Raw genomic sequence first — 72,089 nt, 5'->3', positions numbered from 1 at the left:
TATACCTTGAAACGGGCCTTCACCTTTAACCTGTGAAAGAAAAATGGTATTTTCGCCATCTTTGAGCCAATCACTCTTTACATCAACATTGAACAACAGATACAGGCCATGAATTCCATGTCTCGCAATGGCATTATCCTTGCGCATTCCTCCAGTTGTGAAATGAGGGATCTCTGTATTCAAATTGTTGAGTCGAATCTACTCAACGAAAAAAATGAAAAGACAATTATTAGTGCAACTTGTCAACAAGGTCAAACTAGAAGGAGAAACGAACACACTTGAAATGATAAATAGTTGGCATATACCTGCAACTTTGCTCCATGTGTGGATGCGAGTGCCACTCGCAACTTATAAATCGTACCCTGATCAACACTATCTAGGTCGAACTTAATCTGCCATGTTGTTGAGTTGTACACTTTTTCTCCCAACTTCCTGTTAAACAAGTATATATTGTTTTGCTTTTAGTATATTTTCAAAAATATGAGGTCCAGTGTAAATCCTGGACCGGCTAAGACTCATTTGGACTTGAATAGTGCAGTAAAAGATACAACAAGAACCCCTACCGGGTAACCTGCGCGTAGAACCAATCTTTCTGGTAAGTGCTGCTGTTTACTGTGTAAACAAGGTCTGTGCTTGGATATAAAACACTATACTGCTCCCACAATCCATATTGTCTAAATCTGTACAAATCAAGTCAGGGAACAGAAGCTAAGTTAAGAATTCATGTTTCAATTTCTAATTTGGACCATATGGTCATATCTTTGGATTATCTATGAGAAACAACCATCCTAACCTGTCTTGCGATAAGTATAGTGGATTAGCGTATTTAGGGTCAACATCTGGGACGAAAAACTCTGCTGCGGTTCTGTCAGGAATACCTATCTCCCACAATGTAGTACCATTTCTTGGAGGCTCATAAACAAGATCATCATCCAATTCAATGGAATCTCCTGTTTTAATAACGAATGGATAAACCAGCGCAAAACTGAAGTAATTAAAAGAATAGAAATTGTTATATATATACATACCTGCTTTAACCGTAATGAGATTTCCATACTTGTAATCTCCTATGAACCCAGGAACCCATGCATATAGATTGTAATCTCCAGAATGTACATTCTTAATTGTGAATGAACCATCAAGACCAGCTCTAGTCCAAAATTGGTACCCCTAAACAACAGAATGAAAAGCAGTGTCTTTGGGTTGAAAATTCAAATCAGACATTGATATTTTAAAGGAGAAGTACATATACATGCATCGGTATAAACTAATTGATGGGTATAAGACCTTGCACTCCGTCTGCCAGGACCCAACTTCTCCGGGTAAAGCTAACCCAACGTAAGCATCTACTGCAGGTATATCTTTCTTGCTTACAAACCTGAAAAATATATAGAAGAAACAATGAATCTTGTACACCAATTTTCATACTCATTTGTAGTGTATATTGTGATTGTCAGCATATTCTTTATCTGCATAATTTCAGACACATTCTCTACTGTATTTTAAGATAAAAAACTAATACCTATCACGGACGAGTATTCTTCCATTGACTGTGCCTCTTTGATCAGATTTTGGATAGTCGGTGGAAGCTAGGAAATTATACGGCCATTTCTGGGCTTCTTGTTGCAGCTAAAAACAAAAGAAAAAAAAAATATTTACAGATTGAGGTGGAGAGGAGAAATCTTAACCAAGATCATTTTTTTTTTAATTCCCAAAAGAAAGCTAAACCTGTTCATTGGCATCGTCCCACAATGCGCTTTCATTTGTACCGGGTGGAGCTGAATTAAGATATATGAACACCGGACCATGCACTTTTTTCCAAGGTTCTCCATTTCCAAACATGGGTATCTTATCCTGGCCCATATAGTGGGAACTAAGGAACACCTGAGTGATGAGGAGTAGGTATTGCAATCAATTTTTGATTTTTCTATAGGATTGGCGTTGTAACAGGGTCTAGATAGATTACAGAAGATATCTTAGCACTTACAGTGAGAGATGTAGGACCAACATGTGAGGTGAGTTCCTGCTTTAGAGGACCACCACCTCGATATTCATCGCTTGGTGTGATATGCCAAAAACCTACTGAAGGGTCAGAGGCCACAGAGCTAACCCACCCGTGAACCTCTATGTCTTCACTATTTAGTGCATACATGTACTTGTCATCCACCTGCACAAAATAGAATATAATGCAAGCTTGAAACTTTGAGTAACAACTTCATTACCACAAACCCAAACAGCAAGCAAGTCGATGATTTTGTAAGTACTTGGCCTTTTAGTTCTGGTTCAACAGGGTCAACAAGAAGAGTTGCTTCTTTGTATTGAAGTACTTTTCCTCTTGGTGGTACACGATCCTCTGGCAGTGGCATTCGTCTTTGCCGTGTCTTACTTATAGCTAGATATTGAAACCTTGATAATTGGTATATCCCCACCGTGCCACAAGAAATGCAAAGTTAGGAATTTATATTTGTCCATACTGCAATTCAATATTCTTTACATTGTTGTCAAATATCATACGAGAAAGCTAGCTAGTTTTCTTACTTGTCTTTACGAAGCTTGAAGACGACCCTAGTTCCATTGAGGTTGAAATCTGGGAATCCATTTAGGTGCTCATAGATGCCATACGTATAGAATCCTGACGAACCTTTTAACATTACATATCTGCAAGTTGTACAAAATTATTTAACCACTGATTCCACTGGTATTGAGCATCAAAAAGAAGAAAAACAGAAGGATCAATCAGTTAGTACCTTATGTCAAAGTTGAGGGGATCCCAATCTGTGCTGTTGTTTGAGTCTGACTGATGTGACGGAGATGATGAAGCCGAGGAATTCCATGTTCTTGAGAACGAAATTTCAACTTGAGTTTCATTTTGAACTATAACCTTAAAACTAGTTCCATGCATCCTGCAAAACTCATTTCATTTCATTAATTCAAATGTTTTACTACTTTTGCTACTTTGATAATGTCACTAGAATAATTTTCTTATAACTTACAAAAGTTGTGATCCTCTGGTTCCCCTTTGGCTCCAGTGCAGATCCCAGTACCTACACATCCATCAATCAATTCAAGAAAAACAAAGTCAAGGTCAAAGTCAACGCCAGAAGTAGGTAATGTAGTTGATCAATAAGGGTAGCAGAGCACAAATATGTACCCTCTATTATGGTCTTCATTGTCGATTTCTAACAAGTTGTCGGTACCGTTATACTGAACTCCAGTGACGAATCCTAAAGGATTGGATATATTTACTTGAACTAACCCATTATCCATCACCACCTTGAACAAACAGCAGCAAAAAACTCTTGAATGACCTAGAAAATACACCGGAACTTCTCCAAACTGTATCCTAATAGAAAATAAAACAGGAAAAGTAAAATTTACTCACCTGGCTGTCTTGTACATACAATTTTACACCGTCTTCAAGATTGCTCAAAGCTGATGTGTTCCATGCGTAATTGTTGATTAGAATTAACAATAACAAGTAGCCTAACGTGGATGTACAAGAAGTTTTCACAGATGACATCATTTCTGCAGATGATCATCAATTTTGCTATTTTGTGCACTCTAGGTAACAAGAAAATGTATATATTAGGTCTTGTTGATCAAAGAAAGCCAAAGAATAACAATCAACCTGGAAGATTGTAAATGTCTGACATTGATACTGTTTATATATGTTAAATTGGTAATTCTTTATGACCTTTCTGTTAAAATATGGATGAATAATCTTTGAAGACTCTCATTTAAAGCAAAAATAAACACAAGATCATGGAGTGACCGGAATGAGTTTTATCTTTTATTAGCTGTTTAATTCTGAAGATAATATCTCATAATTGCTGGGGGGGAGAGAGAGAGAGAGGGAGAAGTTATACGAAGAGTTAAGTTGAAGAGAAGTAGAAGTTGGGTGCAAGTTAGTTGTCTTTTGTTTTTGTTCTGTTTTTCCGAAAGAGAGAAGCGTAAGAATCAACATCATTGTTGTGATTTTCACTTTTTTTCCAAAACGTGAGAGAGGAACTTTTTTGAGGTATTTATGTTAGGCTTCAGCTACACCATCATGACATATATAAAACGACAACAGAATTGCAATTTTTCATCACTATGTAGGTTTAAGCGTAATTTTAGGCTATAGCATGTTAGCCCAATTAGTTTAGGTAGATACATCACATTTTGGGCGTTGGGGAGGGACTTGAGCCAGGGGAAGCTGAGCCCTAGCTCTGCCTCTGTATAGAAGCTAATGTGAAACTAGTTATTCAATCCCCCACTGATGCAATTCCTTTAGTTGGACTAGTATAAAAACATTATAGATAAAGCGTCTTTCTAAAAGGAAAAGGCTCCGAGATTTGGTTGGGACCAAATTTCAAATTGAAAGAAAAAAAAGGCCTGTCAGGGAGAGTAAAATCAACATCCGAGGCATCACATATGTGAGTTGAGCCATGATTAATTCTATTGTATACTAATCCAAACTACACAAACTTAATTATCAATGTTGAACAACGTACCTTTCTGATCAACAGAATCAATTGGCCACAGAGCACTATCTGGTGAATTGAAAAATGTTGAAATGGGTACACACGGTGTATACTACGTTCTTCGTAGTACCATTGAGCCTAATTAATCATGTGCCTCCGGCTTCTATTGTCTCTGCATCATTCTTTGATTTGATCCCAAACAGAGAGAGAGAATGATATATGAATCATATCATCCGATGTATTTAACATGGTTTATATGTACAACTTAAATGCCAACTTAAATGCGTGTATGCTATAATGAAATGCCATATTTTGCAATCATAAATGGCAATTACTATAATTAACCTGGCTCATTCAGAGTAAAAGTGTGTATCAGACTCCTTCCCAAAAATGGTTTTGCTTGTAGGACCAGTTTTGTAAGATAGTCTCACTTTAGGCCAGGTCTGAAGGTGAGAATGCAGTACACCAAGATTATGGTTTAGCCACGAATACTACCGTTAGTAAACGGCATGCAACGGCGAAAGGTAGATTGCGAAACACGGTGTTGCAGTTTATCTACAACCGCCAAGCCGCCGTTGCGAAATGTTACTTGTAACATCTTCACGCCGTTACGACTTTTTTTATCAGCATAAGAAAATGTGGCTTCATTCCAGGCCATGATAACAAAATCAAATAAATCTGAGAATCAACGCTCAAGGAAATTAATTACATTTTGATTCTTTAAAAGTAAGCCTTAATAAGGCATGCTGCTCAAGGGTTGAAGTTTCAGTTTCAGAAGTGTACACACATGTTTTGCAAGCTTCATAAAGTTCGAAAGAAGCTCTTGATTTCAATGGCCTGATATCTGCAAGCATGGTATTGATCATGCAAATCTTTCGTTACTTCGTCAAAAGATACCTTTTTAAAATCTAAGCAACCAACAAGACTAAAATTAATGTGTGGTAGGTGAAATTTTACGTCCCGTCACATCTGATCTTCCGATAGAAGAAGTGAAACAATGATGAACGTTGAAATACTTGTTGACCTACCTCTGTAATAGTGTTGAGCGTGAAGAGAACTAACGGTTGACCGATTTATGCAAGAAAATAGTGAATCTTATTAGACACCATTAGACTTGATCTTCCACACTTTTTCCACATATGGAGTGGCTTAGATTCTGTTCGGATTAATGTCATTGGTTTCATATTGACAAAACCACTAACCTCTGTACACTACATAGCATGAAAAAACCACTCCATTTATTTCCTATTGGCTTTGAGTCGGAAGCTCAAACATTTTACATGGTGTCAGAATTAGGCTCATACCTGAATGGTCAAATGTTCATTCATTAAAGACAGTGAAATGCGAAAACATAGTTGAGGATTGCTGTTAAACATCGTGTAAACTAAAATTGGAATATCACACTGTGTGTGTTCAAGGAGACCGTACACATAAAGAGGAAATCAGGTGACAGTGCTCATTGCACGTGAAGTGAAGATGAAGTCCAAGATTAAAGCTAGAATATTATGTAATTAAATCTAGAATATTATGTAATTAGTTTTTTCGTGGACGCAGACTTAGTGCCAAACCACTTTAATTCTCATGTTTTTTTATTATTATTTATGTTTGATTCATCTTATTTATCGATGATCCGTCTCGATGATACCCATAAATCACACCGTGTGTGTACAAGGAGACCTATACATAAAGAGGAAATCAGGTGACAGTGCTCATTGCACGTGAAGTGAATACCAATTCCAAGATTAAATCTAAAATATTATGTAATTAGTTTTCTAGATTTACAATACCTAGTCAAACAAGAGATATTGTGTTATCTCCTAGGTTTAGGTTTACTTAACTCTATAAATAGAGTTCTAGTGTAAATGTACAGTAATCTCCCTATGTGTTGAACATCAATAACATTTCACCTTTCGGGATTTCTTATTGGACGTAGGCGTTAGCGCCGAACCACTTTAATTCTCATGTGTTTTTTTATTATTTATGTTTGATTCATCTTGTTCAATCAATGACCCGTCTCGATGATACGCATAATTTATTATGGTATTAGAGCGGAGAGATCCGCTCGATATGCTTCCGCTACAAGATTTAAACTTTATTTTTCGATCAGTCAGTCTTTTTCTTTTTGTCACACTGATCTAATTCAAATCAGTTACTTCCTTGCTTCTTAAGTTTGGGAATGCTGTGCTTGGTGGATTTTTTCTATCTCACCAATCTCAGTTGTAATAGGATATCATATCCTTAATCAAATTGGTTTTTCACTTCGCTTCATGATCAGTTAGTCATCAGATGAGTTATTCAAACTCATCTTTGTTTACAAAATCTCGTTGTTATTTGTTCATTTGTTAACACTTATGTGAATGTGAATATATGTCGATAACAAAGTTGTTTGTCCATCATGCTTTGATACATTATCTTATCAACCTTCATACATATTGGCATGTGATTCCATTGATTTTTTTTACTGGATTGCCAGATATATTATTGTTGAGTTGTCCAAGCTTATCAAAGATCTTTTCTTTGTCTAACAATTGCCGGCTAATATCACGCCAAATATATTTATTTTTGGTAACATCATTTGTATCCAGGAATATATGATATTTTCCGATCTTATTTCCAAAATAAAATAAAATAAAATAAAATAAAAAATCAGTTTTCACTCGTGAACACTTTCTTTGATCAATATATCTTTTTTATAGATCTTTATCCAAGATCTTACTATTCACATCTTGCTCCGGTTTTATGAGCTAATATTCCTAGAATATTTAGTTATCATTTTACTGTCAACTAAACATAGATTCTTCCCATTCTCTGGCAATCAATTCTTTTGGAAATGTTTTCTATAATTTCCATCTTATTCTAGATATCCATCTTTTATTTCTAAAAATTTTCGGAAACTATATTCTTTGAAGAACATAAGTTTTGTGTTGTCGAACTTGTTCTTTTTTGTTTTGTTGCTCTTCACAGGCTAATCACAGATTCATATCGTTTTTGTTTAATTTCTGCATTGAAATTCGCAGTAACGATTAATTTACTTTCCATTCATGGTGTTCCACCACGGATCAGCAATGGTCCTCATCTACAGCCATTCCAGTGGTTAATCGATATATGATTCTATATCACAATCCTTGTCCTTAACAAGGTTAATTCATTTATATATTTATGTATCGTTTTGAGGCGGGTTTCTAATTTTTCCTATCCTCAAAAGTTCAAATCATTGTTTCTGTTTGCATAAATATAGATAAAGCCAATGGTTATGCTTTTGGCAATTCCGGAAATAGTGATATTCCATTTTCTGGATATCAACTCTAGTGTTTCAACATTTCTTTACCCGGCGCGCCAACATTTTCTGTGCCAACTTTACATCTCATCCAGATGCGACACCTTTTATTCGTTGCATTTTTGTGTTCATAAAAGGTGCAGGTTTTCAACTCAAGACAAGCAACAACTCACTGTGTTGTTTTCTAATGAACTCTTATCTTAGTTTTACATTTTATTGAAACCGATAATGGTTTTATTCAAAAGATTATCTATAATCATTTTCTGTATATCATTTATGATGTCTTCTTCATAACCACAAGCCTTTCGTGGTTGATTTTCATGATTGAAACAAACCTTAATCAAAATGGGTTAAGGTCTCCTATGTCTTGTTGTTAGTCTAAGACGAAAGCCAAAAAAAAAAAAAAAACGGTATGATGACGTGGAAAGGAATCAGGGGTGATTTTTTTAGGTTAAAATTTTCTCTAGTCTTCACCATGGATGGCGGCGCTATCCATCCTTTAATCTCATCTCCAATCAATAATCAGGGCGCATAATCGTTTAGTTCTCTTTCTGCAATCGATTTCAATCTTGGGATTGGAAACTTTCCTTTGTTGAAGGCTCCTCTTTCAGCTGGTTCTTTGGGTGGAAAAAATGTTGAATCTCAAAATCCTAAGTGTTGGTCAGTATCTCCCCAAGAATCAGCTCTCCAACAACATCAATGAAACTGATTCATGAAGAACCTAAATAAATTGAAGGTGAAACCAGGGCAGTATTCTCATCAGGTGAACTCAAACCCTTTGATATATATCTTTGAATATTTGTAGTAGGGTACTTTGTGGAGAATAAACCGTCTTTTCCTTTTTGTTAAAGAGAGATTAACATCTCTACGGAAAACCAAAGGCGACTTCTGAATGCCCATTCATGGAGAGAATGCGTTGTTTTTTAAGTTTATGCTGGAAGAAGATAGAGCTCGAATCTTAGAGACAGGTTCTGTTTTTATTGAGCAACAAATTGGATCAATTAAAACTATCCCTGTATGGATGAATATTAGAGATGTCCCATTTCATCTATGGAATAAATAGGGTTATCAAGGATATCTAGCCTAGTAGGGAAACCCATAATGACAGACGAACAAAATTCCTGGAAAACTAGGATGTCCTTTGTTAGAATTTGTGTGGAAATATATGCTAATTGTTATTTTCCTAGTGTTCTTCCTTTTCAAATCGATAATGAGAGTTTTGAGGTGAAGGCAGAGTATCCTTGGAAACTTATTGCTTCCTCTCAATTGTAGAAGCTTTGGGCATCCAAGCGCTAAGTGCATTATTGCTCCGGAATATAAGACTATTAGGATTCCTACAAAAACGCCATGTAGCACTATAGGAGTTAACTCTGTTGCAGGGGTTAGTGATTTGAATGGAATTACCAGTAGGATTATGAAATTTCCCGGAGCCAGTGACAAAGGGAATGGTTTTGATTCTTCTACTGAAATGTCAGATGGATTTTGGAAGGTTAGCTCTAGTAGAAAGAAGAAACCAAGGAAAGTTAGAGAAGAGAATGTCAAGGACAATGAAAAAAAAAAGATTGACTAAGGGGGAGTGATACATATCACCATAGCATTGTTGTCAAAGTTGTGATACAATTGGACTTTGATGTTGTGTAATAATAATATGACACTGTATAACAATGATTGAGAGCTACTGTTTTCTCATTGTTATAGCTACGGATCTTAAACAACTATGATGATGAGTTGAACACGTTCAGAATCACTGAAGTAATTGTAAGTGACGAAGACTTCGAGTAATGTTGAAGAACCAAAGAAATCAAGCATTTGGATGAGAAGCTAAAAAGTTTATTTATTTTGTAATCCATATATATTGATAGTTTTGTCACTAAGATTTGACAAAGGGGGAGATTCTTAGAGCACTGCTCGGTCGAACTCGCAAGCGTTGCTATCTCAAGCTTGTTTGTCAAGTTTAGTTGTCAAAACTATAATTCTTGATTTCTAGTCTACTTATAGCTAAGTCTCGAATTATGATAGAATGTGCAGTTGTGCTCTAGACTTCACGGCGTTCATCGATTGAAGACGAAGAACTACAAAGGGGAGCTTGCGTAACTTCATCAACAAAAGGTATGTGGAAACTTGAACTCATCTATCACTAAAAGTATATCTACTCTATCTCCTATTTGAGACAAAAATCGTAGAGTATATAGACTTCAATTATACACATTTAATATTTCGAGCTGAGTTTAACTTGCTTACATATTTCTCTAAATATATGTTGATAAGCTTTTGTTAGAGCATAGCTCGGTCAACCTCACATGCGTTGCTATATTAAGCATGTTTGTCAATGTTAGTGATTAAAACTATAAAGTCTTGATTTCTAGCCTATTAGCTAAGTCTCCGACTAGGATAGGAAAAGTGTAGTTGAGATCAAGGACTTCATGGTGATTCAACGACAACGACGAAGATCTACACCAAGGAACCGTGGAACTTCATCAACAAAAAGGTATGTGAAAACTTGAACTTATCTATCACTCGAAAGTCTATCTATTCTTCTCCTACTTCTTATGAGACAAAAGTCGTATGTTGTATAGACTAGATCGTATACACTTGATATTTCGAGATGAGCATTTATTGCTTATCTTTTAATCGAAATCATGTGTTGGTAAATCGTTTCGCTTTGATCAGGTTAATCTTCACCTAGTGACGAAAGTCATGAAAGTTTCAATCACTTTGGAAATTGCTCTGACAAGAAAGGTTTGTTGTTCTTCACGACTGAATATCGCCCTCTGAGAATGTTTCAATGATTGAAATGGGAGTTTAGATTATATAACCATGTATTCCTTGAACCGAAGTTTTCGAACTTTGTTGATCAATAGAAATCGGTAGGATTGTGGAATTGGCTTGCCAAGTCCGCGAACTGACAGAAGTTCTCGACCGAGAATTTCTGCTGGGATTTCCAAAACTCGTTTGTGTGCTCAGTCCACGAACTCAGTCCGCGAACTGGCGGAAGTTCTCGACCCGAGAATTTCTGCTGAGTTTGGAAAACTCAACCGATTAGCTTAAGTCCGCGAACTTGTTTGTGAATTTAAGAGGTTATGATCTAAAGATGTGCTCTGAACATGAAACATTAATTATTAAAGAATGCTTTATGCAAACCGTGGCTATAATGTTCATGAGCCGATTCTAATCGAATTCGAATCATCTTTGTTTCAATTGTGTCTTGTGTAGTTACATAAGATCTCAAAGTAATTGAAAAACTCTTAACTAGTTCATTTGAGTCAATTGAACTAGTTATGGTGAAGAAGAACATGATTAATATGAGATGCTCATATGGTTGACCTTTTGGGTTATCATGTTGAACCAACATACGTGTACTCGTTGGGGCATGGTTTTCACGAACCCAGTAAACGTGTATCCAAGTGTGTGTGACAAGATTTGTCTTTCGATCTAACGGTTGAGAGGTATTGGCTTTTCATCTAAATCAGGTTTTCATCTAACGGTGAATAAGGATTGCTTTATACCTAAGGAAAAACACTGATTTGAAGGATATATAAAGGAGACGTCTAGCAATGAGCAAACCTAATCCCTACACGTATGTGTGCTACTAGTGCTCTCGCTAGAGTCGATCTCCATTAACTCTTGAGTTTCTTCTCTAAGCTCGAGTTAACGACTTAAAGACTTCATTGGGATTGTGAAGCCAGACCGGTACTACTTTTATCGTAGTTGCGTGATCTGATCTTGCATCTTCTATCGTACGAGTACAATCGATTGATTGGCTTGATATCGTGAGAGTTCTCCGATAAGCAAGATAAAGAAGTCACAAACATCTTCGTCTCAATGTTTTTGATTCCTCGACAATCCGCTTATGTAGTCAGGAAGATTGTAGTGAGGTGATTGATTAATCTAGGCTGTTCTTCGGGAATATAAGTCTGGATTGTCAATTGGTTCTTGTTACCTTGATTTTATATCTAAAGACGAAACAAAACCTAGGGTTTATCTGTGGGAGACAGATTTATCCTTTCGATAGACTTTTTTTTGTGAGATAGATTCGTTTATTATCAAGTCTGTGATTTTGGGTTGCAACAACTCTTTGTTGTGGGTGAGATCAGCAAAAGGAATCAAGTACGCAGTGTGCTATTGGGATCAGAGGCGTAGGAGTACAACTGTACATTGTATCAATGGGAGATTGGTAGGGGTTCAACTATACATGAGTCTGAAGTTAGATTTGAGTAGGCTAGTCTCTGTAGCGTCTTAATAAAGTGTGTATTCAATCTGGACTAGGTTCCGGGGTTTTTCTGCATTTGCGGTTTCCTCGTTAACAAAACTTCTGGTGTCTGTGTTATTTCTTTTCCGCATTATATTTTATATAATAGAAATAATACAGGTTGTGCCTGCGTGATCATCAACTTCTCTAATCCAACTTTTGGTTGTTGATTGTAGTTGATTGATCCTTGGAAATTGGTCTTTGGTACCGTCCAAGTTATCTCTCTTTGATAAAGACTCGCTATTGATATTAGCTTGAGTAGAAATAAAATCGAGAGATAGAGATAATAACTCCTTGTGATACTTTTTATCTAGATTGAGTCTGACTGTCTAGTTGATTCTCTAGCAAAGTATTTTGGAGTTAGTCCATACATATTGATAAGCGAAATATAGGGTGGTGTTGTTAGACCCCCGTTTTTTCAGCTTTCTCTTTAACCAAGTTCATCTTATATTCTTGACGAAAGTCAAAGATGATCATGTAAAAATCTCCTGGTAACATCTTATATGATCTGTGTGGGATTGCCATTTGGTGTAGACTCGTAATGTTTCGTATTGATCATTCAATCACTTGAAAATTTCTTTGGAGATAATACTTTGTGTGAGACATCTATTTCCGTCTTCTAAGAAAGTTTGAATGATTGAAATGGGAGTTTAGAACAATTAAACATTAGTTGGATTTAGCACAATATGCGTACTTGTATGCTCACTGTTGCAAATTATTCCAAGTCCGGGAACCATAGTATGCATATCCGTATGCGTACTGGTTTGTTAGTTGAAGTCCGGGAACTTAGTATGCGTACCCCTATGCGTACTGGCGTAAGTTCAAGTCCGGAAATTCAACTGAGTTTGGTGGTGTACGACAGTATGTGTACCCGTTGGCATACTGGCGAACCCATACCAAGTCCGGCTACTTAGGTATTCGTACCCATTGGCATACTTCAGTTGGTTATGTTCTAAAATCGTTTTGTTCATAAACTAATACATTTATAAATTAAGGAATGTAATCTTCTGCAAACCTTGGCTATAATTTTCATGAATTGATTCGAGTGAATCAAAATCAATTTTTCTTCAATTGTGTCTTGCATACTTCTATGAGAATATAAACAATTGAATAACTCTATAACTAGTTTCATTTGAATCATTTGAACTAGTTGTGATTTGATGAACAAGGTTGAAATGAAAGTGTTCATATGGATAACTTCGGTTAACTATTGTTGATCCAACAAGGTGTACACATTTAGGTACGGTTACCCATATCTAAATGAAGTCACTTTTCATTTGTGTGTAACAAGCTAAGTTTGATCTAACGTATAGTAGCTTGAGTTTAATAAGGTTTTCATCTAACGGTGAATAGTGAATGCTTTGTTACCAAGGTAACATTGATTGCAAACCCTGATTTGAAGACTATACAAGGGATAACTCTAGCAACTGGGAAACCTAATCCCCAAACTTCCTGTGTGATTCTAGTTGCGACTTGAGTCGATTCTCATTTAACTTAGGTTTTTCCTAAAACCATTATAAGTTAAGGACTTAAAGACTTCATTTGGATTGTGAATCCATCCCCAATTATTTTCTTTGTAGTTGTGTGTTATTATATTGCTTTGTTATATCCTATTGAGTACTATATTCTCTAAGATTTGCTCGAGATTTAATATCTGATAGGCAAGATAAAACATAGTCACAAACATCTTCATCTCATCGCTTATGATTCCACAATATACTATTTTGCTACCTTACAATTAAGATTATTGTGAGGTGATTGATATTACTAGGCCGTTCTTCGGGAATATAAGTATCATGTATCAACTGTGTCATGTTCACCTTGATTTATCAAAAGACGGAACAAAACCCTTAGGTATTTCTGTGGGAGACATATTTATCTATTCAGTATACTTTTTTGTTTGATACAGATTTGTTTATCAATTCTTCGACTTTGGGTCGTAACAACTCTTAGTTGTGAGTGTGGTTTTCAAATCTGGACTAGGTCCCGGGTTTTTTCTGTATTTGCGGTTTTCTCGTTAACAAAATTTTCTATATAATTGAAATAGAAATTGATTATATAAATTGATAATCTAACCTTTAGTTGTTGATATAAATTGATTGACAGTTGAACATTGGTCTTTGGTACCGTTCAAGTTGTTTCTCATAATAATCAGGCTCACGAATTCTATCTTGATTTGCTGATTACATTGAGAAACAGAGATACAACTCTTTGATATATTTCCATTGATTGAGTCTGACTGTTTAGTTAATTCTCTTGGAATTATATTGGAGTTTTTTCATACAGATTTCCTAAACGAAATAGTGGGTGTGGTTGTTAGACCCCATCTTTTTTCAGGTAGTAAATTGTGTTATAACTTCCGAATATATAGTGGCCCAAAAATGAGATGTTGCCAAAATCCTTTAATTTTTGAATTTTGGTACTGCCATAATCGGTAGTTAATGCTGTTAATTATCTACCGATTGTGTTTAATTTTTAGTACACAAAAACTGAATTTTTTGAATCAAGAATAATCAGTAGATAACAATCAATTTACCTACCGATTATGGTTGATGTTCTCAAGAAATGAAGAACGTCAACCAGAATCGGTAGGTAAAATAGGTTGTTTTCTACTGATTATGTTTCTTCTACTGCAAATCCTACAAAAATTTCTGATCAATTTTGTTTCTAATTTTTTTTTTTGATTTCAAACAGTTAAATACTAATTTTGGATCACAACTACTATCATCTATAAGTTTTTTTTATTTAACTCAAATTTTTTTTTTTTAATGTTCTAAGTTTCAACTTTAAGGTTAATGAGTTTTGGGTTTTAATATTAAACAATTAATCCTTAAATTTGTTTGATCGACGATATTTGGTTTCAATCAAAATTAAAACGATGGATTTTTTTTCAATCGGTAGAACAAAGAAGGAGAAGAGGAATGTTACGATTATAAAAATAAAGGATACATGTTTAGATTTAGTATAAAGGCGATGGACAATATAGACGAATTCTATTTTTAAGACATCCCTTAGCCATCTTCAGTGGATGGGTATAAAAAATGACCCCTAATTCCTTTCAAGTGTGCGGATAAATTTTTAATGGGGTCGCTTTTTGATGGGAGCATGGGGGACAAATCATAAATTGGCATGTGTCTTTCATATTAATTGATTCCAACAAATACAAGATAAGTGTATGTTTGGATAAAATATTGGTCATATTTAATTAGTTAGTATATTTTATCTTTGATGTTTTTTGGAAACATAATTAGTTGAATCAATTAGTATGAAAAACGCTTGTCAACTTCTGATTTGTCCCCATGCCTCCATCATAAAGCACCCCCATTCTAAAAATGATAGGATCAGTAACTCAAAGGATGAAACCTTTTTTTTCTCTCATATGCTCTTTGTTGGCTTGTTATTTTCCATTTTCGGGTTATAAATATGGAATTCATTTCGAAAATGCTACAAATTCAATTCTCTTCCATCATTTATTATTTCTAAACATTTTTATTTATTTTATTAACTTTTGAAACGGGTCTTTGACTGAGGTAAAATCTATGCAACATCAGATGGTGTTCATTCGGGGACCATGTTCGGGCGGAAATCGGGTTCAGTAGCTTTGCCTCATCAGTGAATAGTCATCCTTCTAATCGTTGAATATTTTGTGCTTTTCTTTATTATTTAACTAGTACAAATACATTGCAATGTACATGTTTGCATTTGATTCTTCGAACAACACCAAATTCGATAAAAATATTTTTCTTCGTAGAATGTAAATTTAATATTTTTATTTGTACTTATTACGTAGATAATTCAAAGATATTTCTAAATATATAAATCTTACGAAAATCGGATGTGTATTTTAAAAATTGTCAAATTTTTAAATATTTTGATATTTTTTCCAAAACAATGGCATTTATGTGAATATGTAAACACTGTTTAGTGTACGTTTTTATTCTTGAATACGTATGTATATTGATAGTTCATACTGAAGGTCATAGTAATATCAGGGCGACACCAAGATATTTTGTCTTTTTGTCACTAGCCAAAAAGAAGACTTCACCAAAAATGAGTTTTTTCTTTATTATAGTATAAGATAAGATGAGAGAGGATCCCCTTAAATGTTTATTCTCACACTATCTTACACATTATAAGTTATTTTTGTGAATGAAATCAAACAATTTCGGATATGAAACTAATGTTTTGCAGAAACATTCTATTGTGAAGCTCTACCTTCCTACCAAAAATGAGCTTATTCTGAAATACTATACCTCACCATCTACTCAGCTTATAATTTAAATAGTTAAAAATCTGTTGATTTTTAGGTATTCATTTAAAAAAAAAATCAATACAGTAGATGGTGGTGTTATACGTCTTGAAATGCACTCATTTTTGGTCAGGATGTAAAGTGTTTCAAGAGAAACATACCCCAAAATTATACCTAAAATATGAGATAGTGTGAGAATAAAAATACGAAAGGATCCTCCCTCTTACTTAATATATTAAATACTTAAGACATGTAAACCTCCAAATTACTTGATTTTATATATTTAGGTCTCGACCCTAAAGAAGGGACCGATTCTAATTTTTGGTACCCATAGAAAACCATTGCAATTCTATCAATAAAATCTCTTTCCCAAGAGAGTGATCCGTGAATGTAGGCACAACTCGCCGAACCACGTTAAATCCGTGTAATTCGTTTCTAAACCTAGTTTATATTAGGAAAATGTACAAAACAGTCCTAGTATTAGGACCCGATTCACAAAAGCATCCTACTGTTACAAACTATTAACAAAATGATCATACTTCCGTTAAAAAAAGAGTTAAGTGGTGACTCACGGTTAAATATGTTAATGAAATTACCTACATGTCCTTCGTATTTATCCCTTCATACACAATTTTAACTTTTGCATTCATTATAATTTTTGTGACGGTGGCGCTATTTGTAGTTGGTGGTGGTGCCGCTTACATATCATTACACCGCATTCAGGATCGTTAATCCGCATTCAGGTTCGTTACACCTCATTCAGGATCGGTACACCGCATTCACCAAAGGGTTCACCGCTTCCCCTTCGGGGTTTAGCAGAGATTCTTAAGCTTCCACCACCACCACCACCGCTTCATCACCACCACCGCTTCATCACCAATTAGTTAACTAGGAAGGGTACTTTGAGGAAGGGTATTTTCGGAAAAGACAACACCGTTTTATTCAAATGTGTTAAATCGGATGGAAAAAGACCATTTTATAAATGAATTACAAAAGTATGATCATTTTGTGACAGGATTACAAAAAATATGACCATTCTGTAATTGGCCATTTATATTATCATCATCAAATCAATTGAATTTTGTGCCAAAAAGTAATTTTTGGTACAAACGCAAACATTCCGACCTTTCAAGCACTAACATGGTATTCTTCTTGAAAAAAAATACAATTCCAACCAAACTCACAATCGTTATTAGACAAAGCCTAATATACTAGGTTAATATATTCAAAGTCTTCAAAATTGATCAACTTCTTTATACTTCCTCCATCTCTTCTCCTTTCTGTCTCATTTAGTTGTACAGTAACTAAGAGCAGATTGTTCGCAGGGTCGTAGGGTTGATAATTTAGGTCATGGGAAATCAAATATAGATTAAAGTTATTTTTTTTAATATAGATTTAAGTGCATGAATAATTTGGATTCATCTCGTTGTTTCATGTTCAATGTTGTTGATCTTGAAGTCGGTAACAAAGCTAAGAATTGAAGATCTTATTTTGTCAAACCATTTAACTGTTGACCAGTCAATTCACGGACAAACTGAGGACACAAATACTAAAAGGTACCAAAACTTAGGACCAAAACACTAATTTTCCCGAGCTCTCCGTCCGAAATTTCCGTTTGGTTCTTTCCAAAGGTACACAAGTAACACAATTAGCACTTTCATTACCTGGCTATAGGACATTAGATTATGTTGTAGTGGGGTTGCATGTTAATCTAGTATCGCAATGTGATAAGGTCCATCGTTTACCGTTTGATAATGTACTATCAAGAAATAAACAATGATAAATTATGTCTCTCATCAATTTGCAGATCAGGTAAACAATTAGTTATTATGACTAGTAAAAGTTTGGCTTGATCTTTTACTCCAGGAGCCATTCTATGTGCAAGCAATATCTATAAAACTTTATCACAGTCACCAAATCGATAACAGTATATCTGCAATCAATGAAGGGCTTTTTTTCTTTTGAGGAGAAAGGTTAAAACTTGTATTGAAAAAGAAAAAACCAGAAGAAAAAAAAATGCACATGGAAGTGCTACAAAGAGCTAAAAAAACAAAAGATCCAACAACAAAACAAAATAAGCTACAAATCAAAGCTGCCGACAAGCTAAAATAAAAGTCTAACAAGCAATCACAAAAGCACAACACTCTACAAGAACTACAAAGATACCCTTCGCATCATTTCTTCTTTGGCTACTCTGTGACCCCTTCCAAGCTTATCATTGATAGGCACATCCTTTCATCCTAGTTTACCAAGATCATTTCTCTTTCCTAGATTTATGAAATTTTTCATTCAAATTATCAATGTTCTTCCTATTTGGTTGTTTTCCGTTAGGATCTCTTATCAAAGCAGAAATGCTTTTAAATATTTGAGCTTCAAGGGATTTTTTATACCCTTCTCTTGAAGAGTCCAAAACTTTGTCATTATCAGATTCTTGAATTTCAGTATCTTCACCAATCCCAAAGAGATTTTCAAGACCTAATTCCAAAGGCTCACCTGAAGAGTTAGAGACTTTGGCAATGGGAATAACATCATATTCGCTATTCTTCAACTTTTCCCCGCCAGACTCAACTCTAGTTGGATCAGAACTAGATTCTAAAATGCTGAAAGAGTTAGTATGTTCAACATTCTCAACAGAGGGAGCATCTTCTATTCTCCTTATATGCTTCTTTTACCTAGAATAAGATACAAATTCCTCTTCAACCTGAAAATCACAATCTTTTCTCACAATCTCACCTGAAGCGATATCATTCTCCAAAACAAGAGGATCCTCTTTCTCAACCGCAGGTGTATTCTCCACAGGCCCTGGGATCTTCTTCTTTGGAACCCAAAGAGTCTTAATCTTCAATCCTTTCTTAGGAATTTGTTCAAAGAGTTCCCAAATACAAAACATCTTTCACTTTGGGAGGCTTCCATTGGTACTCAAATGGAAGCTCCATAGGTTTGAACCATCAATCAAAAGAGGAATAAAGTTAGGATATGAGAAATCTCGTTCAATATCAATGAAAATTCTTGCATAAGACTGTCTAGATCTCTCATCTGCAATTATATGATTTCCAAGGTAGCTAGAGATTTTACTAAGCCCTGAATTATCCCAAAACTGGAGGGAAAGGCCGTAAATCAACACCCATATAGGAATTGTCTTCATCTCAGAGATATGCTTCTCAATTAAAGGAGTATCAAGGAAGTGATCGGAACAAGAATATTTGTGTACTCCTCACACTGGTAATCTTTTGCAACTTAAGTTCATCTATACGTATGTATTTTCTTCAGGTTGTCTAATAAGTTCAGTATGAAACTAGCGTATTCAAAAAGGCTTCTCTTAAACATAGCTACACATTTATTAACCATAACCCAAAAGGTATAAGTTTAAATGAAAATGCAAACACGTCTTACTCTTTACTAAAATTTAAACCTAAATTCTTCTTACTCAAAAAAAAAAGAAAAAGAAACCCTAACTTCTCTTTTTCGTCATACTTCATCATATGTCAAATTAGTTATAATTCATCTTTTATAATTCTCGTATACAATTAAAAACCCTAATTCTTACTTTTCCCAAAAACAAAATAAATCCTAATTCCTAATTCTCTCTAAAATGATATTCTTTTTTCTTAATCATGATAATATTAAAATTAATAGGATTGTTTATTTTAATTGCTCCATTCAAAAATTTCCACAACAACATCGATCGAGGATTTTTCATTGTTTTCCTAAAACTTCATAAACACAATGTATAAAATAAATTCTCTAAAATGATATCTTTCTCAACCATGAATTGCATCAAATTTGATTTCTCCAAAACATTGATCATATCGAATATCTTACATAAATAAACTTAATTATGAAAACTTAGATAATTAACTTTTTTTTTGTTGATCTAGGGTTTAATGATCATTTTGGTATTTTGGTCTATGTATAATTTCGTGGTTTAATGATCTCTCAACCGCAGGTGTATTCGCCACAGACCCTGATATCTTCTTCTTTGGAACCCAAAGAGTCTTAATCTTCAATTCTTTCTTAGGAATTTGTTTAAAGAGTTCCCAAATACACAACATCTTTTACTTTGGGAGGCTTCCATTGGTACTCAAATGGAAGCTCATAGGTTTGAACCACCAGTCAAAAGAGGAATAAAGTTAGGATATGAGAAATCTGGTTCAATCTCAATGAAAATTCTTGCATAAGACTGTCTAGATCTCTTATCTGCCATTATAGGCTTTCCAAGGTATCTAGAGATTTTACTAATCCCTGAATTATCCCAAAATGGAGGGAACGCCGTAAATCAACACCCATATAGAAATTGTCTTCATATCAGAGATATGCTTTTCAATTAAAGGAGTATCAAGGAAGTGATAGGAACAAGAATATTGTTGCACTCCTCAGGTTGGTAATCTTTTGCATCTTAAGTTCATCTATACGTGTGTATTTTCTTCAGGTTGTCTAATAAGTTCAGTATGAAACTAGCATATTCAAAAAGGCTTCTCTTAAACATAACCAATACATTTATTAACCATAACCCAAAAGGTATAAGTTAAATTGAAAATCCAAACACATCTTACTTTTTACTAACATTTAAGCCTAAATTCTTCTTACTCAAAATAAAAAATAAAAAAGAAACCCTAACTTCTCTTTTCATCATACTTCATCATATGTCAAATTAGTTATAATTCTTCTTTTGTAATTCTCGTATACAATTAAAACCCTAATTCTTACTTTTCCCAAAAACAAAATAAATCCTAATTCCTAATTCTCTCTAAAATGATATTCTTTTTTCTTAATCATGATAATATTAAAATTAATAGGATTATATATTTTAATTGTTCCTTTCAAAAATTTCCACAACAACATCGATCGAGGATTTTTCATTGTTTTCCTAAGACCATTTTCCTAAAATTTCATAAACACAATCTATAAAATAAATTCTCTAAAATGATATCTTTCTCAACCATGAATTGCATCAAATTTTATTGAGGATTTTTCCAAAACATTAATCATATTGAATATCTTACATAAATAAACTTAATTATGAAAACTTAGATAATTAACTTTTTTTTTGTTGATCTATGGTTTAATGATCATTTTGGTGTCGTAGCTTACCGGCTTTTGTCACATATTTGACTGTTAGCCGCATTTTGTGATAGAAGCCTCCAATCTCTCCGAATCAAACACATCCATAATCTTTTACATTACTGCAAGTTGTACTTGTTTTCATTTCATCCATAATTTTTTGTTTATCCATAATTTTGTATAATATTTGTAAGTTGGCTCTCTCTTGCTTTCATTTCTATTTTCTTTTTCTTTATGAATCTCCAGAACCACATTTTAGAGTTCAGGAGAATCTAAGCTTACACGAAAGTAGAAATTGATTAAAAGGAAATCTATATAGAATGAGCCCTTGTAACTTGTACAATTATGCACTTTTTGTGAATGTCGCATTCTATTTACTGTATTTCCCTTAGTTTTACCTTTTTCTGGCCATCATCCAATCTCTTAAATGACAAAAAGATGTTAGAAATTCGGAATATGGGTTATTTGTCCAAATATTTTTAAAACATGGTTTAAATGGACGAGTAAAAATTAGTATGGGTGAAATGGACAATTTTTTTTAGCAAGGATGAAACTGGATTCATCCTGGTTTAAACTTAACAAATAGTGAGGATGAAACTGGATGCATCCTGTGTAAATTAAAAAATAAGAAAAAGTATTTGAAAATTGGAAGGATGAAACTGTTTACATCCTAGCTATTTTTACATTTTTGTCCATTTAAACAGTATCAAAATCTAAGTGTCCTTTTCGCCCAGGAATTATTGGTTTTGGTCTTTTTAACCAATTTTGTGTTAGAAATTTAAGTTCCGTACACTGCGAGTATTCTAACATGATGAAGTAGATAAATTTGAAGGTGCAAGAAATCTCTTTATCAGCTGTAGATCTAACTTCACTTTCTTTTAACTACATCATCAGAAAATGTCAGACGCAAATGCAGACAAAAAGTGCAATTCAGTTCGTCAGGGATCTTCCAAGCAGCACTTAAGACACAGTGGTGGCTGTTTCTTGACATCACAATAACAACAAGCGTTGTCGCAGTAGTTGATATCGAAGCATCCTATGTAAGCAAAATAAGAAGACAGGAGATGGAAATATTATTCAGGCATTTTTTTGTGCAAAAATATAAGCCTTTTGCAGAGAGGATTTTAGTTGTATATTCACCTGCCACTTTAGTATACTGGGTCGATGACTGTGGTTGAGTATCTTGAGGTTGTTGTAGATCCTGAGGTTTGATAAGAAGTGGAAGTCGATTAGTTGCTTGAACGACACCGATTCCGACCTGATGGCAAACCATAACTAACAGACTAAGCAGAACCAATGATTTGATCATGATATGTTTCCTGAACAATTTAATGGGGGTGTATAGTGGATTAGATTTGGGTATTTGATTAGCTAAACTGTAGATAGATGAAATCATTTCCTCAGTTTACCCACAATATATGCCCAATCTGTTTATGGTTTGGGTGTAGGAGATGAAGGGGATATTCAATAAATTGTTCCAACAGCATATATTTGGTATGACTAAAATATAACCATACCATCTGCATGGGAGATTAAGGGGATATTCAATAAATGATTCATCAATATTCCAACAACATATATTTGTGACTCTTTGGAGAAATAATATACAACAAACCATACCAAGTGCATGGGAGAATTGATTAGGTTAAGAACCTGATAGAAATCCGCAACAAATTTATGTTTCTTGAAATCACAATAACTAAAAGCGTAGTGGCAGTAGTTAATATCGACTCATCCTACATAAGGAAAATTAGAAGACAGGAGATGAAAACCTTAATCAGGCATTTTTTTGTGCAAAAATATATCCTTGCTTCCGCATTTGTTCTTTCCTTATTATTCTTTCGTCCTTCACTGGTGCTTCGAAACGTATATAGTCATACATTATACCTTGAAACGGTCCTTGACCTTTAACTTGTGAAAGAAAAGTGGTATTTTCGCCATTACATTGTGGCTATCCTTGTCTTCTTGGCAGCATTCTTGCTTCTTGTCACCATAAATTTCAAGAAAACTAGTCAATGGCCAGACACACTCAAATCAAGTCCATTTGTAGTTACTTTCCTTCTCGGCTTTGACTACAGTACACCCTTTATCAATCTTACTGCACATAGCCTCATAAGAAATAACCACAAAATTGAATCTGTTTTTCTCTCTTTTTACTAGCTATGCAAAACAAGAGAATATTAAGTCAAGCATCATAAAAAATCAAGAAAAAGAAGAAATCTAGAATTAGTAAAGGATCAAAATTCTTTTGGTGAAATTATGATTGGTTCATTCTATAATACGATGCACATACAAAAGTAAATAGAAATGACAAAAGAATCTAAGAGAAATTAGTATTAGTTCATTTTATGCTCTCTGGAAATGTGTCGCTACATAACACTGTGGTGTTCACCTTTAATTTATGTAACCTCATCTAAGATAAGAACTGGAGTCTGGACTATGGAAATCATCAAACCAGAGCCTTGTAAAATAAAATAAAAATGAAAACATATAATAAAGAACGAGCCAAAGGTGAATCTCCATGCTGATCCACATGTTGTTGCATTTGTGTTCAAATTGTACTAGGAATATAGTGACCATTTGCGTCTCGCGTTAGATAGAAGCCATACCTTTTCAACCAACCACGGAATGAAGTTTGCTTGTTTTTCTACCTCGTCCATTGCGACCTTCCTTATAGTAGAATTTTAAATGGGTAAGCGGGTGTTGCATAACTCTCTACAAATAACATTCAAAAATCTTTCTTTTTTACTTCCCACGAATAAATTTGAAGAAAAATATATATCAGTAAATAATACCTCTAATAGACGTTGAAACCGGGAGGTTGAATCGAATGAGTACCCACCCACTTCTTTGTACAAATTATACGCTGGTCAGGGTCACGTTCTTATCTTTAAGCTGCAGCGGCTGCAACAAGTAAATTATAAACATAAAACATGTTAAGAAATTGAGATAGTTGGTGGTGATTATATACTAGCCTTGATCGGAGAAAAAACAACTCTATGATATCACACTTTTCTGTGTGCGCCGAGAATACATTTTAAAGCTTGTGTGTTGCAGGACCTATGGACAAATCTACCATGCTCAACTTGCTTATGCGCGTCACCACACTTAATTCAAAATACCAGTGCAACACACTACTACACTGGACCTATACATCTTAAGGAAAATACTGAAACTTAAGTAGTATGCGTATTCACAATAAAAAAAAAAGAAAAAAAAATCTTGCCTTAGAAACACAATCCCTTACGGAAACACAGCTCAATTCTGATTTTAGAATCAATTTCATTTTACAAATCTAATGAGCTTCGGATAGAGACTGTACAACCTTTCCAAACCATTTCCTTCATTTAACAAAAGACTTACACAAAACATGCTTTACATTTTAACGGAAGAATAAACCATTAAAACTTATCATGATTTAAAATTAATTGATCAATTTCGCAATTGCACAGGGGAATATAAAAACATAACCACCAAAGCAGAAAAAACTAATAACATCATAATCACAATCAGAAACTCCCAATTTGAACCTTATTTTAAAAATTCCGCATTGTTTAAACCCTAAGTTCATAATTGAAGAACTATAATAATTAATGGAAGATCTGAAAGAAGAGAAATCATACCATCAACGATAACGAACAAATTTCACGGGAAATAAGTCACCTTCATCCTTATTATTTCTCTTCAAACTCCTCGGAAATTGAAAACAAAGAGGAATGACGATGGGTTTTTCTTTAATTCGAGCTTAATTCGAACTCGTTCGAGTTTCTCTTTTGATTTTGAGGAAGAAGTCTACTGCGTGCAGAATGAGATTGAAAATTAAATTTGTCTGAGCAAGTATATGGGGTTTGTTGTATTTCTTAACTGATTTTTCGAAGCGTTTAATGAAATCCAATTGGGTTTAGTTCCGTCAACAGGAGTGAGGAAATATGGAAACTCAAATTTTTCTTTCTGGCAGCATTAGTTCTGGGTTTAGGTTATTCCACGGTTCTAACACTATTTATTTGGTTCCAAATTTTTTTTTTATAAAAGCTTAAAACTCTATTTTGCATTTTCTAAATTCCAAAATTAATCATTGTGTTAGCTATGTCAAAGTGTGTTACTTATAAAAATGATAAAGAGTTATAAACATGGGGTTCATTTTAGTATCATCCAATTTTGGGTAGAAATAGTTGTAATAGTTATTTAGTATAAAGTGTGTTAGATATGAATAACTAATAATCTTACACTTTGAATAGTTATTTAGTTTCTACGAATTAATTCCTAATTATGGTAACTATTCCTTGTTTTGCTAACCCTTTATAAGGGTTAGTAGAATTATAATGGATCACTAGAGTTACTAAAATAAAATTTGTTAGGAAATCGATTGTTAGGAAAACCTAGATTTGGTGTAGTGTTTGAGCCAATCACTCTTTACATCAACATTGAACAACAGATACAGGCCATGAATTCCATGTCTCGCAATGGCATTATCCTTGCGCATTCCTCCAGTTGTGAAATGAGGGATTTCTGTATTCAAATTGTTGAGTCGAATCTACTCAACGAAAAAAATGAAAAGACAATTATTAGCCCAACCTGTCAGGAAATTGAAGCTACAATGAAAGAAGAAAAAACTTGAATGATAAATAGTTGGCATATACCTGCAGTTCGGCTCCAGTTGTGGATGCAAGTGCCACTCGCAACTTATATATCGTGCCCTGATCAACATTATCTAGGTTGAACTTAATCTGCCATGTTGTTGAGTTGTACTTTTTTTCTCCCAACTTCCTGTTGAACAAGTAGATTTCGTTTTGCTTTTAGTATTGTCTCAAAACTCTGAGGTCCAGTGTAAATCCTGGACCGGCTAAGACTCATTTGGACATGAATAGTGCAGTAAAAGATACAAGAACCCCTACCGAGTAACCTGCGCGTAGAACCAATCTTTCTGGTAAGTGCTTCTGTTTACTGTGTAAACAAGGTCTATGCTTGGATATAAAACACTATACTGCTCCCACAATCCATATTGTCTAAACCTGTAAGTTAGGAAACAGAAGAAAAGTTAAGAATTCATGTTTGAATTTCTAATTTGGACCATATGGTCATATCGTTGTATTATCTATGAGAAACAACCATCCTAACCTGTCTTGCGATAAGTATAGTGGATTAGCGTATTTAGGGTCAACATCTGGGACGAAAAACTCGGCTGCGGTTCTGTCAGAAATACCTATCTCCCACAACGTAGTGCCATTTCTTGGAGGCTCATAAACAAGGTCATCATCCAATTCAATGGAATCTCCTGTTTTAATAACGAATGGATGAATATCAGTAAACCAGCGCAAAACTGAAGTAGTTAAAAGAAGAGGAATTGTTATATATATATATATACATACCTGCTTGAACTGTAATGAGATTGTCATACTTGTAATCTCCTATGAAACCAGAAACCCATGCATAGAGATTGTAATCTCCAGAATGTACATTCTTAATTGTGAATGAACCATTAGGACCAGCTTTAGTCCAAAATTGATACCCCTGAACAACAGAAACAAATCAGACATTGATATTTTAAAGGAGAAGTACATAAACATGCAACGGTATAAACTAATTGATGGGTATAAGACCTTGCACTCCGTCTTCCAGGACCCAACTTCTCCGGGTAAAGCTAACCCAACGTAAGCATCTACTGCAGGTATATCTTTCTTGCTTACAAACCTGAAAAATATATAGAAGAAACAATGAATCTTGCATTCCAAAATACTCATTTGTTAGTATATATAGCGAATACCTGTCACGGACAAGTATTCTTCCATTGACTGTGCCTCTTTGATCAGATTTAGGATAGTCTGTGGAAGCTAGGAAATTATACGGCCATTTCTGGGCTTCTTGTTGCAGCTAACAACAGAACAAAAAAAAGAAAAATTTATTTCCAGGTTGAGGTGAAGAGGAGAAATCTCTTAACCAAGAGCAGTTTTTTGTTTTAAATCCCAAAAGAAAGCTAAACCTCTTCATTGGCGTCGTCCCACAATGCGCTTTCATTTGTACTGGGTGGCGCTGATTTAAGATATAGGAATACCGGACCAAACACTTTCTTCCAAGGTTCCCATTTCCAAAGACGGGTAACTTATCCTGGCCCACATAGTGGGAACTAAGGAAAACCTGAGTAATGAGGAGTAGGTATTGCAATCAATTCTTGATTCTAGTATAGGTATTGGAACAGGGTTTATATAGGTAGATTGCAGAAGCTAGCTTAGAACTTACACTGAGAGAATGAGGACCAACATGTGAGGTGAGGTCCTGCTTTAGAGGACCACCACCTCGATATTCATCGCTCGCTGTGATATGCGGTCAGAGCTAACCCACCCGTGAACCTTTATGTCTTCGATATTTTGTGCATACTGTTGGAAAAAATACAATTTTATATGAATAAAAATTACTAATAAAAAGGTTTTTCCAAAAAAATAAAAACACCTTCCAAATTTATCTCTTAGTTTTTTACGGGATAAGTTTACTATATATTTTTTGGATTTGGGTTAGGGTTTTATATATGAATAACCTCTTTTTATTGCTGTTATATATAGAAAAACCTCTCATATATCCCCGTGTGTTTTTGAGTACTTCTTCTTCGTTTTTCGATGTTTGATACGAGGGTTTTAAGTGCTAACGATTCGTGAGTTTTTCCGCTGCCAAGTTCTAGAAGGACAAGTTTGAATGTGTTATTCAAGCTTGTTAAAATTGTTGTATCTTGGAGGCAGATGTACCCGTAGGGCTATAGCATCATCTTTTTCAGAGTGTAGCCGGGCATTCTTGTCTTAAGGACAGTATGTTGAACATGCGCCTCAATCTACCATTACCGTTTCCTTGTTTCCATGGTGTTTAACAGGATGTTCAAGACATTAACAGTTGACTAAGGAGAACACACAAAAAACAGATAAGTGCCTCTTATATTATTAGTTGATTGATTAATTTTTAATTGTTATTAACCAACAATCTTAAGACAAGATTTTTTTTTTTTAATAACAATTTTTCTCTGTCAATTTCAATATCTAAAGATCATCATGGCCCCTAACGAAGCAAAAAGTCCGACAGTTTCAAAGTCGGAGATTTCTTCATCGCAGTTATTTTATGAGACTGTGCAAGGTTCTCATGAGTTTAAGATAAACGGATATTCTCATGCAAAGGAATGGGAGTTGGTAAATACAAGTCTAGTGGCAAATTCGCAGTTGGTGGTTATGATTGGAAGATACGTTTTTTTTTTTTCCAGACGGCTGTGATCATGCTAGCGAGGAGTACGTATCCTTTTTCATTGAGCTAGCTAGCCCTGGAGAAGTTAAGGGCATCAGTTGAAATCAAACTACTGGACCAACGCCAAGAAGACAATTTCATTCGGGCGCACTTAGACCGAGGCTTCAGAGCTATTACTCCCACCATTGTGATCCAATCTCTTACGCAATACGTGGGCAATGTCGTCAAACTTTTTATTTCTGAAGATGGTACAGCTGAGAACTTTAAGGCTGCAACAAGCTTGGATCTACTTGGTCCATCGGTTTTCCGTATTTGGAATCCGATTACAAACGAGCAAGTACTTCTTGCTCCTAGAAGATATACTCCTGTCCGTGTCTGTGGATTTTACTTCCATCCTCTTAAGAAGGAATACGAAGTGGTTTGCGTACGTACGTCGCGTACTAAATCAAGATGGGACACTTTCAGATATATCAGTCGGTGCTTGAGAAAGAAAGGAGGGGAGATTATCTCGGAAAGACTGTTCAGAAAACAAAGCCTACACAACATAGTGTACGAGAATTGCGAGCACTGGGATTGAAACTTTTTGAACTTTAAAGTGAAGCGTTGGTCTTGATTTTTCATGAGTTGAATTTTTTGAACCCTAATAAGAAAGGATCCTTACGGATGAATGTCAGCAATGGAGTCTTGGAAAGATCTCGAGTAAGAAAACAGAGAAGATGAAGAGTCGTTAGTTTGTGATGACACGGCAGGGTGGTGCTGCCAATACTGATGGTATATAATGAAACTCGAGAGAAAAGAGTCATGGTTTCTGTTTGATACTGGTTAGATTAAAGATGGAGATTGACCGGTGACTAATGAAGTAGAACATGGAGAAATAGGAGCTCGTGATGAAGAGTTATGCCAGTAATTGAGATGTTGGTTCATCAGGGATGCTGTTCATGATGGCAGTAATGTTGGTATACTTCCGGTGATTGCTGGAGTTGATCGTGGTGATGACGAGATCGAGATGAAGTCAGGGAGGCCGAGTCACGATGGAAAGATGAGAATCCCTTGCTTTGTTCCCAGTTGGTGTTCGGTTCATTGATTATCAGAAAGCTACGACATGTCTGGTACCTTCAGAGGTGTATAAACATTTGAACTTGATATTTGGGCTACACCAATTGAGAAACTAAGAGTAGTTGCTGATGCTATGACTGCTGAGATACACGCTGGTCTTGCTTCTGAAGGGAAATTTGGTTGAGCAGGCGACTGCTTATACAGGAGAGGATTTTGTGCAGGGGAATTTGGCTGAGCAGGCGGCTGGTTGTACAGGAGAGGATTTAGATCGACACGATAATTTGCATTACTTAAGGCAGTCTATGTGGTTTGAGCTTACTTCTGGAGAGAGTTATTACCGCCTACAAAAATTCGAGACTTCTAGTAGAAGGTTCTTTGCTGTGGAGAAGCTCTACGCAATGACTGAAGACCTATTCGACGTCCGTTCCTATCCTTCTTAAAAATTGACTCTCCAGGCCTATATTGAATTGTTGAGGGTTCCGGACCTGCTGGTTGTACAAAAATATTATTGTAAAGCGATTGCCGGAGCCATCAGGTGCTATATAGCATTGGCAGGTAGGGTGAGAGAGGCCCAAGTCAGTAAAGCTGTTGGAGCATGTGTTTATTGTCTGTGTTGAAGCGTCCTCGGCTTACAGAATCATTTGATGGTCATGGACTGTCCTAGATGCAACCTTAAACACCGACTTGTATGAGAGTGATATACTGCCTTTTAGTGGAAATGCAATACGAGTTGAGGACGAAAAATTTTGTGAGGTTGAATGTACTTAAGGGGTACAATTCTGTTTCAGTTTCTCATAATTGAATACCTTGCGAATTTACTTCAAAGGAAAATTATAGTATTGCTGATTCTAGTCTCTCACGCAAATAAGTGAAATGTTGCTCCAATACATCGGAAATAGTATTCTCAATTTGGAAGGGGTAGGATGGTGGAGAATGTATCTTCACCCATCACAGCAAACATATTCTCCAGACGGTGCAGCACCAGCTGTTTTTGATGATGAGTACACGCAGCAACCACCTCATGTTTACGCTCAGCAAGGCGCCCTGTCTGGTTATAGTCAACCTGCTGCTCATGAAGCACCTGGATATGCTCAAGGTGGTCAGGTTGGTGGTCATGTGCCATATGGGACTACTCAAGCAGGTTACGGTGAGCATCCAGTTCCCAGTAGTAGTGCGGGCTACCGGTATCCTGGGACTGTTGAAGCTGGAAACAACAATTATCCTTATGAATTGTTTGATGATTTTTCAGCTTAATTAACAATTAATCTCTGTGTTGAATCCCTGACTTGTGCTTGTATAAGCTATGCTAGGTGCCACACAGGAAACCACATAAGATCTTGTTAGTCAGGTAAATAAATTGCGTGCAAAGATGAGGCGATGGATGCGGGAACTGGAACACTAGATTGTGTCAATGAAAGTGAGTCCTCCATCATGCAAAAACATACCTGGCAGAACGAGTAAGTTAATTTACAATGCATCTCCTCATGCAAAGGTGCTATGGAAATCACGTTAGGCTTAACAATCATGTGACTATTTTTAAGAAGTTACTTAAGTTTGTACACCTTTAAAGTGATGTTTTGTGCTGAGAATTTCAACGAAAATAGATGAGGATCATTTTGTGATGATTAGTTGTTGTACCCATTGCTGCTATGCACTAGCTCAAAGCAAGAGGTAAGCCTTAACTAATTTTAAATCATCTAAATGTGGGGGGCTGTCTGTCATAGGAATGCTTAACGTGTTCAAGGCCTTTTGGCCAATTTGTTTGCAAACACACATATAAAATTTGCTGGATATTAATGCATATATTTCGGTATTCCATTTTTATATATTTTACAACCACTAACAAATCTTAGATGTTGAAGATTTGGCAGGAAACTAATGTGTTTTAACGTGGTCTAAAGGATCAGTAAGTAATCAAAAGAAATTTTGAGGATATAGTTTCTGTCTAACGTGTTTATGTGTTGTAAAACAGATGTGCATATCCGCGTTTACCCTGGGAAATCACCAGGATGCTCTGATTAGAGGTCGAGAGATTGGAATGCATGAGGTACATGTTTAATTACAAATATGTGATATATATTGCACTAACCTTAATTTTGAGGTAGCTATAAAGAATGTACTAGTGAATAGTACATGTGATATTTACGATTTGACTGAAAGACCAAGTTGATTGATATGATCTAAAGAATCTAAGTGAACCAGAAGATATTCTGAAGGAAATTAGTCTTTGTCAAACTCGATGCGGTTAATGTGTGTTGTAAATGTGCAGTATAGCAGGTGTATACAAACACACTAGTATCTCAAAAGAATTACTGGGATAATCTGATCAGAGACTTGTGATATGACTTGTCATACTTGAGGTACATCTTAAATTGTGTATGTAATACATATTGTACTGACCTTAAGAGATGTTGTTGTTTCAAGCGATGAAAAATCTTAGCCTATGTGTGTATCCTCTTAAGGAGTGTTTGTCTAAGGAAGTCCTTAAAACAGACAAGATGAACTTGTATGTTGAAGAAATCAAAGTTCGTGTGCTTTAATTCAAGCATAAGAGGAAGACGAATGATTACTAAGATGCTTCTTAGAAGATATTCCTCTGTGACCGAAGCCTGTGGCCATCATTGCAGAAACTCAATTGACTATGTGAGTCTAAAGTAAATGAGCAATGACAAAGTCTAGACATACTCGAAGAAGGCTAATTCGGTAAGACAACTATACTCTTTAATGAAGTAATTTTAGTTGATTCGTGAAGTCAAAAAGAGGTCTCAGTAGACATGTAAAGTCAAAAGAGAACCTCACAGACTTAGGGAAGTCAACAGAAAAATTAGTGGTCCTTTGACGAAAGGATTTTCTAAAGAGATAGTTCGTAATTATACATCGAGGGGGAATGGGACTTAAGCTCATATAAAATAAACTTTCCATGAAGGATACTCAACCTTGCTGACTGGAGATCCCAAGATCAAGGTTTCGAATGAGACAACTAATTTATGGTAGGTAAAGGTAAACACTATCAGAGAATTATATTCTCTCTGTCCCTTCCCTATGGTGTAGATGTGATAGTGTGACTGCATGTGAAGGGTGACTTTTAATAAGTCTTAATGAGTTCCATAGTTTCAATTTAAGATTGAAGTGGGGTGTAGCAGTGAACACTCTTAATGGAACTCACCTATCTGAATGAGGAAGTGGGTCGCTTTCTATGAGAATATGAGCTGATTCTCTAGAGCATTCTGAGAAACAAGACGTCCAGGGCCAAAATGGACACAACGGCGGAGCTTGGCAGCAACCTTGGAGATATCATGTGTGGTTGTTATCGCGAGTTACACCAAATGTTAGACAGTTCAAGACCTAATGGACACTGGCTAATAAGTAGTTCAGGTAACCTCTCACTAAGCAAAGGTTCAAGACCTTATGGACACCTATGCCTATTCGTGATATTTCTTGTTTTCCGTGTTTTATCGTATTTTTATTCATGTGGGGGATTGTTGGAAAAAATACAGTTTTATGTGAATAAAAATTACTAATAAAAAGGTTTTTCCAAAAAAATAAAAACACCTTCCAAATTTATCTCTTAGTTTTTTACGGGATAAGTTTACTATATATTTTTTGGATTTGGGTTAGGGTTTTATATATGAATAACCTCTTTTTATTGTTGTTATATATAGATAAACCTCTCATATATCCCCGTGTGTTTTTGAGTACTTCTTCTTCGTTTTTCGATGTTTGATACGAGGGTTTTAAGTGCTAACGATTCGTGAGTTTTTCCGCTGCCAAGTTCTAGAAGGAAAAGTTTGAATGTGCTATTCAAGCTTGTTAAGATTGTTGTATCTTGGAGGCAGATGTACCCGTAGGGCTATAGCATCATCTTTTTCAGAGTGTAGCCGGGCATTCTTGTCTTAAGGACAGTATGTTAAACATGCGCCTCAATCTACCATTACCGTTTCCTTGTTTCCATGGTGTTTAACAGGATGTTCAAGACATTAACAGTTGACTAAGGAGAACACACAAAAAACAGATAAGTGCCTCTTACATTATTAGTTGATTGATTAATTTTTAATCGTTATTAACCAACACATACATGTACTTGTCATCCACCTGCACATCATAGAATACAATGCATGCTTGAAACTTTGTGTAACAACTTCATTACCACAAACCCAAACAGGGTAATTCAAGCAAGTCAATGATTTTATAAGTACTTGGCCTTTTAGTTCTGGTTCAACAGGGTCTACAAGAAGAGTTGCTTCTTTGAATTGTAGCACTTCGCCTCTTGGTGGTACACGATCCTCTGGCAGTGGCATTCGTCTTTGCCGTGTCTTACTTATAGCCATATATTGAAACCTTAATATTTTGTATATCCCCACCGCGCCATAACAAAACCAAAGTTAGGAATTTATATTTGTCCATCCAGCAATTATTTACGTTGTTGTCAATACGAATACGAGCATGCTAGCTAGTTTTCTTACTTGTCTTTACGAAGCTTGAAGGCGACCCTAGTTGTATTGATATTCAAATATGGCATTCCATTTAGGTGCTCATAGATGCCATATGTATAGAATCCTGACGAACCTTTTAACATTACATATCTGCAAGTTGTACAAAATTATTTGACCACTGATTCCACTGGTATTGAGCATCAAAAAGAAGAAAAACAGAAGGATCGATCGGTTTATACCTTATGTCAAAGTTGAGTGGAACCCAATCTGTGCTGTTGTTTGAGTCTGAGTGATGGGACGAAGATGATGAAACCGAGGAATTCCATGTTCTTGTGAACGAAATTTCAACTTGACTTTCATTTTGAACTATTACCTTAAGAAGTAGTTCCATTCATCCTGCAAAACTCATTTCATGAATTCAAATGTTTTACTACTATTGGTACTCTGATCTAGGCGCTTAAGGCCCACGAAGCGCAGGACCAGCCCCTAGCAAAAAAAAGGCGCCAAGACTAGGTGACATGTCCGTATTTTTTTTTTTCCTTTTTTTTTGGACGCCTAGGGCATCCAGGGAGCGCTTAAGCCCTAGGCGAGGCTAGGCTAGGCGCCTCGCCTCGTCCAGCGCCTCTTACAGCATAGACTCCGACAATGTCATGAAAATCGTTTTCTTTTAACTTACTGAAAATATGTTCCTTTGTTTCCCCTTTGGCTCCAGCTCAGATCCCAGTACCTATGCATCCATCAATCAATTCAAGAAAAAAAAAAGTCAAGGCCAAAGTCAAAGGAAGAAGTACGTGATATAGTTTGATCAATAAGGGCAGCATAGCACAAATATTTACCCTCCATGATTGAACTCATTGATGGTTTCTAGCAAGTTATCGATACCGTTGTACTGAACTCCAGTGACTAATCCAAAAGGATTAGATATATTCACTTGAAGTAACCCATTATCCATCACCACCTTCAACAAACGGCAACAAAAAAATCTTGAATGATCAAGAAAGTATACCAGAACTTCGATAAAATGTATGCTGATAGAAAATAAAACAGGAAAAGTAAAATTTACTCACGTGGTCATCTTGTACATGCAATTTTACACCGTCTTCAGGATTGCTCAAAGCAGATGCGTCCCATGCGTAATTGTTGATTAGAATTAACAATAACAAGTAACGCAACGTGCATGTACACGAATTTTTTACAGAAGACGTCATTTTCTGCAGCATGTAAGTCCGCCAATGGTGCGATTTTGTGCACTCTAGGACCAGGTAACAAGAATATGTATATATGAGGTCTTGTTGATCAAAGAAAGAAAAAAGAATAACAATCAACCTTGAAGATTGTGAACTTCTGACATTGATATTGCTTATACACTAAATTGGTAATTGTTTTTCGCTTTTCTGATATGATATAGATGACTAATCTCATGAAGACATTCTCATTTAAAGAAAAAATAAAAACAAGATCATGAAGTGACCAAAATAGGTTCAATATTTTGTACTACCTCCGTTTCAGAATAATAGGCCTCTCCCTCATCGATTACTGATCAGATATTATAGTACTCCCTCCGTTTCAGACTAATAGGCAGGTTTGTGTGCAAATTTACACACAAACCTTCCTATTATTGTGAAAGTGAGGGAGTACTATAATATCTGATCAGTAATCGATGAGGCAGAGAGAAGAAGAATATATATGATAGGAGTAGTTAAGTTGAAGAGAAGTAGAAGGCAGGTGAAACACAAACCTTCCTATTATTGTGAAACGGAGAGAATACTATAATATCTGATCAGTAATCGATGAGGGAGAGAGAAGGAGAATATATATGATAGGAGTAATTAAGTTGAAGAGAAGTAGAAGGTGGGTGAAAGTCGAGAAGGAGAATATATATGATAGGAGTAGTTAAGTTGAAGAGAAGTAGAAGGTGGGTGAAAGTCGGTTGTTGTTTTCACCTTTTGTCTCTGTTTTTGTTTTCTGAAAGAGAAAAGCAGACGATCTTTGTGAATAATGGGACGTAACAAGGATCAAGCTTGAAAACATTTTCACTTTTTCAAAAACGTAAGAGGAATTTCTAAACAATAATTCTGCCGATTCTTACACTTCACTTGCACCATCATGACATGTAGATTATGTAAGGCTCAAATGAGATTGTTTTCTTTTTTTCTTTTTGACTCATAAATAAAATTATATTGAGAAAGAAGGCAAATTACAAAGTCGCAACGCAGAGAGCCACCAAACAGGGGCATCAAAGACTCCTATGATGATGTAATCTTAAGTCCGGAAAAAAGTAAATGCACGGCTGTACGTGAAGCTCTTAATTGGGCTGAAGCTAATCAATCAGAAGAAGCGCTGTTACAAAACTTGTTATTCAATCAATCACAAAATCAGTACAAGTGTTGTTTCTTTAGTTTGACGGGAGAACAGGAACATCATCAAATAAGTAAAGCATCTAATGTTAGGATTTCCAATTTGATTTTAATTTTCAAGTTGCTGATTCGGTTTTTAAGGGGGTGATTTCTATATATTTTAAGAAGTTGTTTTTCGACTTAAAACAAACCTCAAAAATATTTGTCAGATAGAGTCTATAATCTCATCAACATTCTCCTAATCTACAATTATCTTGCTAAAGATTAGAAAGTTGTTTTCTCTTAATCTTTGATAAATTTAAACTTTGTTTTCTGTTAATCTTGTTTATCGAAGAAAATAAGATGAGATTGTTAGCTGCTAACGATGTAGTATGTTTACGTGAAAATTAAGACAGCGGATTTTGGGTCGTCCTCGTCCCTCTCTGCTTCATACCCAAATCGATGTGCACCATCATATATGTACGTTGTGCCATGATTAATTCCATTCTATGCTAATCCAATCTTCACAAACTTAATTGACAACGTTGATACACGTACCTTTTTAGTCAGTAGAATACGTTGGCATCCGTATACTACGTTTTTCAAAGTGCAAAACCCACCATTAATTGAACTTAATTAATCGTGTGCCTGCTGTAGAGCTGTCAAACGGGCAAGCTAGGGTCAACCCGGCCCTAGCTTGCCAACTCGTACTAGGGTTAGGTCAACCCTAACCCTAGTACTATTCACGAACAAGCTCAAAACCCCAACCCTAGCCCTAGACGGGTCAACTCTGACGGGTTGGCGGGTTGGCTTGTTAATGTTATCAATTTAAAAATTAAATTTAAAATTTAGGATTGTTTAGGATTATTCATTTAGTAAAGGTCGAACCTAGGTCAATTTGGTGTTTAACTAGAAGCCCCACCACTGAGTTGTAAAGTGGACGTTTTTATTGCCACTTAATCAACGATATAGCCGGTTACGGCGCTTTAGTTTTCTTAGGCAGAGAACCCTAACATTAACTAAGCATTTTACTTTTTTTTTATCATTTTATAAGTTTAAATTAATGTGAGTAAGACTAACTCACTGTTTAAATTATGCTAGTCCTTTTATCAATTTAGGACATTCCGAATAAATATGTGATTGATGAATCTAAGTTGTAATTTAATTTATTGATTGATTATTTAAAATCTAAAAATTGTTATATTTGTTTGGGTAGATCCAAAATTAGCTTTATTTATTGGTTTAAAATTAACTAATTCTAATATATGTTTGCAAATCATGGATTTTAAAGAGTTGGTGGGATTGAGGGATATATTTATTAATTTTGACGGGTTGACGGGTAACCCGCGGGTTGGTCCTAACCCGGCTTGTTTTCTAGTAGGGTTGTATATGCCAACTCTAACCCGGCCCGTTTAGACAACAAGCCAAGCCGGGCCGGGTTGAAACAAGCCGGGTTAGGGTCAACCCGCAAGCCGGATTATAAATTGACAGCTCTAGCCTGCTGCTTCTATTGTCTCTACATCCAAAGAGAGGGATGGAAAAAGTGAAATTGGAGGTTGTTATTTATATTAGAGAGATATTAATTATATGATGCCACGTATTTAACATGTTTACAAAGCAAATGCCAGCTTAGAGAGAAAGAGAAGCATTAAAAGATAACTATAAAGGTTTATATTTACAAGTCAAATGCCAGCTTAATCATGGTACTTCGGAAAGCTTATATTTACAAGGTTTATAAATATGCAGAGACAAACGAAGATCAAGATCTAATATTTTGATTGATTACATGAATCATCTTTAATTTCTGATTTTGCAATTCATGTTTAGATTTGAGATACGAAATAATACCAAGAATAAAACTTGTCCGGTGACCATTTATGGAAGTCCGAAATTTTGGGTTAACGGTTACGCAGTTAAGATCACGACAAAAGCAAGCATGTGGAAAAAATAGTGTGGCCAGTGAGGATAATCTTGTCCAATTCGTTCAAATATAAAAAGGCAGTTATGATTAACGAGTTGACTACAATTTTTGCGCTCCTCATATTCGTATTTGCTCTCCCTCTATTGCTTTAAAAAAGAGAGAAAACGAAACGTTAAAAGATAACCAAAAAATTAAAAAAAAAAAAACTAATTACATTCTAAATACATTTTTACCCATTTTCGTTGATTAATCTTTGGATTTGAATCTCGGATGGGTCTTGAAAACATGTAAGAGTAAGATACTTTTTGAATAATAAAGATTCAAAAATACTTTTGTAATATACAGACGGGTTTTGTTATCTTGTGCATCCATGCACAAGATAAGAGCCAATCATTGGCACTGGAAATGATAAAAAAACAATAAAAAATATGAGAGATAATGTTTTCTTACATTGGAGAAGGCAAATGTTCATGGGTTTCTTTGATTTTTTTTCTCTATACAAGTGCAAACTTTAACCTTACATGTTATGTGACAAGTCAAGTCAATTCAACCCGTTATTGCTCAGCCTCAATTCAAACAACATATAACTTCCCTGCAGCTCCATAGCCCTACAATTGTGACAACCTTTATTGTAACCATCTCATTCCTACTGCATCAGCACCAACAGTTCAATAGCTCAATGTACTCGCTCTTCCATTCGGCACAACACCTACAACTCACCAGTGCCAACTTAAACTTCAATTACAACTGAGCTCAAAACATCATGCATATAACCCATTATCACAGAAACACACCAATATGCACTACTACCCGTAATTCCAGGTCCATATGAGCTTTAACTGCAGCTGCAACTTCATGTACTCCTGCAACACAACATCACCAGCACATCTCATACCCGGTAGCAGATCCATCTCATTCATTCTGCTCAAACCTGTGACTGCATTGCTTCAGTTCAGCTGAGCCAGTACCATTTTCTATTCCCTGAGCAGCACCAGCTCGTACCAATAAAATTGCAGTTATATTGCTTCAATCTGACCTGTACCGGTTACTCCATCTCAATATTGTCAACCACTTCCATCCTGTATGCAACACCAACCACTCAACACCTACATTGTACCTGTAGTATCTAGCCCCAACTACAATTTGCACATCATCTCAGTTCCATAACTTCAATTACAACATCAACAAGTTCAGTTCATGTCAGCTTTAGCAGGCAGAACACTTTGCTCTTATGAGATTCAATAGCACATATCATAACCACAATGTAGAGCCAACCAACACCACCTGAATCATGTCCTTATTTTTCTGCAAGAAAAATACCCAGAGAGAACAACAACAACCTCAACCCCTCAATCTGCTTGTCTTCTATCTCACAACCAACCTAAACATACATCTAATTTACTCCATTTCAGTTTCAAAAATTTCATCCTACCCTTGTTCTTGAGCTCATGACAGATCCACCTTCTCAGCAGTTGTATCCTCTTCATCTTGTGTTCCTGACTGAATAGATATGAACCCCTCATCGATCTCATCTCCAAGCTAGTCTTCTTCCCCATAAAAAAAATTGATACAGAACACATGACCATATTCTCTAATTTCTGTAACCGTAAACAGAATCACATCCATGAACATCAAAAGAAACCCTAATTTCTCACCATACTCAACTCATCATCAAATCTAACTAATTTAGGAGATCAAAGTCGAAATTAAAATCAAGCCATTCTTCCAGAATACCCCATAAAAATTTCACCTCCTCTGATTTGACTCTCAATTCGAAATTGAACCCTAAACTCAGTTCAACCTTCATTGATTCCTCTATCAGATCAACTTCTTCATTGTATTCCATATGTATTGATAGTTTTGTAACTAAAATTGACAAAGAGGGAGATTGTTAGAGCACTGCTCTGTCGAACTCACATGCGTTGCTATCTCAAGCATGTTTGTCAATGTTAGTGATCAAAACTATAAATATTGATTTCTAGTCTACTATTAGCTAAGTCTTGGACTAGGATAGATAGCGTAGTTGAGCTCAAGATTCCATGGCGATCATCATACAAAGACGAAGAACTACTCAAGGAACTTGTGGAACTTCTTCGACTAAAAGGTATGTGGAGACCTGAACTTATCTATCACTCAAAAGTCTATCTACTTTATCTCCTATCTTGAGACAAAAGTCGTATTGCTATATAGACTATGATTATACACATTTTATATTTCGAGCCCACTTTATCTCGCTTATCTATTTCTCGAAATATTTGTTGGTACGCTTTCTCTTTGGCCAAGTTCATCTTTACTAGTGACAAAAGTCATATTAGTTTCAATTACTTGAAAATGGCTTTGACGAAAAATGGTTTGTGAATAACAATTATATAACGTCCTCTAAGAATGTTTCAATGATTGAAATGAGAGTTTATAATATATAACCTTGGAAGGATATAAACATTGTGTGGTAACACATATGTGTGTAAGTCCGTATTCCTTGAACCAAAGTATGCGTACTTTGCTGCTCAGGAAAATCGGAACTAAAGTCCGCGTACCAGTATGCGGACCATCGGAAGTTCACGTCCCGTAAAAATCTGCTGGAGTTTGTGAACTGAAAACAAACTTATTCCGGGTACTTAAGTCCGCGTACTTAGGTTGGTTATTTCTAAAAACGGTTATTCATGAACTCAAATTTATATAAACTAAGGAATGCATAATTGCAAACCGTGTCTATAAAGTTCATGAATTGATTCGAGTGAATAAAATCATTTTTGCTTCGCTTGTGTCTTGTATGCTTCTATAAGATCTAAGCAATTGAACAACTGTCTAACTAGTTCATTTGAGTCATTTGAATTAGTTGTGGTAAAGAAGAATATGGTTGATATGAAAGTGCTCATATGGCTAACCATTTGGTTAACTACTGTTGAACCAACTAAATGTACATGTTTGGGTATGGTTACACAAAACTAAAACGTGCATTTCGTTTGTGTGTAACAAGCTAAGTTTCGATCTAATGGTTGAAACATATTAGCTTGAATCTAATCAGGTTTTCTTCTAACGTGAATATTGAATGCTTTGTTACTAAGCTAACATTGATTTCAAACCTTGATTTGAAAGTCTATATAAAGGATAACTCTAGCAACTTGGAAACCTAATCCCCACACCTCCTATGTGATACTAGTTGTATTATCTAGAGTTGATTCTCCTTTAACCTTAGGTTTCTTCTCGAGACCCTTTAGGACTTGAAGACTTCACTGGGATTGTGAAGCCAGACCCAACTATTTTCTCTGTAGTTGTGTGATCTGATCTTGCTATTTCTAACGTGTTTGAGTACAATCGTAAGATTGGCTTGAGATTGATTTCTCCAGGCCAGATATAAAAGAAGTCACAAACACATTCATCTCATCGTTTGTGATTCCGCAATATCTTCTTTCGCTAGTCGATTAAGATTATTATGAGGTGATTGATAATTCTAGGATGTTCTTCTGGAATATAAGTCTGGGTTATCAATTGGTTCATGTTCACCTTAATTTATCAAAAGACGGAACAAAAACTCGTAGGTATTTCTGAGGGAGACAGATTTATCTATTACCATAGACTTTTTAGTGTGATACATATTTGTTTATTAAAAGTCTTCGACTTTGGGTCCTAGCAACTCTTCGTTGTAGGTGAGATCAGCTAAGGAAATCAAGTGCGTAGTATCCTGCTGGGATCAAAGACGTAAGGAGCGCAATTGTACCTTGGTTTGAGATTGATTGGGGTTCAACTGCAGTCCAGACCGAAGTTGGTTTGTAGTAGGATAGTGTATGTAGGGGCTTAATATAGTGTGTGTTCAATCTGGACTAGGTCCTGGGGTTTTTCTGCATTTGCGATTTCCTCGTTAACAAAACTTCTGGTGTCTGTGTTATTTCTTTTCCGCATTATATTTTGTTATATAATTGAAATATCACAGGTTTTGCGTTGAATCGATCAATTGGAAAGTCCAACCTTTGGTTGTTGATTGAAATTGATTGATCCTTGAACATTGGTCTTTGGTACCGTTCAAGTGATTTCTCTTGTATTCAACTAGACTCGCAGATTTCTATTTGCTTGAGTAAGTATTGAATCGAGAAAGTGAGATATATAACTTTTAATAAGATTGAGTCTGACTGTCTAGTTGATTCTCTTAAAAGTATATTGGAGTTAGTCCATACAAATTTCTAATCGAAATATTGGATGTGGTTGTTAGACCCCCGCCTTTTCAAGTATCGCCTCGCTTTTCTCTCTATATTGGAGCCTCCACACACACAGACAGAAAAGGAGAAATTGTATATATAATTTGAGGTCGAAATACTGCCTCCAGAATGAAAGTTAGGCCAAAAGCTTGAATTCTAGCGCTCTTGGTCCCCGATCAATAGGAATTGAGGGTTTTGAGATCTTTTCGGCATACATGATCAATATCCTGATATCAAACCTACTCGCAAAACCAAACCGATACACCCTAATTCGAGCTCAAAAGTAAAACCCTAATCTCCAACTGCTGCCGATTCTCTCTAACTATTCTTCTTCATTTTTACATCACCAAGAAACGTCTGTCGACGATTTCCCTGCCTATTCTTCTTCATTTTTAAAGCACAAAGAAGCATGGGTGAGACGGGATTTCAACATTTAGTTCTGTAACTATGAGTTTGTTTGTGTTAATATGGTGCTTCCCAGTGGAGGCGAGATTGATTGCACAAGACGTCACCATCTCAGTTCGCAGGGCAGAATCAGAGGCAGATGAAATACAAAAAATATGCCAAGGTGATTTTTAGGGATACACAGACCTTCTCTAAGCTACACCATGTGAAACTCCCCTATCAAAATAGGTACTCTTTTGCTTTTACCCTAATTTTATTTTTGTAGACTCTGTTATCACAATCAAGTATGTTGAAAAAACTGAAGTTTTAGTTAACATAAGATTGATATTTTTGCATTTTTTTTTCATGTAGGATTTTTATTTTCTGATGAGTTATTCTGGAAAGGTAAAATCTTTACTAGAAAACCCTAATCCTGTTTTCATTATGTACATGTCATCTGTTGACCTATCTGATTTTTTTGTCACTGGAAATTTCGTTTCAATCCTCAAGCTATTCCCTATAGAATTCAGGAAACTCTATAATGAAAATGTGAACTCAAAATTGGGTTTTAGCATTGAGCGGTGAAAGAAAAGTATTCTAGTTAACTAGCTATTGTTTCATATTTGTTTAATTAACTTTGCTATGAAGTTCGTGGTAAATTTGGATTGATTACATATTAATTATTATACTAATTCAGCAGAGTGGATGAGTGGATGTTGATTAATGCTTTTTCTCTATTACAGCTTGAAGAGAACCACATGAAGTAACTTTTCAATCTCCTGAAACGTTTAACATTTCTAATGTTGCTGACAAAGAAACACTTAAATTTGATGTGTTAGTTTGTGGAGATACTTTTAGGGATTTTTCAGTGGGATGCCGTACAAGAGTTTACGAAGACTAGGTTGTCCAAGGTTAGAAGATTCTGCCAAAAAAACTTGGAAGAAGTAAGCAACAAATAATTCTAATTTTGTTCCGCAAACAGCATAAGTCGGGCAGCAATCACATAACAAATCGATAGGTACTGATCCATCTATTTATAGAATTTTATTGAAATTATGTACTACTATAGTTGATGGCACCATTTGCACGTTCCTGTCACTAGGTTGAAGATTGCAAATATGTGAGTAATATTGTTCTGGCACCAATTGATGATTAACATTCTTTTGGGAGGGTCAATACTACTTTTCGATTGTTTGGTCTTATTAATGTTGTTTCAGAAATTTTCCAAAGCCTGTGGAGTTAAAGCACGGGGAATAAGGATATTGATAATTGGTCCTGCTATGGGAGGTTTCCTTGCTGAGGTATCTCAGAAGAACTATATCATCGCATGCGAATACTTTTTCCTTTTTGTTGGTAGGAGTAAGAACCAATTGTTGCCATGGATGTTAATGAGTTATTGCTCTTCTAGCCTGCAGTGAAATATCCGACTATATTTACAAAGGATTCTCTATTTGCAAGGTACAGATTATTACATGCATATGCTTTAGTGAACCTGATCCGGATTTGCTGTGATTTTTTGATATATTCTAATGTTCCGAACATAAGTACTGCAGATTTTCGTACTTCTCACTCTGCCTATGTATATCTATATGGAAACCAGCTAAAACTATTGACTGTTTATGGATTCCGCTGTGTATTTTTTTGAGTCCTTGCTTTCATGCAAATTACAATCTATATATATAACTTCTCTAGAAGTTCAGAAAAAAAAATTCGTTTATGAAATAGTAAACCGATGATCTCCAATCCCTTCTAATTCGATCGCGTACCATTGAAAAGAAACAAGAAAATTGTTAGACAGTGAAAGCCCTTTTATGAATCGGCTGTTAATGTCATGCATTGTTGTGTATTATGTTTTCTCACTTCATAATATGGCCTACGGTAACTTAACAGATCTGTAAGATAACTGTCATATGTTTTAGTGTTTGAATTATGCCTTCTTAATAAAAATTTATTTTATGTGAATGTTTTTGACAGATCACTATTAAAAAGTTTGGTGGATTGAACTGTACCCCTGAAAATGTTGGTGAAGTTCTTTCAGTCGTAGGTACACAAATCCGAATGTACTTGATTCAATGAATATCATAAATATACTCAATTACATACTACTTCAACTATATTAAATGTCGGGCTTTTCCTGTTTTAACCTGCATTGTTCCCAAAGTTTTGAGAAGATTCCAGGACTCCTCATGGTAGCTCGAGTTCTTATCATCGGTTTTAAGTAGCACTCTTTATTTAAAATTTGAATGATTTCATTAACTTTGTGAATGCATTTTTGTTTAACGGTTTTATCATTTTAGTTTGAAGGTTTGGAACACGTACACTAATATCTTCTTATATGCTTTAGCTGCTGAAATTCGAGATCAAAATTTCAAATTGGAATATTGCACAGGGAGATGCCATTTTTAGGATTATTTACATGTCTGATACTCATCAGAATGTATATGAATTCTCATGAACTAGCTTCTAATTTTATTTTATTTATTTTTGTTTATGTATACTCATCCTTGATGTCTACGAGTAACTTCGCTTGGTCAGTTACATAACTTTGCTTGGTCAGTTATATTATTGGAGATTAGCTTGCATCACTCTATCAGTTGTTAACAAGTAACCGGTCAACTGTAGTAATTGTGTAACTTTTGTCATCACGTCTGTCCCTCCATTGTTTCTCTATAAAAAAAATTTATACCTTCTGGGATGTTCAAGGTTGTGGACTACAGAATATGTGGTGCTCTTGGGTTTTGCTGAATTTTTGAGGTGAGATGCTATCGAATTATGTGTTTATATTAACTCGACGCAATTTCTCCCGCAGTCTTACATGTAACCCGTTCACTGATAATCGTTTTGGTGTATTTTTATTCAAGAAGGTGCAAAGGCTACCTTGAGTCTTGCAAGAACAAGGCTTGGGTACTATCTAGCTAGGATTATTAGATTAAATTAATTTAGCAACTCCTAGAAATATTAGACACCAGATCCAAGTTATGCAGGAAGATTTGAGGATTTCCATTATTTTATTACCAGAAATTTTGTATGTCAACGCTCCTGCCAATACACAAGTATTAATGAAGAACGATGCCACTCCTATCAACACCTCCATTGTTCTCTCAATTGTCACCTTAGATTTTATTAATTTAATAGTTAATGTCACGTAGGACATGTTGTAGTGTATTGATATGCTCCTAAATAAAAAATTGTCTGCACGCTCAGCTTATGGTTTTTGCCCTCTTTTTTCGTATTTGTTATCCAATTTCACTATCAGAGGAGAAAATCCTTCTGTGAAAAAATATAGTCAAGATGATGCGAATCATTTTGCTTTAGTGGTTTATTATTAATACTGGAGATTTTAATTATGAAGTTTTCATTATTCCACGCACATAAAATGGTTAATTTTTGTTTCCCCATAATTCGTAAATTCATAATTAGTTTTCTGCAGTCTGCACCACCAAGAAGGGTGTCAACATGGGACTCGGAATACAACCCAAGTGCGAGGGGGTGCTTATATATACAGAGCATTTATTTCATACCTTTTGTATGATATAACAAGATCATAATAGAAAAACAATCCATAAAACTGAAAAAAGAGGTCCTTGCACATCAGAAGCTACAAGCACGGAATTCATGACACGGTCATGCCTTTGAAAGGCAACAAAACCGAAATAATAATTGGGTTAATCAAATTCATTTAGGTAGTACCCTTCTCAGTATTTTTGTAGGGAGCAGACTACATTTGTTGTATGCAACCTGTAATGAGTGCAACATCAAATGTAACATGTCTCATGAACTAAATCCCGTGCAACGCACGGGCAAGACACTAGTAAATGATACAAGAAATGATTTTTTTCTCTTAATTTTAGGTCTCCTGTAAGAGGTAGAATAGATAAATGCACCCTAAATGCCTGATAAGGGCTACAATAAAACATCCCATTATTCTCCAATGTGATCCCTAAAGTGCTTGCTTGAAATGAAATGATGATTTTGCTTTTCTTCGAATTCTTCCACCAACAACAGCTGCCTCTTACTTCTCTGATCCACTTCTTCTCTTCAATTTCTCTACATCACTAAAGCTATCGTACTTTCTAGACAGATAAATATGCAGCAGTAAAACCGACATGCTTTTCAGACAGATATGAAGAAATAAAAAAAAATAATGAGAAATAATCCTCCTCCAACAACAGTTGCACATGAAATGACACTTTTGCCCTTTTAAGCGGCGTTTCTTCTTCTTTCGTTCAAAATGACTCCATAGTACCTAAAACTCAAAACTAAACATAAGACACATAATTTACAAGAAAACTTAGCAAAGAAAGCATAAACAATAGATAAATATCAAGGTGTTTTAGACACCGATCAGCGTGCTTGGAGCATGCAAGAGATAAAAAAAAGGAAGAGGAAGGTACGTGGAGAGAAAAACAAAGGTGGAGGTATACCCGGACTTTACTCGTACTTTCACGGGTTGGTTGGAATATTTTAAAAGATTTCGTTTGTTGCGGAATGTTTATATGAGATTGGAGTGTGTCGTACAGATACAAACATGTGAAGAATACAAAATGGAAATAAAATCTCATACACAAGCAGAGAAGTAAATAAAGAATATTTGAAGTTATTACAAGGATTTTCTCGACCCATGGAGTATAAATAGAGGACTGAGGAGCATATAAAAGGGGGATATGGAGATTGGGAGGAGAACAGAGAGCGAGAATCGAAGGTTGAAGGATTTTTCTGCCGCTGCTGCAGAAGGAAGAACACGAAGAACAACACCTTCCCAAGACAATCGTAAAATAACTGTCATCTATTCAAATGTCTTGTAATAGTTTTCAGCGACCTTCAAACTGTGACTTCAACACTTTCTATGTATCCTTCCGTGTAAAATTTGGTTTGCAACGAACATAAGCGTTGCAAAACCCGATTAATTAATTTTCTCCATTTCCATCATTTGTTAGCACGAATAAACATATTGAGAGAGTTTTCATTATGATGATCTAAACCCCATCACTAGGACGACGGAGGAAGCCAAACTTCACGAACGTGGTAATTCTATTAATTTTTTTTATGACTGTTTGCATAGTTATTTAGTTGAATTAAGATTATCATTGAGTGGTTGCAATTTCGATTGATAGGTCATGCTTAACTTAAATGTTTTGATGTCCCATAGTCTAGAGTTACATCCATTACTTTCGAAATCCACATTAGGCAATGAATTAGAGTCAATAAAACTTTATCTTATGAGCTATTATTGTTTGAAATTGATTTTTGAACTGCGTGAAATTGAAGTCTGGTGGAATCCCGAGTTCAGGTTATCTCTTCATCCCGTGACCATATTTGTATATATTTTATTTATTTTTTAGTATTTTTATTTATTAAATCTTGAAATCAATTTCAACAATTTCAAGTGAACGAAAACTCTATTTACCACTATCAAAAATCACCTCACCCAAATACACAATAGCTTTCACTTTGGGAGGCTTCCATTGGTACTCAACCGGAAGCTCCATAGGTTTGAACCATCAATTAAAAGAGGAATAAAGTTAGGATATGAGAAATCAGGTTCAATCTCAATGCAAATTCTTGCATGTATAAGATAGTCTAGATCTCTCGAGATTCTACTCATCTGCCATTATAGTCTTTCCAAGGTAGCAAGAGATTTTACTAGGCTTAGTTTGATATTGCTGCAACTTTTATAAAAGCACTTTTATGTTGTGCATTGTTTTGCTGTGTTGTGAGAAAAAAACAGTTAGACGTTTGGTAAAATATTAATTAAAGTTAAAGATAATTAAAAAAACAATCAAAGTGTGTTTGGTAAAATATCAGATTCAACCATTGTTATTGTGGAAAATTACAAAAACAGACATAGTTCTGAAAATAGTTTTATTCAATTTTATTGGGTTTAAAAATAATTACTTTTTTACTATTAAATATACATATATAAATATTAAATTTAATAATTGTTACTATTATTCCTATTATTATGATTGTTAAAAAAAAATATTTTACTTAACCACTTTTTAATATATATATATATATATAATTTTCAAATAAAAAACCAAACTAATATTAAATAATTATTTAATATTTGTTTTATTTTTAGTTTCGACAAACCAGATGAAATGGTATCATAAAATAGTTTTAAAATAAAATAAATATAAGAAATATAAATTTATTGTATATATATTTAAGGCTAATTTTTGTCATTTACAAAATAAAATAGGGACAAAAAGGATAAATCAAGCATTAAATTTTGGTGGGACCAAAGCTTCTGCTTTTGTAGCTTTTTAAAGCTCCTCCTCCCCAGCTTTTAAAAATTGAGGAATTTGGGAAGTGCTTTGGGTAAAAAGCACTTTGATTTTTTTTACCAAACACCAATTTCAAAATTTATTGACACATATTTTTTTTTTCCAAACATAATTTATTAATTACACTTAATAGAAGAGGTTTTAGTTGGTAGCCGAGCAACAAGCTGAGCACCAACCCTTTTTTGAATAACAACAACTAATTTGTGAAAAATAAAACTACCAAGACCACTACCAGGGTCATGACTAACTAAACAATTCTTCAAACGCTTGAAAAAGAAACAGTATCATCACTAAGTTCCCCTAAGGTAGTAAATGATAGCACACCCAAACCATAGCCATGCGTAGTACACACATTCAAATACTTAGAACGTTTACGCGATATTTCTTTGGAGATACCCTGGCATGGGACGAAAGTACGAAAACCATCTCCAGTAAAGGGGGAGACTCAAGTGACATCCATACAAACGTCTTGGCCGTTTTTCCAGTTGAGAACAAGGATATCCGTTGGACGTAAATCCTTGTTATTCTCAGAAAAAAAACCCAAAACAAATTCCTTGCGAGCATGGACACCAGCTTTGAATCAAATATTCGCAATTACATCACGAACCAAGTCATGGCGGAACTTTAGACCAACATCATTAGCACAGTGAAGCGCGTGATCACCAAAGATATCCATAGGCTTATTGCAACATGAGCACAACCCGTCCTCAACAAATAAAGGGATACCAAGGCGATAAGAAACAACTTCTCTAAACTGTCTGAGACCAAGGAACTGATCCACGGAGTCTCTTGCAGATAGAGTAAATTGGTCGGGAATTTGCTTCTTAACTGCATCAAAATAAGTGACTGCCAGGGAATGCATAGAAGGGGGGCAGTGTCATCGACGCAATAATTAGAAGGCAAACCACATATCTGAATGAAATTCTGAAGAGCCATCTGATAGGCAGCCTCATTATCTGTTGAGAAGGAGCTACCAAGTATCGTCTTCCGCACAGAGGCGGTCCGACTCAGAGAACTAAGACGTTTTTAATAAAATTAATCATTTCAGAAAACTAGAAGGAATCCTAGCGACAAGCTGGGCTCCAACTCCCTTCTGAATAATAATTTCTAATCTATGAAAAAAGTAATTACATTTCTTAGCCGTAACATCAAACCTAGATAAATGGTTGTAAATCCTCTTTAGTAAATCCACCAGATCATCTCCCAACTCACCGAGTGTCGTAAAAGCGAAAACACCAAAACCATAACCTTGAGACAGGCATTTATCAAGATATTTTTTGTTTTTACGAGTAATCGCATCGCCCAAAGCAACCTAAGATATAAACTTTAAAAGTGCTTTCGGAAAGATAAAAGCATTATCAGATGCATCTTAAGTACTGAATTGTCCAAAAATGGAGGGGAACACCGTAAATCAACAACCATATAGGAATTTTCTTCATCTCAGAGATATTCTCTCAATTAAAGGACTATCAAGGAAGTGAAAACAATAAGAATATATGTGCATTCCTCGTGTTGGTAATCTTTTGCAATCTAAGTTCATCTATACGTATGTACTTTTATCAGGTTGTTTAATAAGTTTAGTATGAAAATATCGTACTCAAAAATTCTTGTTGTGCCGCTCATACGGACACCTTAAAACAGCCCCCTGACAGAGCCCCCTCACCTTAAAACAGCCCCCTCATACGGACATTCCTCGTGATGGCCCCACAAAACTGACCCCCATGCAGGTCAGTTTATGATGTCGTCTTCAGCTTTCAGCATTTATTCCTCATACAGAATGAGTCGTCCCAGAGCAAGAATAGATGTTGTAGCTTACCGTCTTTTCTTACATATTTGGTTAGCCGCATTTTGTGATAGTGGCCTCCAATCTCTCCGCATCAAACACAACCATAAGTTTTTACTACTACAAGTTGTACTTGCATAATAGTTGTAATCATAAGCTGGCTCTCTCTTGCTTTCATTTCTAATTTCTTTTTCTTTATGAATCTCCAGAACCACATTTTAGAGTTCAGGAGAATCTAAGCTTACATAAAAGTAGAAATTGTCTTATATTGTTCTACATTTGATCATTGAGTTATAATCCAAAGGAAATTTATATAGAATGGGCCCTTGTAACTTGTACAATTATGCACCTTTTTGTGAATGTCACATTCTATTTATTGTATTTTCCTTAGTTTTACCTTTTTCTGGCCATCATCCGATTAAAGTCGCTCAATCTCTTAAATGACAAAAAGATGTTCGAAATTTAAGTTCCGTACACTGGAGTATTCCTAACATGATGAAGTAGATAAATTTGAAGTTGCAAGAAATCCCTTTATCAGTTGCAGATCTAACTTCACTTTCTGTTAACTACACCATCTGTAACTACTGAAAATCCAGTAGCACACCCAAATAAGAAACGAAACAAATCTAAGAAATGTAGGAGTTTTGGATCTGAAATTCTCTATTAATTAAACACTCCAAGTAGTGAAAAATATAAGTTCTTGAATACAAGGAAACCCTAATTTCTCACTCTAAGCAAAGCTCTCCCCTCTCTGCAGAATCCGACCGTCCATACATTGCCCAAGGACCCCTATTTATAGACCAATCAACCTTAATGCCGTACAACTCATTTTACTTCGTCTGGATCTTGTGGAGATGCTTTATACTTGGCCCAGATCATTTTCCATACATTTTTCCCCTTTCTTTCGCTGACAACTTTGGGTGTTTGTCGGGATAGTTGTCTCTTTTCTTGCTCCATAATATACTGACTTCGCCAATTATCTTTTCAGGAAAGTAACCTTATTTCGCCAACCTTTATTCGTGGTTGGTGTCTTGTTGGGTACTCCAATTTGATTCGTTTGTATTTTAGATTCCTTATGCGAGATATTTCGTTTTAGGATGCTTCTTCTTCGTGCTTCGTGTTATTAGTTGGTGGCGAGGTAATTCTGAAATTTGATTTGACAAGTCACTAACCGAGATCTTTGAGTGAGATTCTTCAGTCCTATTTCATGCCTTCCTGTGCGGCCAAGTGGCGAGCCTATTTTGTGTACCTACACCATCAGAAAATGTCATACGCAAATGCAGACAAAAAGTACAATTCAATTCGTCAGGGATCTTCCAAGCAGCACTTAAGACATAATGGTGGTTGTTTATTGATATCACAATAACAACATGCGTAGTCGCAGTAGTTGATACCGAATCATCCTATATAAGGAAAATAAGAAGACAGGAGATGAAAATATTATTCAGGCATTTTGTTGTGCAAAAATATAAAACTTTTGCAGAGAGGAATTTAGTTGTATATTCACCTGCCACTTTAGTATACTGGGTCGATGACTGTGGTTTAGTATCTCGAGGTGGTTGTAGATCCTGAGTTTTGATAAGAAGTGGAAGTCGATTAGTTGATTTAACGACACCGATTCCGACCTGATTGCAAGCCATCAAAACCAACATACTAAGAAGAACCAATGATTTCATCATGATAGGTGTAGATGTGGAAAATCCTACAACCAGATCCAAAGAAACACATACACATACCTAATGAAGTAAACAAGCAAGAGATGCACAAGAACACAAGATATACGTGGTTTGGTATGATTACCTACGTCCATGGGGGTAAGAGGATGATCTTATTACTTGAATCAAGGTTACAAAGAATATATCTCACTAACAAGCACTCTCTTTACTCTCTCAAGCTCTTGATATTATCTCCACCCTTACTGATTACTTGCCCTTTAGCTCTCTACATGGGTATCTATTTATAGCTACAAGTGATGATACATCCAAGTTACAGTGTAAGTCGCGGCGTATCTTCCTTGATGTTCTTCTCGGGTAGCAGTCGATGTTTTTTTGAGATGTAGGCTAGGCCCGGTGATATCTTCTCCTGACATCTATTGATATCGATCAATTAGTGAGTATAGACGATGTCGCCCTTGATATTCTTAGCCGAGTCTTACTTTGACCAGATTCTTATTATCTTCCCAACTACTTCGTTAATGCATTTATTGCTCTTTTACTCGATGGTTGTCTCTTCTGTCACCTCCGACCTTTACACGTATTGTCTGCACGGGTTCCCTTGGTGTCTCTTTTCTCGCGCCTAGGCCAGATAGAATGATTTGGTGCTTCATTCCTCCTCTGCTGTCGATGCCCCACTACCTAGGATTGCTCCACCTAGATTTGTGGATCATTTACACCTATATTTATGCCCCTTCTTTCACTCGTGTGATCGACACGAGGGGAAGAAACCGCTTCGCCTTCCACGTCCATTGCCATGCCGTGTTTCACGCCATGTTGTTCCCCACTACACTCGTGTTTATGACCTATTTTCCCTCTTCGCCGGTTACAATTGTTGGGACTATAAATTCGAGCCTTAAACCCTTGGCTTTTCACTTTTATTTTCTCCGAAAATTTACACTCTCTCTGCTTAGTTTCTTCTTTCAACTGCTGCTCTGATATCCCTTTATCTTCTGATTCTCTGAGAGTTTCGATCATCGTTTGATCCTTCCATTTATTTCCCCTTGTTGTTATTGCGATTCTTGCTGCTTGTTATCTTCTTCGGTTCGAAGTTTCTTCCGAAAAGTTCTTCCATGGCTTCTTTGACTCCCTACATGAAAGAGAAGAGGTGTGTTAGTTATACCTTTTCTGAGGATGATGGAATTTCCATTGATTCTTTTTTTATTGTTGACAGCCCTTCGCATCATGATCATCATGCCCTTAACTCTATCCTTTCTGATAGTTCTCCTTCGTTTTCATGTAGGAATGATAAGAGAGTTTCCAAGGACTTGATTGATGAACAGTTCATCAAGCAGTTAAAAGGTGATTTTGGTATCCATGGTTATGACATCAGACTCCTATCGGGCCATAAGGGTGTTTTGAAAAAAGGTGACGTCATGAGTTTCCCCCACTCATCCGAGGCGACCGTCATCACCAAAGGTCAGTTGGAACTCGGGATACGCTTTCCATTAATTATATGATCATAGTCGTCCCTTCATGAATGAAGATCTTTCAAAGATTCGTCCATCTCGTGTTTTAGCTCAATGGAATAGCAACACCTTTCGTCTCATAAACGAGTGGGAGAGGAGAGGGCGAGGCGAGTGCACTCCCACTACCTGGTCGACCTATGATCCTTCTCAAGCAGGCGACTATAGTCCCGCAATTTTGCTGCCAACTACCGAAGTGGAACTTCTACCAATGGTGATCTTGCCGGCTTCACTATTAATCCTCATCGCAACAAGACTCTCCTTAAGGGTTTTAAGAAGCTTCTCCTGGACGAGGACCCTGAGGGGAAAACGACTAATAAGCACACCCTCCATACTAGTGATGTAGCTTGGGATCAGGTTCCTCTTGCTATTTATGGTCCTCTTCTTAGTGGAAAGCTTCCTCCTCCGGCCGAACCCTATCAGTTCTGGGTGGTCAATGTTGATCGAGTAAGTTATTTTATTTTATTTTTAATTTTTTTTTTTAATCTTGGTCGATGTCGGCCCGAGTGATCAGTGGAATGATATTTTAATTTGTTTGTATTTTGTAGTTGAAGTCCCAGAGTGGCCAGCTTGAGGTTCCCAACCTTCAAAAGAGAGATAGAGGTCCTAGCTCACGAGTCAAGGAAGAGGAAGAGAAGGTAACAAATATACTGTTTTATTCACAGTACATGTACTTTCACCTATTTGTTGCCTTTAATGTATCTGACGAATACTCATGTGCAGAGGTCAAAAGTTGATAAAGGAGGAGCTGGAGGAGAGAAAGATGGTGAGGATCCATAGGATCGGCTACCTTTATCTCATTTCATGAGGAGGTCGCCACAGAAAACTTCTGATGATTCGTTTTCCGTTGTATGTGTTAAGCCCAGTGGAAAGGGTAAGGATTCGAAGGTGGATGAGTCTACCCCAGAGAAGGTTGTCCCCCAGCAGTCTGCTGGTAGAGGTGTCACTCTCGCTGACGGTGTTGTACTTTTATTTTTTGATGATGAGGATCTGTTCGATGTAGCTGAGGGTTTAGTCGGCGACGAGGAAGAGGAGACGATGTCAAAGGGAGGATCTGTAGATGGGAAGGGCTCCGCTCATGATGGAGAATTGTTGGAAACTGTGCCTCCTTCCCCAACTACCTTCTTTACTTTTTCGGGATCGGTGTGTGATTCTTTGGGGGTTCTGACTTCTCCCGATTTTGGCTCCTTGACCGACGAGGAGATGATCCAGGCCATATCCACATATTCTGTTGGTCTGAAGGCACCTTTGATCAGTTGGTGAGTGAACTTTCTCATGTTTTGAAGTGTGAGCAAACTTTTCTAATGATATTGTTGTAATGTGGTCAGTTTCTCATGTTATGGAGTGTGATGTTCTCAGGCTTCCAATAAGAAGTTGCTAGATGCATCCATACGGCGGAAGGAATTAGAAGAAATGGAGAACCTTCGCCTTCAGTTGCAACAAGAGAAGGAGCGAGCCCGAGGAATAGAAAAGCGGCTAGCCGAGACCCAAGGTATTTATTTAAAACTTAAGCAGTTATGATTGATTTTGTAGGGCCAATATCCTGAATTTAGTATTATCTTGTTAGAAGAGATGACTAGTATAGATGTCGATGAAGCTTATGAATATCGTTTGTTAAAGAGAAAATTGGATATTGAGATGATCCATGTTGACAATTTCCGCCAAACAATTGTTAATAAGGACGATAAGATAGATCGACAAGAGGCCGATCTCGAGCAACTTCGATATCAGAGATTTTAGTATGTGCCGGAAGAGATGGATAATCTTTGGATGAATTTGTCTCGTGCCTAAGGGATTGATGCCGATAAAACGTTGTTGGCTGACAACTTGGAAAGTCAATGTGGTAGGTTGAGACTTCAGATTAGGGATTTGCATGTTGATCGTAAACGGATACTGAAAGAAAAAGATACTGCTGAAAGGTCTAACCAAGAATTAAGGGAGAAACTTCGACAATTTGATGACGTATCCCGAAATTCGGAGTGGGTTCAGGCACAATTGTCGGGCCTGCAGTTGGATCATGATCTGCAGAAGGCTAGCTGGAGCGATCACAAAAAACATTGCCCCACCAATGAGTTCAACGAACAACACTATTACGAGTTAACTGCTAAGATCTCGACCCTCGAGTGTAGTTTACTTAAGTCCGAGGAAACTGTTAAAGTATTTTTTTTTCCCTTGATTGAAGGTGTTGTTGGCTGTGTTGTGTTGTGTTTATTTTTATTTTAATGTTATGATGTTAGTGCCCCAATTACTCATCGTCTTTTCTCCTCTGCAGTTGAACAAGGAAAAATGAAGTCTTTGGAGGAAGAGACTGTTCTACTAAAAGGGAGGGAGACCCAACTACTCGGGAAGGTAGCTACTGCTGAGGGGGCGTCGACTCAACTGACTCGGGATCTTGCTTCCGAGAAGGTAAATACTGAGCTTGTCGCCAAGGTGAAAGAAGGTGTGAAGGAGGTCATGGAAAAGAAACGGGTCGATGTTGCTGCTAAGAAGGATGGTTCGGGATCAGTTCCGCCAAAGGCATAGGTAGGTATTTCGTAGTGCTGCGCCACTATTGTGCTCCTTTTGTTGGTCTCTAATTCGCTTGAATATCTTCATCTTTTTTTTTGACAATTCTCTTTGATGGGGTGTTGCGTCGTCAATCGGTTTTTTTCTTGTTGCTAGACATTTTTAAATTGTGAATTTATGGTTTTACTTTGGCTTTCTGTCTCTGGTGAATTTATTGTTTCCTGCAAAAAATTTGTTTTTAATGTGTTAAATATAAATGTCATTTCTGTCGGACACACTCAACAGGGAGGGTCATCGGGCCCAATGCCATGTCCCGATTGAGGTATCTCAGCACCGTAAATTTTGATCTAGTGGTAAGGTATTTGGTCATTCCTAGGTTTTATTGGCTCGATATCCCCAAGAACTTATCAATTAACTAGCTTGGACAAGTGATTTCGGCCACTTGCGACGGGAGCAATGTTGTATGCTCGACTGTCGGGTACTCGTGCCCCGACAATCGACCACTGGTTTCCAACCACCATGGCACTTAGACTACCTCGGCACTTGCACACTTTCGCCGCCCCGATTACGAATGACCATTAGACGCAATTGTCACATTTCCTACCCCACGTGGATTTGTAAGGAAATAAATGACAGAGTATCATACCTGTTTCCACGGTCGCGGTTCGGGTGTTCCATCTTGTTTCAGTATCTTGTACGCCCCTTCTCCAACTTTTTCCAAAATGATATATGGTCTGCCCCATCATGCCGCTAGTTTCCCTCCTTTGTTGTCGCTCTCATAGCTGGGTAGCTCCTTCAATACCAATTTCTTTGGGTGAAATTCTCTTGGTCGAACTCGTTTTTTGTATTCACGTTGTAATCTCCGTTGGTAGTTTTCCATTTTTTGTAAGGTCATTTCTCTAGTTTCTTCCAAATCATCGAGCTTAGCCAAAATAAGGTCTGCTGAGATGTTCCTTCTCCATGCCTCGGTCCTTGTAGTAGGTATCATTGCCTCTGTTGGAAGGATGGCTTCAGTCCCGTATGTTAGCGTAAAAGGTGATAATCCTGTTGTGTCCCTGCAGGTGGTCCTATATTGAAAAAGCGGGGGTCTAACAACACCACCCAATATTTCTATTAGCAATTTGTATGGACTAAATCCGAAATACTTTGCTAGAGAATCAACTAGACAGTCAGACTCAATCTAGATAAAAAGTATCTCAAGGAGTTATTGTCTCAATCTCTCGATTTGATCTTTACTCAAGCAAATAGAAATTTGTTGGTCTTTATCAAAGAGAGATAACTTGGATGGTACCAAAGACCAATTTCCAAGGATCAATCAACTACAATCAACAACCAAAGGCTGGATTAGAGAAGTTGATTATCTTAACGCACAACCTGTGTTATTTCAATTATATAAATATAATGCGGAAAAGAAATAATACAGACACCGGAAATTTTGTTAACGAGGAAACCGCAGATGCAGAAAAACCCCGGGACCTAGTCCAGATTGAATACACACTGTATTAAGCCGCTACAGACACTAGCCTACTACGAACTAACTTCAGACTGATCTATAGTTGAACCCCTACCAATCTCCCAATGATACAAGGTACAGTTGTACTCCTACGCCTCTGATCCAATCAGGACACTGCGTACTTGATTCCCTTAGATGATCTCACCCACAACTAAGAGTTGCTGCAACCCAAAATCACAGACTTGATAATACACGAATTTGTCTCACACAGAAAAGTCTATCAAAAGGATAAATTTGTCTCCCACAGATAAACCCTAGGTTTTGTTCCGTCTTTAGATATAAAATCAAGGTAACAGGAAACAATTGATAATACGGAATTATATTCCCGAAGAACGGCCTAGATTAATCAATCATCTCTCTACAATCCTTCCTGACTACACAAGCGGATTGTTGAGGAATCACAAACAGTGAGACGAAGATGTTTGTGACTTCTTTATCTTACCTATCGGAGAACTCTCACGATCTCAAGCCAATCAATCGATTGTACTCGTACGATAGAAGATGCAAGATCAGATCACACAACTACGATAAAAGTAGTATCGTTCTGGCTTCACAATCCCAATGAAGTCTTTAAGTCGTTAACCCGATTTTAGAGAAGAAAATCAAGAGTTAATGGAGATCGACTCTAACGACCGCACTAGTATCACACAGATGTGTGGGTATTAAGTTTTGCTCAATGCTAGATGTCTCCTATATATAGCCTTTCAAATCAGGGTTTTGTCTTAGGTACAAAGCAAACTCTATCCACCGTTACATGAAAACCTAATTTAGATTCAAGCCAATATCTCTCAACCGTTAAATCGAAATACATAGCTTGTCACACACACTTGGGTACACGTTTACTGGGTTTGAGAAAACCATTCCCAAACGAGCACATGTATGTTGGTTCAACATGATAACCCAAAAGTTCAACCATATGAGCATCTCATATTAATCATGTTCTTCTTCACCATAACTAGTTCAATTGACTGAAATGAACTAGTTAATAGTTGTTCAATTGCTATGAGATCTTATGTAACTCCACAATCCACAATTGAAACAAAGATGATTCGATTCGATTAGAATCCACTCATGAACATTATAGCCATGGTTTGCATAAAGCATTCCTTAATAATTAATGTTTCATGTTCAGAGCAGATCTTTAGATATTAACCTCTTAAGCTCACAAACAAGTTCGCGGACTTAAGTTAATCGGTTGAGTTTTCCAAACTCAACAGAAATTCTCGGGTCGAGAACTTCCGCCAGTTCGCGGACTTAGCACACAAACGAGTTTTAGAAATCCCAGCAGAAATTCTCGTTCGAGAACTTCCGTCAGTTCGCGGACTTGGTTCGCGGACTTAGCAAGCCAATTCCACAATCCTACCGATTTATCTTGATCAACAAAGTTCGAAAACTTCGGTTCAAGGAATACATGGTTATATAATCTAAACTCTCATTCCAATCATTAAAACATTCTCAGATGGCGATATTCAGTCGTGAAGAACAACAAACCTTTCTCGTCAGAGCAATTTCCAAAGTGATTGAAACTTTCATGACTTTCGTCACTAGGTGAAGATAAACCTGATCAAAGCGAAACGCTTTACCAACATATGATTTCGAGTAAAAAATAAGCAGTGAATACTCAGCTCGAAATATCAAGTGTATATGATCTAGTCTATATAGCATACAACTTTTGTCTCATAAGAAGTAGGAGAAGAATAGATAGACTTTCGAGTGATAGATAAGTTCAAGTCTTCAAATACCTTTTTGTTGATGAAGTTCCACGGTTCCTTGGTGTAGATCTTCGTCGTTGTCGTTGAATCACCATGAAGTCCTTGAGCTCAAGTACACTTTTCCTATCCTAGTCCAAGACTTAACGAATAGGCTAGAGATCAAGACTTTATAGTTTTGGTCACTAACATTGACAAACATGCTTGATATAGAAACACATGCGAGGTTGACCGAGCTATGCTCTAACAATCTCCCCCCTTTGTCAATTTTAGTGACAAAACTATTAATACATATGGAATACAAAAAAGATAAACTTTAGTGGCTCTTATTCCATAGTCTAATCTTCACCGTTCCCTGAAATCTTCGTCCTTCCAAGTACTCCAATGATCCCAAAGGTTGTAAGTTTAGTATCACCGTTGTTGAAGATCCGTAGCTGTAACAATGAGAGAAATCGAGATTCTCGATCATTATTATATAGTGTCATAGTACTATTATGTAACATTAAAGTCCAATTGCATCACAAATTTAACAATAATACTATGGTGATATGTATCACTCCCCCTTAGTCAGTACTCCATCTCAATCATGGAAACCACTCCCCCTTACATAATGATCCGAAAACCATATGTATTTGTAGTGTGACCTACAATATTTCTCCCCATTTTTGTCAATAAAATTGGCAAAGGTACAAGAATGGGTTCATAATGAAATTTTTACAAGAGGCATTTCATGACCAAAAGAAAGACAACATATCATCTTAATTTAGATGCAATCTTATTGCCGAAGCTAACAACATTCATCAAGGAGTTTTAAGATGCAAGATAACCCCTTTAAATTCGACATCCGCACTCCCCGCAAGATATTACCATTAAGCACAAGTTCAAAAGAACTCTCCCCCATTTGATGTCATTCCAAAAGGAACAACAAGAGCGACCTTAATTTCGAAAGAAAAGAAGGATTTTGAAACACTAAAGAGATACTAAAAAGATAACAACGACAATCCTACAGAAACTGAACTGGAAAGTACCTACTGGGGTTTTAGACTCAATTTCCCAAAAGATAAGGATAGGCGAAGAGGCAAGAGTCAATGAAACGTTTTAATGAACCAAAAAAACACAAATAGACTTCCGCAAGTGTTGAAAAGTTGCAGTGTCTAAGGGTTTGGTGAGAATATCAGCCAATTGTTTTTCGGAAGGCACAAATTCCATACTGATGATACTATTTTCATAAAGATCATGAATAAATGGTACCTTATGTCGATGTGCTTTTTTCTTGAGTGCTCAACAGGATTCTCAGTAATTCGAATCGCACTGGAGTTATCACAAAAGATCTTCATTATCCCAGTATCAATTCCATAATTAGTAAGCATCTATTTTATCCATAGGAGTTGAGTACAACATGATCCAGCTGCAATATATTCTGCTTCACATGTAGACAGAGATTGAAAACTTTGCTTCTTGCTATTCCATGCTACAAGATTAAAACTTTTATAGTAGAAGCCCCCTGATGTACTTTTTCTGTCTTCTACACATCCTGCCCAATCAACATCAGAATTAGCAGAAAGATCAGCATTAGTATCAAAAGTGTACGAGAGACCATACCTAGAAGTGTTATTTATATATCGTATAATTCTCTTCGCAACTGCAAGATGGGATTCTTTTGAATCCGCCTGAAACCTGGCACAACAACCAACACTGAAAGAAATATCAGGTCTAGTGGCTGTAAGATACAAAAGAATACCTATAATGGATCGATATAATTTTTGACCCACTTTTGCTCCTTTCTCATCCATGTGTAATTTACCAGTAGTAGGCATAGGAGTCAGCTTACGAGACGACTTATCCAGACCAAATCTTGACACAAGACTACGTGCGTATTTCTCTTGGGATAAATAAATACCCTCCTTATGTTGTTGAATCTGTAACCCTAAGAAAAAATTTAACTCACCAACATTACTCATTTCGAATTCTTTAGCAAGAGAGACTTGAAAGTCTTTTGCAAATTTTTCAGAGGTTGATCCATAGATGATATCATCTACATCGATTTGAGCAATGATAACATCTTTCTCACTCCATTTGGTAAACAATGTTTTATCAGCTCCTCCTCTTGAGAATACTTTTCTAATAAGAGAGGTAGTGAACTAGGCTCTTGGTGCTTGTTTCAATCCAAATAATTCCTTTTTGAGCTTCATCACATGATCAGGGAAGTCAGGGTTTTCGAATCCTCTAGGTTGAGCAACATAGACTTCCTCTTTTAAAATTCCATTCAGAAACGTTGATTTTATGTCCACATAAAACAACTTAATCTTGAGAACATGGGACAATAAAATTCGAACGGACTCAAGACGTGCCACATGAGCAAAGGTTTCGTCAAAATCGATTCCTTCAATTTGTGAATATCCTTGAGCGATAAGTCTAGCTTTATTTCTGACAATTGTGTCATACTCATCAGACTTGTTCTTGAATATCCATTTGGTGCCAACAATATTGACATTAGGAGGAAAAGGTACACGTTCCCAGACATCTTGCCTTTCAAATTGATTTAACTCTTCATGCATTGCATTTACCCAAAAAGGATCTTTTAGAGCTTCATCAATATTCCTTGGTTCCACTTGCAAAAGATAACAACCAAAATTACATATATTTTGAAGTTGACCTCTTCTTTTGGTTGTAGAATCCCTTCCCCCAATAATGTTGTTGGGGTCATGATCCCTTTGAACCCAAAGATGTCATGGAGGAACACGTACACGTTCATCGGGAATGGCTTGATCAGTGTTCTTATCCTCGTTACTAGAAATTTCAGGATCAGCAACAGTTGGGGTAACTTTAACTGATTCTGGAATTTCTTTGACTTTCTCAATTGTCTCTGTTGGAGGCAATTCAGCAGGAGGACTATCTTGACGAAAGTTACTAATGTCGTCGATGATAAAATTATCATCTTCCATCATGACTTGAGTTCCGAGATTAAAAACTCGAAAACCACGACTATCAGACGCGTAGCCAAGAAAGATGCCTTAGTCATTTTTGTAGTTGCAGAAAATCCTACACTACACCCCTCATATGATTTCATTATTACTCAACTCATTTTTAGATTTACACTCTTAATTTTATTGATCAATCTTTGAATGTTCTTACAAGAAAAGATAAAGGTCTCAAGAATGACCTCTGCTATAGACTTTCTCTCTCCTATTTACTTGTTTCTTACTCAAAAAGATCTCTCCCCTTTCTTTACAACTTGAACGACTATTTATAGGGAAATACATAGTGGATGACAGCTAATTTGTCCTTTATTTTCGGATATGGTTTACGAGATTCTCGCAACCTTACAAATGTTAATCTCGCAAACTCTCTAATTTTCGCAGGACCATCATATCTTTCTCATGATTTTAGCTGACGTTGTTTATCATATCGTTTCTGAAATTGTTCTGCGACGCTGTTGTGTTGTGTTGTTGATAATTTCGCTGAGGCATTATTGCTGCGAGATTCTGATCCTACATCTTGCCTCTTCTCATATCTTCTCTGCAAAGTAGAGAATGATGTGAGAAATGCCGCAGCTGTTCATCTCTTCATATTCTGCATTTAGCACACACATTCTTTCTTCCATCTGTTTCTTGACACGTCTTCTATAACCGCTGCTTTTCAACCGCTCACGTCTTTTCGTCTTAATGATGTTTATTTCTTCGAGTAAAAAAAATCTCCTTTATATACTCTTCTTTCCACTTTCTTTTTATTTTCTCTTCTCTTTTTATTCTCTCATCTCTGCAACTCTGTTATTCTTATGCAAGTTCTGCTACTGTAACTTTTTCCCCTTCAATCTTCTTACTTTTTATTCATTCTCATACTCCATATTCAAATATGGCTCTAAGTGGTCATAGACATGAGAAGAATTTAAAAGATTTCCAAAAAGATCTTGCTGATAAAGGTTTCACACTCTCTACCATTCCTGGTGAAAATTCCAAATCAATTCTTTCTGTCAAACTTTTCTCTGATCAGTACTGTGATGATCAATCAATCATAATTTTGCTAGGTCAGATTCTCGCAGGTCTCCCTATTCCTCTTTATGACCCAGATCTTCCTTTATTCTATGAAATTCTCGCCCACCCAGGATTTTGGCGAGCTATCTTCCAACTGAGTGGGGACTGCATTCGTTTGATGCTAGAGTTCGCTAAGCGTGGTTCTGGTAAAGGATCTCTTTACTCCAAAGAACTTAGGGATCCTAAATTCGCAGACCTAGAGATAATTGCTGAGAAATACAAAGTAGCGAGTTTCATTGAGAACTATGAACTTATCTCCATGAAGAAAGAGAATACTCGCTGGGGTATTCGCTTAAAAAGGAAAGATATCATTGATGAAGCTAAAATTCTCATGCAAGATATTGACTGGCACTCTGGTAAAAACACAACTCCTCGCCAATCCAAAGATGATAAATGGTGTGTTTTTCCTTTAATGCTAAAAGGACCTTACATTGTTGGGTCAAATTTTCTTCCTGCGAATCTCGCTGCTTATCAACCTTGGGTTTTCTCTTGGCCCGAGAAAGAGAAAGAGGTATGTTTCTTCCCGTTTAGTTCACTTTATATTTCTTTATTTGTCTTTATTATTTTGTTCGCTAACTCTTGCGACATTCTGCTGATCCAAAAACTGAAAGATAGTTATAACAGGACTGGGAAAGCTAGTACTCCGTTAGCTCTTCGCTCATACACAGATGAGGTAAGAAATTTTTCCTTATTATTTTAAACTGTATACTGTTGCTTCCATTTCTTATTTCTATATGTGTATGAAGATTATTGCTGAAATAGAAGAGCCTACTGATGTTGCGAAGACTGGTGATAGAGGTAAAGGTGCTCTTCGCAGAGAAAAATCAACTGCTCCTCCTACAAAGAAAAGGAAAGTCCGTTCTTCTTCTCCTTCAAATATTCCTCCTCATGAAAATTCCGAAAGTGACAAGGATGATGAGGACAATGATGATCTTGCCGCAAGTGAAGATTTTCCCCCTGAATTTTCTATGGCTAAGCTCTCTGGCCTCTTGTATGATTCTCTGCAAGGAATGGGAGATAGCCAATACGCCAACACCTGCAAGGCTCTCACTACACTTTGCGATGTCCATTTGCTGGATGGTGATAGTTCTCTTCGTGGAGTTTCTAGATCAGTGACTCCCGACTTCTTGCATTCCCTCAATAGTCTGGTATATTTTTATCCTTTTATTTCTTCATTGTCATAAATCAAAATTTCTTTCTATATTAATATTTTTTATATTTTCTCGCAGGATGGAAAAGCTTCTTTCGCTGTTGCCTCGGATCTAGAGAGGAGACGCGAAAATCTTGAAAAGAAGAATGTTCAATTTCGCACAAAGAATGAAGAATTGGAAGCTGAAGTTAAAGATCTTCCTGAGAAAAATAGACAACTAGAAATTGATTCTCCTTCCTATAAGAACAAAATCTATAGTCTTCAGCAAGCTAATAATCAACTTTACGGTATGTTACTTTTCTCTTTTCCCTTCATTCATTCGACTTGTTGTTTTATCTTATTCAAATGATCGTTTTTGCAGACATTTATGGTCTTTCTGATGAAGCTACCCTTCTTCGTTCATTTCCCAATGCCTTGGATAATGATACCCTTCTTGAGCGTCTTAACAGTTCCTTAAATAGTTTCTCAAATGATAGAATTTCATCTCTTTCTCTAAATGACCTTAGATCTAAATTTCGCCTCTTAGAAATTGACCATAGATCTAGTTTAGGCTTAGCCAACCGATTTAAGCGTCTCTTTCTTGATTCTAAAAAGAAAACCAATGAGTTAAGAACCAAAATTAGTGGTCTCATAGATGATAAGGATCGCATCTCTGATCAAGGTGCTGAGGCTTTGGCGAAATTCCAAGAGACTCTTCTTGAAGTTCAACTTGAACGAGATGAAGCTAGCCGCAAGAATATCGAACTCTGTGAAAGAGAAAATCAAATTTGTTCTCGTCTTCTTATAAGTAATGAGGATGAATTTGTTTGGGCTGCGAAAATCTTAGATGATGCCAGAAAAGATTTAGGTGTAAATGTTAGTCTCCAAGTTGAGCATACAGCCTTGATTAGAGATATGATTTCTGACAGAGAAGGTTACTAACTGCTCTTCTTTACTAATATTTTGCTTCTTATGAATTTTCATCAAGTTAATAATTGATTGTCTTTTGCTCGCAGATTCTGAAAGTAGATATCGTAAAAGATTGAGGAACTCGAAGCTGAAAAGGAAGAGCTCGCAAAGAATCTTTCTTCTCGCAACGACAAGTATTCTAGATTAAAGAATCAAATCAAGATCACTGTTGCGAACTTTAAGAATGATGCTATGCATTTTCGCAATCAAACTATCCAAATGGTTTGTGACGATCATAATATCCCTCATTCTGATTATCCTTGTCTCTTGGAAGAGATCCCACAGAATACTCCCAGTCTGATTATTTCTGATAGCGAAGATGATGATGAAGAATCTGATGGTGATGAAGGTTATGATGGTGATGAAGATTCTGACGCAGACGAAGAAGGGAACAAGTCTGATGAAGATAATGAAGGATCAACTAAGAAGTAGTCTTTGTTTCTTTCTTTGATTCTCTGTAATACTTGTACATTTATTTCTTCTTTCTGTTTATTTGTGTTTCTTTCATTTTGACCTGCATTCATTAAAACAATTCTTCCTTGCAACATATTTAATCAATATAATCATTAATTTTTGAATCTTTGCGTAAATCTATCATATGGAAACAAATAACATTTTCTAATTTCATTCATTCCCATACTTGCCTCTGTTATTTGTATCCAAATGAGGTATTTTATAAATTTTTCTTATTTTATGCCTCAATTTCGCAGTTAATTATGTATAACTTCGCAATCTTATGCGAAGTGAATTTTGATTCTTTTCAAAATCTCATTCCTGTGTGGTTTTGCCTTCCTAATTAAAGGTCTTATTATGCCACCTCTTGTCATTGCGACAAAATCGCAGGACGTCCTTGCACTTTCATGCAAAAACCCATTGATCTTGCCTTAACTTTTTCTTTTGTATTGTGGCCTCTTCAGGAATGTTGTGACAATATGACAGGCCTAAATATTCTTGCGAAAATAAAGCCCCATGACATTGTCGTCTTGCGACGAAATCGCAGGGCGTCTTCGCACTTTCATGCGAAAATCCGTTGATCTCGTCTTATCTTTTTCTTTTGTATTATTTACTCTTCAGGATTGTTGCACAAATATGACAAGCCTTAATACCCTTGCGAATAAAAATCCTCATGACATTTGCATCTTAAGACAGTTATGAGCTCCCTAATGGAGGGCGCCGCCCTTATCTCCCCCTGGTTTCCCCTTCAAGGAGGCGTACTTCTACCATACAAGGTTAGCTCCTCCCATCCAGTCTTAACAACAACCAGTTGTTTTCGCAGCCTCTTATCCCTTTTACCTATAGGTCTTATGGTTACGAGACTGCACCCTAAGTGGGGTTTTCTTCAAGCCGAGTGCAGTATAAGTCAAGACTTGTCAAGAACGGCAAAGTACGCTTCAAACGTCCTTGGCACTCTTGACTCAACCATGTACCTCGGCGCCTTGATCAGATCTGCACTCCTTGGGATAGTCCTTATTACCTTAGTCGCCCAACCTAAGTCATATGCTTAAGCTGAGAATCCAAGGTGCCTCTCCTGGATGGGCTTTATTGACCCCAAATCTCCATGACTCAGGTTCTGGTGGCGGTGTAGCCTTTCCCTGAGCTATGCAACATGTACCCCCTTATATGACGTAGTTTAGGTCTTACATTTTCCTCTTACGAAATTGCATTCGCGAATTAGGGTGTACGTCATAAAGGTTTGCCCCTTTCTCTTTTGTCATTTTTCTCTGATTGTCTTCTGTAAAATTCATTATCTCTGCGAGAGTCTCGCACATCATCATATTGTATTTGGATTTCGCAATCTCAATTTTGTAATTCAATAAAATGTATTTTTGAGAATTTTACTTATTGCGAGGGTGTCGCAACAACTTAATCATTCATACATTTCTTGTTTTTATTAACTTTGCCATCCTCTGCTTCTTTATTATTTTCTGCTACTGCTTCCTTGGTAGTGGTATGTTCATCATTTTTATTCTGAGCTAGCATTAGTTTCGCAACATCTTTTCTTATTTTCTTTCGATTGCATCCACCATCAACCTCTCACTTCTCTGTGTATCTTTGATTTTGTGTCGCCAGTTTTCCTTCTTATTTACTCTTCCTTCGCAAGATTCTATCTCAGTTTCGTAACACATCTTTCCTTCAATCCAATCTCCCTTTATGATTCCTACACCGCTGGGGTGAGGTAATTTGATGCATTGGTGGAAAGTTGAAGCTACACCTAGAATCCCATGTAGCCAAGGTCGACCAATTAATGCATTATAGGGTGATTCTACATCAACGACACAGAATAAGATTTCGGAAGATATTCCCTTCAATGTAATTTGCATAGTAACCTCCCCTTTAGGCTTGTTAGCAGTACCATTAAAACCATATATCCTATATGTTGATGGTATAAGATCATCATCTCTTCCACCCATAGTTTTATAAGTATGATAAAATAAGATGTTCACAGAGCTTCCAGTATCGATTAGAATTCTATTAATTGCCCATGAATCTTCAGCTTCATCATCCTCATATTCTTCATTGATATTACTATTATTCCGGTTTTGTGTACGCCTTCTTTCTCGATTGTCGTGATTGTTCTGGCGAATTATCTCCTGAAGCTCTTGTTCTTCCATTTCCTCTCTCAATCTTTCACGTTCGCAGATTAAACGTGCTTGTTCAGCATAATGTCTTTCAATTTCTTCTTCAATCGTTTATTGATTTCTTTGAGTTTCTCTTTCATGTAAAATTCTTCTTCCTTCCTCTCGATTTCCTTCGCCATCTTGGTCATTTCATCCCTGACGTTGTCCATTCTCTTGATTTCTATCATTTTGCCCCATCATCAAAAGTTTCATTTTGTGGAACATAATGATCATCAGCTCTTTCTCTATTTTTGCGATATTCTTCATTAGGATTTGATATTTCTTCTTGAATATTGTTTCCAGCAGTGATTGTGGGTGAGTTTCGCCTCATTTCTCTTCTAGTCGATCTTGATCATGATTTTGTAATACTTCTCGATCTTCTATTTTGTAGTCTTATATTCTCCATCCTTAATTCGTGATTTTTCCTTGTTAGATTTGCACGTTCTTCTGCCTCAGCTCTTATTTCTTCATGTATTCTTCGTCTCAACGTTTCTAATTCTCCAATTTCCTCATCTCCATGAATTATCCCTTCATCTGCTTCTTGATTTCTCTCTTCCTGTCTATGGTTTTTTTTTGTTGCTCCTCTTCTACTTCTTCTGCCGAATTTGATTTCCAAGTGTGTATACTCACCCTATCATAATCTGTATTCCTACCTTGTACTAGTGTTTGTTGAATTGGTGGTTGAATTTGATTTTCTCTATTACTTCTCATTCTAGTAGATTCTCCCATTTCACTTCTTTCTCTCCTATCAATTCTCTTGCTTCTTCTAACAGTAGTCGGTTTTCGGATGTATTTCTTCTTCTAGTCATTTCTTCAATGTTAACAATATTGCAAGAAATTATGGAAAATTCTTAATCAATCACTCTAAATATTCAAAAATCTCAATATTAATTTTCAGCTTTTTCTAGAATAATCTTCAATACCTCCCTGTTTCTAGCGCCATTATGTAGTTGCAGGAAATCCTACACTACACCCCTCAAATGATTTCATTATTACTCAACTCATTTTTAGATTTACACTCTTAATTTTATTGATCAATCTTTGAATGTTCTTACAAGAAAAGATAAAGGAATCAAGAATGACCTCTGCTCTAGACTTTCTCTCTCTTATTTACTTGTTTCTTACTCAAAAAGATCTCTCCCTTTTCTTTACAACTTGAACGACTATTTATAGAGAATACATAGTGGATGACAGCTAATCTGTCCTTTATTTTCGGATATGGTTTGCGATATTCTCGCAACCTTACAAATTTTAATCTCGCAAACTCTCTAATTTTCGCAGGACCATCATATATTTCTCATGATTTTAGCTGACGCCATTTATTATATCGTTTCTGAAATTGTTCTGCGACGTTGTTGTGTTGTGTTGTTGATAATTTCGTTGAGGCATTATTGATGCGAGATTCTGATCCTACAACTTTTGGTGTCGAATTTCCCTTTCTGTTCTCGATCTTTCCGAATATAGCACTTACTTCCAAAAACCCTGAGATAGTGTAGGTTTGGTTTCCTTCCATACCATAACTCATAAGGAGTGTTAAGGGTTTTAGACCGCAAATACACACGGTTTTTGTTGTGGATCATTACCCTGGCCATTTCCTGAATGTTCTTATTCTTTCTTTCAGCAACTCCATTAGCTTGAGGAGTCATTGGTGGTGAGTATTGTTGAATGATCCACAGTTCGTCACAGAATTCAAATACCTTGTTCGTTATGGATCCTTTTAACAATAATCTTGAATTCACTCAGGGTTTCATTCTTATGAGATAGGAATGCAACCCAAGTGAATATGGTGTAATCATTTACCATAAATAAAGCATACTTCTTACCAGAAACAGTGGGTTGTTGAATTGATCCGAAGAGGTCCATTTGAATTAAATCAAGTGGAGCTTTAGTGAGAATATCTTGTGATAATTTGTGGTGAACTTTTGTTTGCTTCCCCTTTTGACAGGCACCACATACACCTTCAATCTTTGCATTTATTTTGGGAATGCATCTAACAAGTTCTTTGTTAATGATATTAGCTAGAAGACGATAATTGATGTGACCAAAACGCTCATGCCAAAGATGTGTAGATTCCACCTTAGTCAAATTGCAGCGGTTGCTAAACTAAGTATCAAGAAGATAACAATTGTTTTTACCACTAGTTCCTTGAAAGATTACCTTCCCGGATTTGTTAACAATGTCAATCGATTCGCATTGAAGTCAACTCGATGGCCCTTGTCGCAAATTTGACTAATAGAAAGAAGATTAGCAGTCATACCTTTAACGTATACCACATCATGGATTTCTGGAACACCGGGTAGCTTCATCGTTTCCTTTTTGCTAATGTAGCAACAACTTCCATCTCCGAACGTTACAGGACCTCCTTCTTAGTCAACCGACGATACAAACCAAGTGAGATCTCCTGTCATATGTCGACTACATCCACTATCAAGAAACCATTGAAAAGGAGATGTAGATATTAAAGCAAAGGCACCCATACTACTAGTACTTCTTGATTTAGAGTTTCCTGGTAGGGTTGTATGAAATTTTAGAGAGTCATACAGTTGTTTAGCTTTCTTACAAAGATTACTTGCAATATTAGGGCTCTTTTGAAAGGACATACAAACTTGTTGCATACGATCGGATGGATTGCAACATGAACCTATGGTTTGAAGATTGTATGACTGGTTCCTTGTCATATCAGTTTTCTCAACATCATGTCGTTGATTACTATCTGACTTATGACTTTTCATGAGAGAGGAACAACTGAGATTTTTCAACCTCTTGAGGGAAGTATTTCCGGATATCAAATCCTTAAGATTGTAATTTCAGCAATAAGACCATAGTTGATCCGGATTTGTTCATCCAAACCTTTTTGAAGAGATATCAGTTTGTCGGACCTTTTCTTGCGGTTGTTTTTTACACCTGGTGAAGCGTTAACAGAGACTTTATGGTCCATATAGTCAGATCGCTACAAACACATACGGATGAGGTCTTTAACGTGTTTGCCTGCTCTGATACCAATTGAAAAAGCAGGGGTCTAATAACACCACCCAATATTTCGATTAACAATCTGTATGGACCAACTCCGAAATACTTTGCTAGAGAATCAGCTAGACAGTCAGAATCAATCTAGATAAAAAGTATCTCAAGGAGTTATTATCTCAATCTCTCGATTTGATCTTTACTCAAGCAAATAGAAATCTGTGAGTCTTTATCAAAGAGAGATAACTTGGACGGTACCAAAGACCAATGTCCAAGGATAAATCAACTACAATCAACAACCAAAGGTTGGATTAGAGAAGTTGATGATCTTAGTGCACAACCTGTATTATTTCAATTATATAAATATAATGCTGAAAAGAAATAACACAGACACCAGAAGTTTTGTTAACGAGAAAACCGCAAATGAAGAAAAACCCCAGGACCTTGTCCAGATTGAACACACACTGTATTAAGCCGCTATAGACACTAGCCTACTAGAAACTAACTTCGGACTGATCTATAGTTGAACCCCTACCAATCTCCCACTGATACAA

General features: G+C 36.2%; 1 protein-coding gene and 1 pseudogene across 2 annotated transcripts in view; both read right to left on the bottom strand.

The window, feature by feature from the left end:
* Positions 1–3,773, bottom strand: part of LOC113319023 (probable rhamnogalacturonate lyase B) — a 4,047-nt gene extending 274 nt beyond the window's left edge. Inside the window, exons 1-15 of one of the 2 annotated variants that reach the window (XM_026567329.1) lie at positions 3,383–3,773; positions 3,152–3,273; positions 2,994–3,044; positions 2,748–2,903; positions 2,539–2,658; positions 2,265–2,406; positions 1,988–2,167; positions 1,729–1,884; positions 1,523–1,629; positions 1,288–1,378; positions 1,029–1,170; positions 794–950; positions 564–680; positions 306–432; positions 1–198 (exon numbers count right to left, since the gene is read on the bottom strand). The exon at positions 1–198 is cut by the window's left edge and continues 274 nt beyond it. In XM_026567329.1, the coding sequence (XP_026423114.1) occupies positions 1–198; positions 306–432; positions 564–680; positions 794–950; positions 1,029–1,170; positions 1,288–1,378; positions 1,523–1,629; positions 1,729–1,884; positions 1,988–2,167; positions 2,265–2,406; positions 2,539–2,658; positions 2,748–2,903; positions 2,994–3,044; positions 3,152–3,273; positions 3,383–3,523 (2,007 nt within the window). In that variant the 5' untranslated portion in view covers positions 3,524–3,773. Of the gene's footprint in view, positions 199–305; positions 433–563; positions 681–793; positions 1,171–1,287; positions 1,379–1,522; positions 1,630–1,728; positions 1,885–1,987; positions 2,168–2,264; positions 2,407–2,538; positions 2,659–2,747; positions 2,904–2,993; positions 3,045–3,151; positions 3,274–3,382 lie in introns of both variants that reach the window. The other variant, XM_026567328.1, reaches the window with a different exon arrangement.
* Positions 3,774–20,331: 16,558 nt separating this feature from the next.
* LOC113316818 lies at positions 20,332–35,217 on the bottom strand (annotated as a pseudogene).
* Positions 35,218–72,089: the final 36,872 nt, after the last annotated feature.

Source organism: Papaver somniferum, chromosome 10 (genome assembly GCF_003573695.1).
Source record: "Papaver somniferum cultivar HN1 chromosome 10, ASM357369v1, whole genome shotgun sequence".
NCBI lineage: Eukaryota > Viridiplantae > Streptophyta > Magnoliopsida > Ranunculales > Papaveraceae > Papaver > Papaver somniferum.
The sequence above is the reverse complement of the archived record's forward strand: the minus strand, read 5'-3'. Positions and strand labels throughout refer to the sequence as shown.